Source organism: Zonotrichia leucophrys, chromosome 11 (assembly GCF_028769735.1).
Source record: "Zonotrichia leucophrys gambelii isolate GWCS_2022_RI chromosome 11, RI_Zleu_2.0, whole genome shotgun sequence".
NCBI lineage: Eukaryota > Metazoa > Chordata > Aves > Passeriformes > Passerellidae > Zonotrichia > Zonotrichia leucophrys.
In genome coordinates this window covers 15,375,356-15,446,416 of record NC_088181.1, presented here as the reverse complement: position 1 = coordinate 15,446,416, position 71,061 = coordinate 15,375,356, and the positions used below count along the sequence as shown (strand labels likewise).

General features: G+C 43.1%; 1 protein-coding gene and 2 long non-coding RNA genes across 4 annotated transcripts in view; 2 read left to right on the top strand and 1 right to left on the bottom strand.

Moving 5' to 3' along the window:
- The first annotated feature begins 10,916 nt into the window (after positions 1-10,916).
- LOC135452806 (uncharacterized) lies at positions 10,917-15,004 on the top strand. Its single transcript, XR_010441700.1, has 3 exons — positions 10,917-10,952; positions 11,750-11,909; positions 14,867-15,004. It is a non-coding gene; the product is annotated as an uncharacterized LOC135452806 (long non-coding RNA).
- On the bottom strand, positions 13,749-35,743 carry LOC135452807 (uncharacterized). Its single transcript, XR_010441701.1, has 3 exons — positions 35,553-35,743; positions 33,827-33,907; positions 13,749-13,828 (listed from the first exon to the last, which is right to left on the bottom strand). It is a non-coding gene; the product is annotated as an uncharacterized LOC135452807 (long non-coding RNA).
- A 15,107-nt stretch (positions 35,744-50,850) lies between these two features.
- TSHZ3 (teashirt zinc finger homeobox 3) overlaps positions 50,851-71,061 on the top strand; it is a 66,262-nt gene continuing 46,051 nt past the window's right edge. The window contains exons 1-2 of one of the 2 annotated variants that reach the window (XM_064723228.1): positions 50,851-50,965; positions 52,505-52,776. In XM_064723228.1, the coding sequence (XP_064579298.1) occupies positions 52,737-52,776 (40 nt within the window). In that variant the 5' untranslated portion in view covers positions 50,851-50,965; positions 52,505-52,736. Of the gene's footprint in view, positions 50,966-51,672; positions 51,730-52,504; positions 52,777-71,061 lie in introns of those variants that run through there. The other variant, XM_064723227.1, reaches the window with a different exon arrangement.

The following is a 71,061-nucleotide window of genomic DNA, read 5'->3' as shown; positions in this document are numbered from 1 at the left end:
AAAAGAGACTGGCATTATAATCCTACCCTTCCAACAGGAATAGTATTGCAGGCTTATTGCAGTATTAAAGACTAAATGCTACCTATTTTTTTGATGTTATTTCTAAATCAGAACCAAAATCTTGATTATAGATTAATTCATGAATTTGATGGTTGTGGCTAATAGTCAGCCAGAAATAATGACTCACTACCTTCAGTCACAGAGTAGTGACTCCAGAAATGCCTTCTACATTTACAGCTTCAATTAAATGCTTAAAATATAATACTAGGGAGATACAGGATAGATCCATTACGTATTTGTAAGTTGCTACAGAAGTGGGACTTGACAGCACTTGACTAAAAAGGATTGTCTTTTTTTAGGGTGGCTTTTTTGTTTCAACTCTTTAGTGTGAGAGAGTTTCCTTGTTGCCACTGAAGTTGCTCTCCAGCTGTACTGTAATGTTGCCATTTGTGCTTCGCTGATGTCCAGTTTTATTTCATAGAAATAGTTTATTGAGTAAAGCATAATTGTCCTTTGTACAATACTCATCTTGCATCACTTCTTTTAGAGATCAGACGTTTCCTTTTCCCAAAAGGTCTAAAGATCTGTAAGTTGACATAATTCTGCACAAATCACTCTGGTAGTGTAACTTAGACTGTCCAAATTCCCCTTGGACTGTGGCCTCTGTAACTGTGCCATCACTCACTTAACTTCACCTTATCTTTAAATAACTTTAACCAGAAGGGACTTGTTCAACTCACCACCTCTTGAGTAATGTGAATTATTTATATGATCTTCATATGTGTTCGTTAAGCTGTATACAGTAAGCCTAAGTGTAAGTGTTTATTCTGTTCATCCATAAGTGTGTTACCCCAAGCTTTGAACTCAGGCTAACCACAGTAAAAATCTCTCTATTTTGCTGTTCTTTGATGGAAATGGACATCATTTTTTCATGTTGTACAATGGCAGCAGTGTTGTCTCAGACGGGCACAAAGAGACATTTCACATGTTCAGTGTTGTCTTGCTGCTTTCCAGAGCACCTTCCCCTCCTGCTTTGCTGAGCTGGGTGTACAGGAGGCTGCATCCCACCATGTCTTACAATATAAATATGCCACTGGAATGGCTACTGTGGAAGTGATGATTACAATAGTCCTTTCTTATCAATTCACTGCTTTGCTTGAGCAGTTATTAAGTGCTCTTTGTCTGTAAAGGAATGTTAAGCACTGAGAAATAAGAATTCAGTAAAGCAGTCCTGTTTGCTACTTAAAAGGGCCTCAGTTCAAATGGAAATAAACTAAAACAACCATGCTGAAATCCCCATATATTTCTAGGTGAGGCTGGAGAGCAGTGCACATGGTCTGTTTAGAGGTAAAGCTCTTGGTGGAAAACAGTTGCACCAGTACTGGTCTAAAATCTTTAAAAGGGGATGGAAACAATAATTTTTCTAACTGACACTACTACACTTTGGTGTTCTTTATTACCTCTGCTTTCCATTTGAAATTTGTCCAGAACAGCAGTGTTTACACATGTCCTGTTAGAAGTAATGCCAGAGGGACCTCAAAGGCATGAGTCTTGTTCCATTCTTCTTTGGTTAATTTTCCTCCAACATAAGGTATTTTAACACCTCCATAGATCATAGGATGAATAGAGTCTACAGAATCAAACATTGTGCCTCTTTCAGCATTAAGTGTACTCAGGTTAGAACTTGCTTAATTTATGAGCTGTGAGGCAGCCATGAAACCATGGGTAGGCATATTGTTAGAACAGATTTCATTTTTCAGAGAAAAAAAGGGAATTTTATTTTGGGCTCTGAGGGGTTTTTTTCCATGTTGACTGGTTGTTTTGTTGTTTTTTTTTTTTTTTCTCAAAACTGGTCTTTGCCTCTTCTTTTTGCCTTTTTTTTTTTTCCTATCAGAACTTTTTTTATATAATTTTTGAGGGGTTCCCCATGCACCCCCCTTCTTTTCTGCATCTTTATTTACAGTGGGCTTCCTCCTTGGCAAAGCAGCTTCACATGTTTCATGGTTTTCTGCTCTTCTGAACTGGAACATGTTCTTGTGTGCTCTAAGAGCACATAGCTTTGGAGGATCTACAAAAGACAAGATATTTCACGCATCCTTTCTGAAGCCTATTTCTGACAGTCCCTTGAAACCAATTCAAAACTCTCCCTAATTATAATAGGACAGGTTTGTGTCTGCTTCCAGTCAATAAAGCTTTGTTCTGCCTCAGGGATTTTACTTGTACCTGATTATATAATGGAGGATAGAAGAATCAGGCAATAGTAATTTTAATCCCTGGCTGTCTTTCATTCAAATAAAATGTGCAAAGAGATTTAGTGAAAGGAAGAAATATGAATTTGTACTACTAGAGCAAACACTCTACAGTGAGTTCTGCTGGGTGGGACACTGATCTCCCCCTCTACTTGCCCCTCTCCAGGTATTTTGGGGTTGATATTGGACAAGAAGGCAGTGTTTGGAATGGCAGCTCCCCCTGGTCAGGAGGCTGCAGTGCATTGCAGGCAGCCTCCAGCTCTGGGGGAAGGCTCAGCTCCAGCAGCAAGTGCTGCTCAGGCTCACAGAGGAGAAACAGAACCACAAAACCAAAACACTCAGTGCTGTAATGAAGCAAGCCTGGGTTTGTGATCCCCATTTTTCACATTTCACTGGGGTATTCAGTCCCAGGCTTACTTCTGTCCAAGCAGCACCAAAAAGCTGACCCATATGTAATGTTTTTAACACACCATGGCCATTTTTCTGTTCTTAACACAGGTTATGTATTTCAAATTTTTGAGAGTCTTTCTAAAAATAATTAATATTATGCCATAAGTCAGGAAACACACTAGATTTTTTTTCTTGATAAGACTGTTCCAGAAGCCAATATCTTCACAGAGAACAATCCTAGCTCTGCATCCTGTGAGGAATATTTGGCTAGCCTCTTGTCAGATCTGGGACCAAAAATTAAAATAAAAACTGTTATTAAGTAGGGAGGAAAGGAAACTACATTAAGATATTGAGGTTTATATTTTTCCTGTGCAGGTCTAAAAGGAATGAGGTTCTATTGCTTACAGAGAAATTAATTTGTCAAGGTACTCCACTGACAAACTGGTAACAACAGATCAACCTTACAGTGCTCCTCAAAATTCAGTTCTGTGACCCCCAGCTTGGAGTCAAGAGTGGGGAACAAGGAGTAATAAAGGATCAAATGAATCTCCTCACTTTTTGTATCTGGGTTGGCCTAATTGATCCCAGCAGGCTTCTTCATGGCTGGGCTACCTCAATCAACCCTCCTGCATCCTCACCTGGAGGAACTTGTCTGCTTATCCAGCAGCTGGGGCAATCCCTCTGGGGAAGAAAAGGTTTCCTCTGTTACTCCTGGGAAGATTTTTAACCTCATCAGTGCCATGTACATTGCTGTGCACTCAACACCACAAATGACAAAGCAATAGTTGCACCTCCCAGCGCACCCTGTGTTGGCTTGTACTCAATGGTATTCCGCAGCTGGATTAGATATTTAAAGTAGCTAGATATTTAATTGGGTTTCTTAATGTTTCATGCACTTAGCAGTCTTTAATCTGTCTTTAATGTCTTTCTGTAAAACCTGATCAAGAACAACAATGCCTTTAAGAGATAGAAACAGTTTTAATATATGCACCAGTGAACTTACTGAACCTTTGCTGCAACACATAAAAATATCACTCTTAACCTGTATATTAAATGTTGGGGTGGGAAAATTTCTGTACATTTGTTGCTGTAGAACTTGTATATGTGTGAACTTACATGTTTCTAGGTGCAAAAACTCCTAAAGTCATTTAATAAGTATAGTAACTTTTGCAGGATTTTAGCCAAGTATCTAAATCAAGAAGCACTAAAATCTATTTAAGAGAGATCACTTGTGTACAGTTTTTACTTTCAGGTCTAGATATTTAAATTCAGTTGGCTTGTATCTAACTTGTAGATGCTTGCACTTTTCTACAAGGTTGTTGTTAATTTTTTTTTAATTTGAAAATGTTTTATCATTTTCTGATCAAAATAATACATATTATTTAGAAGCTCTGACTGATGATGAAAGTTTCCTTTATTTGTTTTTCACAGCTATACCTACCTTCTGTATTTTTACATTCATAATAATCCAAGATTTTTTTTCATCTGTGTATAGATGGGAATAACATGGTGGTTATATCCTCTTTAGGTGAAAAGGAGTAACTGTGCAAACTGGTAACTGTTTTAACTTTTGGTTTTCCTCTTGGACTAATTTGAAAATGGAAAAAGTGATTTAGCACCTGAAAAAAATTTGGTGCTATAGACTGAGCCTTGTTTCACCCCTTTCTGATTTCTTTCTTCATCTATTGCATCTATCCCTGAATTATCAGAATGCAAATGCATTAACATTCATTACATCTGCTGAGGTCAGAGCATTTGAATAATTCCAAATTAAGGATGGTGACTTATCGTGTCCTTAGTGTAGCAGACCTCAAATGCTGACTTGTTCAGCTGTCATGGTGTAACACCAACCACAGGCTGGGCTTAAATACTGAAAATTAAAGTCTGTGGTAGGGCTGCACTGAGTATTGCACTGCTCTTTTGTTCATCTTCTTTTTATTTTCATCAGCAGAGCTGTTTCAGGTGCTCACTTTTCTCTGGAGCACTGGCGCTGTTCCAGCAGCCTGTGCATCAAAGGGGGCTGCTGAGCATGGCCAGCAACATCGGGAAGGGAAGGGAAGGGAAGGGAAGGGAAGGGAAGGGAAGGGAAGGGAAGGGAAGGGAAGGGAAGGGAAGGGAAGGGAAGGGAAGGGAAGGGAAGGGAAGGGAAGGGAAGGGAAGGGAAGGGAAGGGAAGGGAAGGGAAGGGAAGGGAAGGGAAGGGAAGGGAAGGGAAGGGAAGGGAAGGGAAGGGAAGGGAAGGGAAGGGAAGGGAAGGGAAGGGAAGGGAAGGGAAGGGAAGGGAAGGGAAGGGAAGGGAAGGGAGCAGGGCATCCCAAAGGGAATGGGACCCCAAATGGAGCACTTCAGGAGCAGGGCATCCTGAAGGGAATGGAGCAGGGCATCCTGAAAGGTCTGAGCCGTGCATCCTGAAGGGAATGGAGCAGTGCACACACACAGGGCAGCAGCTGCACTGGATGGAGTGGGGAGTGTGCAGTGCTGGCTGTGCCACCAGGATCTGCAGTAGAGTGCTCATCCTCAGCTGCCTGGGCACTGCTCACATCTGCAAGTTTAGTGCATCCATATAAAATGTGCTTTCTTCTGCCCCCCATGCTGCACAGCTCTCATGCCAGTCCCACTCAGGTAGGGTGAAAAATATTCTAATATGTTTCTTGTCAGTTACAGATCTTAAAATTAGTCAGAAGGAGGGAGGTACCTGTGTTTTTGTTGTTTCTGCCACTAGTTAAACTATAACATTTTTGTGTAAATAAGCTTTAATTTCTCAGTGGCTCTGATGGTTATTTAAGCATAGTGAGAGTGGAGACCTGAGAACCACATTCCAGTGTCTGAAGGGAAGCTGGAGAGGGACTCTTCCTCAGAAGCTGTGGTGACAGGACAAAGAGTAATGGGTACAGGGTGAAAGAGGGAAAATGCAACACAGATTAGAAAGAATTATTTTACTGTGAGTGTGGTGAGGCACTGGAACAGGTTGCTCAGGGAGGTAATCTCAAAAAAGGAAACACAAGGTTGTCTTGAGACTTTAGCAGCAGATCTGCATCATTCCACCAAATTGCTTAGATAGTTGGTTTACTTTATATCCTATTGAACTGTGTGTGTGTAGGTGATTAACCAAGGGCTGTATAAAAGGTGGTTTGCTCTAACAAGTGGCCTTGGAAAATATTTAGAACTTTTAAAATCTTGACAGCCCAGTGTCAAAAAAGGGTTGATTTAAAGCATATAAGAGAAGTGTGTTCATGATAATTTTGTGTCCACCACAGATCATCAAGCTCTCCTTGCTTGCCTTGTCCTAATGTCCACCAGGAGTGCAATCTTCAAAGCTCTTCATGCAAACCCCACACACATCAACACTGGGAGTAGGTGCCAGGCTCCAGGTACTGTACACACTCTGAATGCCCTATGTCATTTTATTTTCATCCTTTCATGATAATATATGAGAAAATCTTATAAAAATACTGTATTTTGCTCCAGATTTAACTTTCTAAAGGTTTTTTCATTTCTCTTGCTTTTCAATGTATGTTTGAAACATCCTGTCTAGAAATTACCCAGTACTGCTGGTATTTCATTCTACTGAACTATTGTTTTCATTTTGAGAGTCGTCTTTTCCTTTCTTCTGAAATAAGACTTAGACTAAATACCAAAATTCTTTCACTGCATATTATGGCTGAGTGCACTAAAATATAAAAACCTTGATTTAAGGTTTTTTGAATTCAAAGATCGTAGGCAAGTGTTCATTTGAAGGTTCAGTGGCATTTTGAAATGAGAACATCATATATAAAGATGTCAGAGATGGAGCCTCCCACAGTGAGGCTGAAAGAAGAAGAACAGAATGAATAGAAGAGTTTCTGGGTTCCAAGGAATTTTAACATCTCATTACTTGAGATTACTGTACATATAATTTTCTAATATTTTGTATTATAGACTTTGAATGTATTGGTTAAAATTGCTTCATGCCTGGCATCAATTTAGTCTTATTCATTATCTCCCTTAAATAAAACCTTAAAAATAGCTGGTTTCAGTGAGTGAGCAATTTTCTGATACGTACAGATCCTTCAACATTTCTAAAGTGAACTTGTAAATGAAAACAGACTAGGAGGCAGCAGTCCCTCAGCATTTCTTGAGCAGCCTGGTATTACATGAATTCAAGTAGTTATAATTTTTTACTAAATTTATACTTTATCATTTGCACCATAGTTCATCTCTGATTTTCATAATCCTACAATTCATGTTCTTGCTTCCTAAACAATGCTGACTTTCATAGTCTAATGACAATGATTGTGATATTATTTTTGATGTATATGGTTAGTACTTTCATCAGTGTTTGTATGTCTTTGGTAATCCAAAAAGGGGGATAGAGCTGTGATAGAACTGAGGTAGGCAGAATTTCTATATTTGCTCTAGCACCTACCTTGATCCAGTAGTGGAACTGAGGTCATCAATGACCTCATCAGCCACACCTTGCCTTAAAATTCATGTCCATTTCTATTTTTCACTTCTATGACACAGCTGTAATCTGTCTTTAAGAAACTGAGATATCAAATGATGTTAAATGCCTGATTATATTCTTCAGTATCTCAAATTTTTAAAAAGTCCTATTAAAACATGTACCATATGCTTTCTATCTTTGTACCAGGGGTTTAAAACTGTAAAACTTGTGACCTTTAAAAGTAGAAAGCAACTTCCATGGCATTTTTAGATATCTAATTTAGGTAAATATTACATAAATTTATAAAGTCTTAGAGCTGGTTTTCATATAATCCTATATCTAAAACATCTATTGAAAGTACCAAATAAATAAATGCATGCATTAAGAAAAATACATCCATCATTTACTGTGTAAATGAATACTTCTTGTATTTGAAAGAGCTTATAAAATAATTAGTTAAACCCAAGATTCCTCCCTTCTGTGAAATGAAGTGTTCCAGTTAGTTTAAATCACAATTTGTATTTCTTATGCTCTGGGGTTCTGTCCTAATGCTTGAGAGAAACCTTCTGTTCTAGATACACCACAATACCACTCCATATCTTGCAAGACACTGCTTGGAGCTGAATGAAGAAGCAAAAGCAAGGAAGGAGGTCTAAGAAAATAGAGCTGCCTTCCATTTTCTTTCATGTCTGCTGGGGAAAACAGAGATGGTGTTCTGTGAAGGATCTAGCCAGAGTTCCCTGCTGTGAAGCACTGGAAGTAGCTTCCTAGAAGGTAATTATGTTGTGTCATGCCAAAGAGATTTTAAGAGCAGATTCAATAATGTCTGTCTTTGTGAGGAGTAGAGGTGAGATCCTCTCACTTTGCAAGTGGTTGAAGGTGGAGGTCCTTAGAAATAATGGCCCTTTTGGCACAGGGAGAAACCTGGTGTCTGGTAATACCTGAGAAATGTTGAGAGTTGGTGTTAATCAGACAGTTCAAGAATATTTGGGAGGCCTTGCTCTGGCTGATCCTTCCAACTTTTCTGCCTGTTCTGATGCCTGCCTGGCTGCTTCAAATGCAGCCAATTTACAGTGGCACTAGTGTGAGATACCAGCCACACAGAGATCTTTTTCCTTTCCTCTTTCCTTTTTGCTCTTTCCCCTTTCCTTTTTTCTCCTCCTCTCCTGTTGGAAGCAGGGCTTGGGCAGAAGGGCTCTTTGCTTTCTCAGGTAATAGGTGGGTCGCAAAAAGAGTGACCTTCCTTCCAGTTCCTTGGGAAACACCACAGTGTCTGACTGGCCTCTGAGGAGAGTTCTGTCACCCAGGGATGTCCCATGGCTTGGGAAGAGGTGCAGCACAGCAAATGGAGCAGGCAGGGCAGGGCAGCATTCCCTCTGCCAGGGATGGAAACCTGTGCTCTGCAGGAGGAGGAGCTGTGCTGAGACCCCTCTGTTCCTCTGCACCATGCCACACCCAAGGCAAGAAAGGAGACAATAGGAGCTTCCTGTTTTCCTTTTTTGGAAAATTCTGACAGAAAAATAAACAAAATAATATGATGCAAATGGATATATAATCTGAAATAGTGGGAAAGGACTGAAATAGTTAGTGAGTGGTTTAGTCTAAGAGAGGCCCACAAAAAACTCACACCTGGGCACAAAAAGCTGAGATAGCCACTCACATCAGTGCCAAGCTAATGGAAACATGCAACCTTTCCAAACTGGTAACATTTCAAAACCTTCTCCTGTCTTCAACTGTACTTTATTTCTTCTCCTCTACTAGCTTCTGAAATGAGTTTTGCTTGTTATCATAGGCAGCTTTGCCAGTTCTTACTACTTCATCATGAACTTCGAGGTATTTGATGTTTTATTTAAACCCTCAGCTCCCGCAAATGCAAAAAGAAATTTTTTTTAAGGTAAAACAAAACTTTCTAGGTCTCATGATTATGTAGGAAGCTTGAAAGTGTGATCCCAAAAATATACCTTAAGACTTAATCCCTGAACATTCAGAAGTCATCATGTGAATATAAAGAACCCAAGTATGCTGGGGGTTTCAAATTCTTGTTTCTTTGATTTTTTTTCCTAGTCTCATGGATATTTAGTCTGTTTTCAGAATTTTGGGAAATCCAATTGATTTTTGGATTTTGATCTGTCAAAGTTTGGAGCAGTGCATCTACTGAATGAAGGTAATAATATTTTTACTGGAGATTCAAGCCCTGGTGCAGAAAGGAGACAGGGACTTCTCCCTGGAGACTAATGGTAAGACATTTGACATCTCATGGCTATTGCTCTCCAGTTTATCAAGGAAAAAAAAAGGAAGCCAGAAAAGCAACTAAAATCCATATACCAATTGCTTCTTAAAACTTGCCATTTGCTTTATATGCCCTACAGTACTTTCTACTTAGACCATGTAGTAGGATCTCCTGTGCTTGACAAGAATGTGACAAAAAGTTTATTTGATGTTTTAAAATCTTGGGATTATTTGCTAAATGAAAAACATTTATAATTTTTGCAGAAATGTGAAAATGAGTAATAGAATCATTTACCATGACTGCATTTACATATTGATTCTCACAATAAGTCTTCTGATTTTATTATATTTCTCTTTTCCAACTTGCCTTTGTGACCTGGCCCATTCCTGAAAACTCTGTTGCTATGTTTGGAGAGGACAGGAACAGAACCCAGACTTTCAGATTTCCTTTAAGCAAGTTACTTTTCCATCCCTTTCCCTCATGAAAATAACTTTGAAGATCCTTACTGAAGCTAATTGAGAACGTTGAAAGCTTGCCTCAGATTTTTCCCCCTCCTAAAGCTTATTCAGGAGCCTCCAAGGATTGGGCTTTAGGGTCTGTGGGCTGCTCAAATTGGAGGCCAAATCCTCAGAGGTGCTGAGCAGCTCCAGCTACAGACTTGGCTTCTTGTTAGGAGTGGCTTCCAGCAACATCTGCAGCTCCTGCAGGGATCAGGACTTTGTGGCTCTTTGCAAGTCCCAACAGGCATTCATTCATCCAGGCTGATACATTTTCATAGTTCAGTTTCACTTGCAGTAGGATGTTTTCCAAAGCCTGTCTAGTGTGCAGGAACTTTGCATATTGCTGAAGATCCTTGTGCAGCTGAGGGTTGTAAAGAATCAGGGTCTTACAGTCAGATAAACCTCCTGTTCTGTTTGCAGTCTGCACTTGGCAGTTCCCTTGCTTGGACAGGAATGTATTTTAGGGAACCTTAAGCTGAAATTATTTCCCAGTTTGCTGTCTTCTCTCCAGTAGTAAACACAGTTTCAGTTGGTGTTGCTGACAGTATGATCCAGGAGCCCTCCTCTCTCCTGTCCTTGTCACAATCACCTCTCCAAATGCTTTAGCCGTCACAATCTCAATGTCTTGAATTTATGCACTGAGGAAAGTGGGCTCCTAAAATTATGAATGTTGCTTTCAGTCTGCTTAGCATGTCATCTTACTGCCACAGAGAGTAAAATGTCTGTCCCTCAAATGATTTCTGCTGAGAAGCTTGATTCCAGTTTCTGTTTTCTGATCCACATCCAAATAGTCTCCTTTTTCTATCTCCTTCTTTTACTAAAGTCCATAAAGAGTTGCTAAAGCCAAGGATCAAATGTAGCAAATACAGCCATGAAAACCCTGTGATAGGCTGTTTCTGGTCACACGCTGGTATAAACTGGCAGTAACTGGTAATATCAATAATTACCTAAACTTACATCAAGCAGACTGGAGAAGCAACATGCCATTTGTTACATAGAAGCTTACATAGAAAAGATGATCTGAATACTAATAGAATAATATATTAAATTTATATCATGATTTTGGTGAGCATAACTCAAAGTTTTCTAAGCTGAATCATTAACTCTATTTTACAGATGAAGACATAAAGTTGAAGTGAGCTGCCCAGGTTCATGCTCCAGGTAAGTGGTTCAGCTCAGAACAGTCCAGTGAATTGTCTGGAGAGCTCTTTTGGCTCCATTATTATTTACCTTAGAAGTCTTCAAACAGTGAAATGAAAGAGAAGGGGACATGAGAGGAAATTAAACCATATAAAGACAACTAGTCAGCCAACTCTTCCTTCTCAAAAACACAAAATAAAAGTTTCATTCAATACCAAAAAACCCAGATGTCACCAATTAAGAGCAAAAGTAGAAACAGACAATTCAGGCCTTTTGTTGTAGTTTTTAAAACTGGTTTTTCTATTGAAGCCCTACACATACATAGGATGCAGATCATAATCATAATAATCATAATAATACACATTTCCAAATTCTAGTCTTTCTTTGTGATAGCACTCAGTTCTGTGTATGCCAAAGAAAATCTTAAATACAAATTAAAATGAGAGTACCAAATGACAAATTCCAACGCTAAAAAATTGTATAAACCATCAAATCATTTCCCATATCCCAATTTCCAATAATGGTGCTGTACAAAAAGAAATAAACAAGCTAAGAAATATTTCCACTCATTTGCAATGATACTTGACACTCAAGTGTTTTAGTCTTTTCAAAATATTAAGAGGTAATTAGGGGGGTATTTTTTGTGTAAGGTCTTCATATGGTTATTTCCTTTCCCTCCTTGCAAATCTCCCCGAGTGCTGTTGTCTGTGACTTAGAAAAGCAGCATGCATGGGCTCTTTGGCTTTCTCTGCAAAGAGCTGGGCCTGAATGCAAAGAGCAGCTGCAAATGTAGCAGTGTTGGCCATTGCTGTGCACAGTTTGTAGGCTTGGGCTCTGACCTGGAAGCCGAACTCTGCTGCAGGCACGGAGTCTCCATGAAGAGCACACGGGGAGAGAAGATGCTTCACAGGAGCCCTGGATCTCCCTGGCACATGGAGTACCCTGGAGGAGTGTAAGGGCAGCCAGGAAAGTTCTGAGGTGAGGGCTGTGTGGTGCTGGCTCTGCTGGGCTGGTGATCCAAAGGAAAATTTATGGGGTGGGCTTGGAAATGTTGTTTTTCTGTGAAATTTGTCCCACAGCACAGCAAGGCCATGAGCTTCTCATTTGGGTAAGTGATGTAAATCTAGTCCTGGGGAAGGGGCACTGCCTTGGGGCATTCAGATCTAATGGAACACACACAGCACTGGTGTGGCAAAGCATGGCATTGAACATCCATTCACACATTCTACCCCTTGACTGGCATTGTGGAAGTGTTCACTCAGGGTCACCCTTCCTTTCCAAAAATAAACCTGGGACTGATTATAGATAGCTTTGCATCAGAATCATGTGAAACCCGTGGGTTTCAGCTCAGAGGAAACGTGGGAGGTTCTTGTTATGATTTTAAGTTCACTTGAATTTGAAACTCAGGATGAGACTTAGGGAGGGGAGAGCTGAACACAGATGGATCCACAGGAAAGAATACATTCAAACCAACCCTTGTGAAATGCAACTGCCAATGGTTTAGGCAGAAACCCTCACTCAAAACATTAAAACAAATCAAAACACATTACTGTCTCTTAAAATCTGACTCTTAATGCTACCAAATATCCTTTTTTCCATTTGAGGCAAAACCATTTTTTAGGGGAAAAAACCAAAGCAGAAAAGAAAATGCGTAATATGTTGCCCAATGTAACATATCCCCACAGCAGCTCTAAAAAGCAGAGAAAAAGTATATTTTAATTAATTTATAAACAAAAGATTATTTCCTGCACTGCCAGCAAAAATCCTGTTTGCCGACAAGGTTCTGGCTTCAAACATTATCAGCAACTGGCAGGATGAGTCCTTTTATGTAAATGAATTCATTATTATTAATTTCTGCTGGTGCTGAACGATTTATGAACTGCTTTTCGAATATGGAAAAGTGGTTCATGAATCAGAGGGGAAAAAATGTTCAAAAAGTCCTGGGTCGATAAATAACAGTAGTCATTCATGAATCCCGCCCATGGTGTCTTTTATCTTCAGTAGGGAGAAGATCAAAATGATAAAATAGTAATGTGCCAACAAAAAAGGATTGAATGGGCAGAGACTGGTAACATTGTCCTCTCCGAGCCTTAATGGGCAGGGATGAATGGTGACAGACTATCCTTCACCAGCAGGCAGCCACAGACTGATTCTCCCAAGGTGAAGTGCTCCTTTTCCCTGCCACACAGAGCCAGGATAAGAGGGAGCTCCTGAGCAGAACCCCACATGTGCCCCTGCCCCACAAACCCGCACAAGGTGTGGTCAAGGGATGGGGTTTTGCTTCTCAAGGAATACCTTGTCTTGGTTTGGAAAGACAGGTGTCTGCTAAGGAGGGCAGGAACCTCCCCTGAAATGGAAAATGTAAACTGCCTCCCTCCAAACTATTATAATTTTGAAATTAAGGGGCTCTCAGGCAAAGATATGGGAGCAGGAATAACAGTTCTTTATTAGGGAAGAAAATAAAAAAGTAGAATAAACAATGCAGTAATACAAAGCAACACAGAACAACGCTGCCAGAGTCAGCACATGCCCTGCCCCTGTGTGTCAGGGTGGTGGCACAGTCCCATCCCATGGGGGCTCAGCCCTCCTGCAGTCCCAGCTGTGCTCCTGCTGGAGCAGGGATCCTGCACAAGGGGGGAGTTTTCCTCTGCAGCTCCAGGGCTGCTGGAGATGGGCCTGGGCTCCCTCTGGCAATGCAGGGCAGCAGAAAGCTGCTCCTCTGGCAATGCAGTGAGCAAAGGCTGTTGTGGTGTCCCAAACCTCAGATTGGATCCAGGTAGGAATGCTTGGCTCCTCCCCTGGGCGGAGCATCTCCCCATGGGATGCTGGAATTGGATCAGCCATGCAGGGACACTCAGTGGCCATGGACAGAAGAGATCTCCTGGAGGGAGGATTGGCTGTGGGAGAGACAAAGAAAACTGCACAAGGAACAGAAGATAATGCCCCACCTCTAACAGATGGTGACAGAATACACAGCCCCATTCTCACCCTAAGACAGCCCCCTGCCCTGGACGCTGGGATTGCCATCCCCCCCAACAGCCTGATGCTTCCCCAGTTTTCTTACACCTCATTACTGAGAGCTCTTGGAGCTGGCCCGGCACCCAGCTTTCCTTTGCAAGGGAGTGCAGCACCAGTGGGATTGTAAACTCTCATTCCACGATGAGGAGAGATGACAAGTACTTGATGGAAAGTGAGAAATATGGCAGCTGTTCACTCCTGTTCTCTGAGCACACCACCAGCCCTGAGCAGAGCAGGAGCCTTCAGGACAGCACAGTGTGTACAACAATTGACATTGGCCTCTCTCGGTGGAGACCTTTTCACCTGCATTTGAAGAAATCAGGCTGAAACTCAAAATATTGTGTGTACCTGGAGTGAGTTGTGGTCATAGAAGTGGTATTTTCTCCTTTAGACACTTCTCTTATATGCAGGTCGCCACAGAGAATCTGGCCAAATTTATCTCCAAAGTAATTTCACTAAAATCACAAAGTTCTGCCCAGAATGAGTTTAGCTCATTGTTATTTCAATGCTAAATACAGGGCGAGTCTCATAAAAACAGAGTGGAGAAGGCCATAATAAAAATATGTCCTCTAAGTAGCCTGTCTTTCTAGAGCTTTGATGTACAAAGAAACTACAGCTACATATTGTGATTGTTTGCCCTTAAATAGCTTTGCTCAGCTAAGAATTTCAAAGTCTTTTCAGGTATTAGTCAAAACATCCTGTGAGGTGTGAGGTATTAGCACTGAAGGTGAGGTAAATGAAGGAAAAGCTACACTAGGTCTTTGGCAGACTCAGTAGTCAGTCTAGAATAACTGATGACTCTTCCTGTGCAACCAGTAGTCAAAAGTATCTTCCAGCAGAGGAAAATAAAATGACAGACTTGTAGCTGGTTTTTAGCCTTGTTCTTATGTATAATTTGACCATTTTCTTAATTTCAGATTGCTACAGGACAAAATCTTGTGCTTCTGAGCTCTTCAATGAAGTTTTAATCACCCCAATATACATCTTTCCATGACATATATTTTTCTGTCCACCAAAGACATAATGGCTGCTCCTTTTATGGGAAACCAGGATTTAATCCAGTAAGTCTGTGAGAATCAATATTCTTGTGAAATGACACCATGTTGAAGTTATTTTATGTTATGTTGATGGTTAGCTAATTTTGTAATGGAGACATTTCTTCTAGAAGCAGACATAGTATAATTTAGTGGTAAAAACGTCAATCACAAGGGGTTGAACACTTATGTCAGGGCAGGAAGAGGGCAGATTTATTGATGGAAATGTATCTATATACTCTTTGTGGCACTCTGACCTGAAATATCCATTTTGGTTATAATTTTGTTTTGTGAAAATGACATCAACTGCAATCACTAATGTAAAAGTGACACTGGAATGCTTTGTTCCAGAGGCCTGATTTAAAAGTCTTGCTGCTGTTTGTTATAGTAACAGCTTCTCAATTGCAAGGAATTAAGGTACTCATTTAACTGCTCCTTTTCTCTTTCTGTAGGAAACCACACTGTTCTCTTTTTTTTTCCCCTACTGTTTAATATTGTTTAAATAATAAATATATAGCTTGTTTCGTAATGACATTGAGGTAACCAAGAGAAAGGAGGCAGGTGCTCTGGCTGGTACTATATGTGGATATGTTTTTGTATGGCTTTTCTTCCTAATGCCAGTTAACCACCCACCCAAAGCCATAAAAAACATCAATAAGAATGGGTAGAAGAGGATGGAATAAAATAAGTAGAGAGATTGGGAAAGGAACGTGGCAAGGAAGGAGGGAAAGAAAAAGCACAGTGCAGAATACAGGGAACATAGGAATGTCTCATTTGTGACTTCAGTGGTTTTTGTTTGTTTGTTGTTGTATTTTTTTACAAAACCCTCATCAATTAATTGGACTCTTTTTTGCAGATTTACAATAATGTAATTAAAAAAGAGAATCTGGCCAACCCTCAGCTTAGAGGATAGGAAAAAATCAGTAGGAGCAATGTGAATTTTACAGAGAAGCTGTGCTCTCCGGTGAAGCACTGGCTATTGTCTATTTTCTGCTGCACTATCCTCCCCCAAAAGAGTGTCTTGAACTAAGTAATATCATGACATCCTAATTAGTAACAGCTTAATCTCCAGGCTAGTCCTGAGAAATCTGCACTTTAGTGTAGTGTGATTCTAGCACAATTGAAATTTTAATTTGGTATAACTGAGGATGGGGTGTTTTACCAGTAGCACACAATGAATTTGAGCTCCTCTCCCATCTCCTGCCCTTCCATTCTCACCCCTTGCATGACTATCACAAAGAGCTGACAGCTCACTTTTCTCTAACAATCACGTGTTTTCACAAAATCCATAATATGCTTTGTGAATCTTCATTCTTGGCTCCTTTTCAGGCAAACCAAATGACAGAATCTGAGACCATCCAATGTCCTGCTCTGGTGAGTCACAATGATTTTATCACTTAAATATAGAAACCATTAGTGTCTGGGGAGATCCACTTCCAGCGGGATTAGAAGTGGATTTTCTGCTATATTTAAAGGCCATGATCCCCAAAGATGCTTCCTTTGACTGGCATTCAAGACTTTTGAAAAGTTGATTCATTGGAGAGTCCTCAAACAAGCAAAATCTGCTTATTAGGAAATGTAGAGCTCTGCTCACATCACCCCTGCTAGGGATGGTGTGAGAAATCATAGGTACTCATACAACAGAATATTTGTTTGCACTCTATCAGGCACAGCCAGGCAGCTTCTCCATGTGGACTGGATGGGAAAGCATCTGATCCTCCCAAAAGTTAGGATTGCTGAACAGCCCCAGGGTGGTCACACATCTACACACTGAGGAAGAATCAAAATAAGACTGAAATTAGGTTCACTTTCACACTTTGCCAATCAGATCGTGGGTAGTTTGTGCTGCAGAGAAATGCTGACTGGCAAGAACAAACTCATTATTAAAACAAGAAAAATGTAGTTGATGTTTTGGGTATTTTGGTTCTATTTTAAAACAGAGTTTTTGTTGTTTTTTTCTTAACCCTAGACATTTTAGTTCTGCCCATTTGCATAGGTAATATTGCCATCATATTTATTCACACTGCTCATAAAAGAGCACATCACAAAAGTGCCTGGAAAATAAAACTCCAATGAGAAGGGACCCATCAAGTTTAAATGGAGGTTTATATTGCAGCATTATGAGGCAGAGGCTTGCACATTTGCAGCTCCCATGGCAGAAAGTGAAACTCTAAACAATTAAAGCAGCACAGACATCCTGCCCTAAAGGACTGTAAGCATTTAAAAAAGCAGCCATGACCTCTCTTTACTGGGCCTGTTTTCTATTTAATTTACGGTCTTTATTAGCCAAGAAAATCTTGGCTGGATCTTAGTCAAAGTGATGAATATACAAGCATTTTGATCTACAATTTGGGGCACTTCAAAGTATTCTTTACTTTATGATCATTTGTAATCAAGGTCAGAGCTCTGGTGGTAATTTAGATAGCACCTAAACATATTTATAATATAAAAATTGCTTTGCAGTAGCATGCACAGTGTCCTTTCTATTTTTGCTCACAGTAAGATCTGAGTTGCAACTGCTCAGGCTATCCAAAAGTTACTCCTACAAGTTTGTGTAAGCAGTTCCATGCCTAGGTTTCTTTCATTCAGTTCCCACAATGACACACAAAATTTGAGTTTATATGTGTGACAAAAAAATTGGTTTGTTTTCAGTGGTTTATTTATTGAACTATAAACCTTACTAACTTTTATGGAGAAAAAGTAAACCAAAATGGCACAAATGTTTAAAGAGGAGTTTTTGTTCTTTTTGTCATCTGTTTTTCTCACTTTTCCATATACTTTGCTCATGCCCTAAGTCTCAGAAGTGTTTCCTTTTTTAAGTGCAGGAACTCTCATGCCAGCAGTGCCTTGCAAAACAAAAACTAAAGCTGTGATCACCCTTTTAGCACCATCATCTCAGGTTCTAGGCCTGCTTTTTTTCCAGATATTGTGTCTTTCTATACATTATGTCTGTCTACATATTTCTCTCTAGATTTATGCTTGCTAGGACAAACTATCTGATTTTTGTAGTTTGGAGTTTTGACAAGCACAGGCCAAAATTGAAGACTAGCACTGAGTCCCAGTTTCTCCAGCTTTAGCAGGCACACACCTTGCCCATTCTCTCTGACTCCACTGCAGGGGTCCATTTGCAATGTTCATATTTAATCCTTTCCCTCTTCCACTGTGCACCCTTTCATCAGCTCCTCCTTTTCTCTTGCAGCCAAAAACATCCTGTGGATATTTTAAGGCCCACCAAAGGCTCTCCCAAGACTGTTTTCCCCTATCACACCCATAAGGTACTGACAGATCAATGTGTATCCACCACTCACAACAGATTTTTGTTTGAAATTTTGATTTATTAAATTTTGGACTGTAGTCATTTTGTTTTCTTCGGCAAGGGTCCACTGCTGTAAGAATCTACCAAGCTACTACACTTGCCCTTCTTCACATCCTCCCTTAAAACTCTCCTCTGCTGTGACACCTTAAAAAAATGATAGTGGTTAAGCAGCTGATGTGCTGTGACTGCATAGTGATCATAATTATCTCCCAGTTACCTTGTCATTTCTGCCCCTCTCCCCATCTGTTTGCTGTCACTTGTCTTTTGCCTGGATCAAAGCCTCTTTGGGGTACAGTCCCTGCCTGGAATTCCTGTGCATTTGGATACTGTCCTGAGAGAAGCAGCTCAGGTTCTAGGCACTACTGCAGTGCACAGGAATAAAAATCACTGTTCCTAAAGTAAAATCCTCTGCATTTTTATATGCATAAATTATAGCCACATCCTGTAATCCATTCTTTTAGGCTAAACAATTGATTCAATGGGATTTGAGCCAGGGCAGGAGTTGGCCTATAGTCTTTACTCAAAACAAGCAACATAACATATTATTAATCACCCTAAATAGAGACTATCACATTCCGTGTTGCAATCCTACCTGTGGATAAAATAAATACCTTTCCAGAAACCTTATGACTTTTCTCATTTACACTAGGCCAGGCTGCTCTTATGAAAACTATTGTTCTGCAGGGGATAACAAGATTGCAGTGACTCCCTAGTTGTATTCCCTTTATGTTGATTGCTTGGAAGCTGACAGAGGGTGGTGAATACCAGCAGAGTCAGTTGTTGGCCACCCTGTCTCTATATGCAAGGGGTCTAGAGGCAGTTCTTCCTTCCCATTCAAAGTTTTTATCTCCCACTAGGGCAACACAAAACTTCTTGGGGGCTGTAGTTTTAAATGTTATTCTGAATTTTGTTAATATCCTCAAATATATCTTTATCCATGCTGCAACCGCAGCCTGGAGGCTGCTGGTTGTAATTCACCCGTTTGGGGAATCAGTTTTGCCAGGAGAGGAGCTGGGGATGAAGCTCAAGCTCTTTGTACGTGCCTGCATCAGAAGGGCTGGTGGGAGAGGTGGTTCCAGGGGCCACTGTCTCCTGTGCAGCTCCTGAGGAAGGACAGCTGTGTGCTTCCTCCTGTGGAACTTGGAAGAGCGGCAAAGGAGAGGAAAGCCAAAGCCAAAAATAAAAACATGCGCAAAAGCAATGAGTAAAACCTGCCAGATTCAGGGAGCTGTTGTACTGCTGGAGACCGGCCAGGAATCTGTGGAAGTCCCCTATTAATGCAGGGCTTGGTTGCAATTGCTCCCCCCACACCCCAGCCCTTCCTTCCCCAGGTGAATTTTGTCTTACATGTATAACACAGACTGAAAAAAAGCACACCATTCCCCCCCCCCACCCCACAGTATAATGTTTATTCTACAGGCTTTCTGCCTGAAAATGTTTTTCTCCTCTCTTCTCTTGCAAATTTTGGGGCTTCCTAAGTTGCTGATGTGTGAAAGTGAGACAAGTCTCAACATACTCAGTAAATCCAGCCTGTGTATGCTTACCTTCCACTCAAATTGATTGTTATTCTAACAAAGTGTTAATCTTAAATAAATGTTCATAGATCAGGTTGCTTTCCTCTTTCTGCCAATGTTTGGGTCATTAGATGCAGGGCTGTAAATGAACCATGCAGATAAGACCTAATGTTAAATATCTAGGACTTTATAAAGGAAAAGAGGCAGGAAGGATAAGGATCTCCTTGCTTGAGACAGCTATTGACTTTCTAGCACTGGTGAGGAACCTTCTGAAGCATTTTCTGTTTGCCATCATCAGGAACAAGGTGCTGAATTAGGAGCACACTTGAACCTGGTCTGATCCAAACCCCCCAATTTCCACTGGCACAAGGAAACTGTTCGTAGCAAAATTAGTCCAGTGGAATATGGAAATAGAAGTAAATTCCAGGTTCCTCCCCAGCCTTTTACAAAAGGACATGGCATGTTTTCTCTAGAAAAGGGATTTGGGGTTTGTGGTTTTGGTTTTCCCTCAAAGGACATAGGAATCGCATAATTTTATACTGAATTCAGCTTTTACTGAATTTCAGTAATTAGTTTCTATATTCATATATTGTAGGGCTTCTTTAGTCAATTCTTTCTGTATTATTGGGGAGAAATTTATCTTAATATTTTGTGTGGAATATTATGGTAGATCTAAAAATGGTCTATTCTTCCTATCTGGGAAAAGCATGCAGTACTGAGTAGATAAAGCAAAACTTCATATTTATTTTAGATAATTTGGGCTCTAATTATACAAAAGTGATGTGAGAAAGATACACAGAATCTGACCCAGAATTATGACTAGAAAATAATAATATCATCCTAATTAAAAACCATATAAGACTTTATTATCCAGCCTCAAATCCCTGACAGACTTGTATGCTCAAATAATCGCAGCATTTGCAGGCTAAAGATTTTGTAAAAGTTTCATGGAAAAAAAAAATCCCTAATGAATTCTCAGTGTTTTTTAATATTGTGCCTCTTCAACAACAATGATGGCTTTTGGGGACTCTTGCTCACTTATGGGACATGTGGGTCATTCGAAAGCTTGAATATTCATTATGAGATGAGCTGGAACTGGATGTGCAATATGTTTGGTAGAAAACTAAATTTTATGTAAATTCTACAGTGATGTTTTCTGGCTCAGTTAGAATCCATTCTACTGTTTATCTCTATACTAATAATGGTCTCTTGGGCTTCTTTTTAAGCCTCTCTGTATACTTTTTTTTTATTTTAAAATGAAAGATGAAGATCCAAAGAAAACAATTTTTAAAGATAGAAATAGAAACACTAGGTAAAAGGAATTAGCAATGCAATCTCTGCATATATTATGTGGAAATCTACTGCAAAATTGCAGCTTCGAATTTTATTCCTAGGAAATTAACTGTTTCATGTTTGAGCAGCATTTCTGCTCTGATTTCCCATTTTTTCAAAGCCCCTTTGGATCTGCTTTTTTTCATCTATTTCTGGATATTTTTGTAATATTTATTAAAATATTCCTTCTCCAGAATGATAAATCCAGTTGTCTGGAAGAAATAAAATCTGTGGCATAGCTCTGAAATGAGAATTAACCTTGATTACTACAGTAATTTACTAATCAAAACTGGAGACCTGCTAATCAAGCCTGAATTACCAGCTGCTTGATTTTTATAGTGACATAACCAAAACTGAACATTTGGTAAACAAGGATCTTATTTATGAGGGGGAGAAAATTGGCATATGGCCATATTCATCTTAATATATTCCTCACTATATTGTTGCTATTTCCTTATCAGCTGATGTACTTCTAACTTAAGCTATCCACCTAACCCCAAAATGATGAGCCCTGAATTTTTGATTACCTTGGAATCACAACTATATTGTTGTGATTTCCTTATCAGCTGATGTATTTAAGCCATCCACCTAATCCCAAAATGATGAGCCCTGAATTTTTGATGACCCTGGAACTGGAGTCAGAGAAGCCAATTTCACATTTGAAGAGATTTTCTGATCTACCTGTTGTTCTTGGACCTGGGGAGGAGAATGGCTGATCCATCAGAGCGGCAGAGGTTACAGGGCTGGGCAGAGAGCACCTGGGAATGAAGGGAGCAGAGCACAAGGAGAGGAGGGCAGAAGTGCAGTGAGAAACTGCAGGAGGAAATGCAAAGAGGAACCAGCCCAGGGAAGATGTGGCACTGAATCACCCAGAGAGGAACCCCTTGTGAGAGAGCATCCCTCGTGGAAATGGACAAAGCACCAATTACTGCAGCCTGTCTGAGTGGCTGGGGTTGTGAAAGTATTCAGCTGGTTGCCTTAAGTGTAACTAATTTCATGGTTTTAATTTTTTTTTTTTCCGGTCTGATTTCTGTTCATTTTTTCAGCTCCCAGATGGCATCCTGTATCCACCGACACAGAAAATAATTTCCCAGTATTTTCTTTAATGAATGACCTATTATGAACAAGCAGGAAAAACCCATATTGTGCAATTCTTCCACAGGAAAAGTGATCATTAATATAAATGGAGAGAAGCCCCCAAAATGGGAATCTTTTTTGTTGTTTGAGCTGCATATGGTATTTCATTAAGGTGGCTTGTGTGGGTTTTTTTTTTAATGTCTTGTTCAATTGATATTGTCATGGGTAATTGTGCTGTTAAAAAGGTAAAGAACAGAAACACAAAAAGATTATTTCTAAAATAGTGTTTACAGCATGAAATTCTCAGCTAGTCAGGCTCTTTCCCTTTCTCTGCTTGTTACTTTAGACCAAATCCCCCATTCTCTCAATTCTTAGCATAGAAAATATGTACTAAAGCTGGTGCTTGCTGCTTCCATTTTTTCACCACCTTATCTCACAAACCTGAAATAATATTTTCCCCTATAAGTCTTAATGTACTTGCACCTAACAGGAATGAAGGGGCACAGGGATGAATTAAAATGTGTTCAGTGGTTTATAGCCAGTCTAAACCTCAAAGAACACCAGTTTGTGTTTAGCCATGATCCTGCAAAGCTTCCAGGGGCCACAGCTCAGCAAGGGCCAGGCTCTCCTGCAGCAAGTACAGCCCAAATCAGAGCAGCAAAATCCTGCTGGGATCCACAGACAAACAGAGGGGGTTTAAGAACCAGGAAAACCACAAGTTAAGAGTACTATTCCTAATATTGTGTAGTCTTGGCAGGAGGGATATCCATGAGGATAAATATTCCAGATTTCAGGAATGGATTCTCAGGCAGTGATTTAGAGTATTTAAAGGCCGAGGAAACAAGAGAGAAATAAGTGGCTTAGAGTTAAGCAAGGGGGGATTTTTGCCCCTGACCACTGGAACAGGACTCTGCTCCACTCCAGTTCACATCCCTGATTCTCCCTAATGCCACAGCTGTGCTGCCAGAAACTTCCATCAGAAGTGCTCAGCATTGCCTCACATGTTTAGGATGAGCTCCCTCCACCATCAAAACTTCAGATGCCCAAAAATCCACCTGGAAATCTGGATCATTTCAGACTGCACTAGGACATAACACAGAGGACATGAAGTCACTGAGGAAGGAGTAATTGCAAGGAGGGACTGATGAGTATGGAGGAAGGCCAGCAAAAGGGTACAAAACAACAAGGCCGAAAAACTGGTAAGAGAAAGAGAAAATGGTTAAGTGACACCATAATGCTTTACTGGCTCTAAAGCAAGGGAAAATTATTAAAGCATTCATTTATTCTATTTCAGCCAAAGAAAAAACATAGGGCATAAAAAGAGAAGAAAAAAAAGTACAGAATGTAGAACATGTGAAGAAAAAACACAGCAAAGGAAGAGGAAATGAAGAGAGAGGAGAAACAAGTGCTGGAAGTAGAGGAGTGGATGGTGGGGGAGGAGGCAGCACAAAGAGATCTGATGAACAGGGCTTTTAGGTAAGTGAATTTTATTTGTATGTGTCATTTCCTACTTTTTATTGCATTTCTTTGGCAACCATCCCACAGTTCCATAACCTATGGGTGGGTGGGAGGAGGTGGCTAAGAGGGCAGAATGGTAGTTTTTGGCAGAATATTGACATGCCTCGAGTCAGGTCATTACTTGTGGTTGTCATTAGACAAATAGTGAAAGTGGGCTAATGGGGCAGGTGTTTATGAATCCTAGAGGCCAGAGGAGGCTCAGTTTTCACAACCTGACTCACACAGAAAGGGAGAGGCCCAAATTATTCAATGCAGTGAAAGCAGAGGCGAGCGGTGATTTCAGCACTGCAGAGGCCACAGGGACCCATTTCAGATTTACAGGATGGGTCTGTCAGGCTGCTTCAGCCTCCCAGCCCCTTTGGAGGGTGGGCACTGCATAGGCTTCTGTACTGGGGGGCTTCCTTTCTTGCAATCATTGGATGGAAAATATTTTTCTGTAGTGCAAAATGAGTAATGCAAGATTTGACTCTGACGCACAAATCTATGGCAAAATATGACTTTCATAAAAAATGTTCTGAACTCCATCTTTTCTGGATGCTTTTGTTTCTTTTTGCCCTCTGTTTGACTCTTTACAGGCTTTTCCCCCTAATTATCTTGAATTTCAAATGGAAACATTTCTAAAACATACAGTGTCAAATAAAATGAGTTCGGATTTTTGAAGACTTTAGAACACACGCAGTAGCTGCCACCCCGAGTCAGAAAAAATATCCAGTGCTTTCCCTCTGAGAGTGAGAAGAGCAAATGTCTGGGGAAAAAGTGTATGAACTCTGATATATCTCTCATGCAGAGCAATCCTTCTTCCCCTGTGTGCTCCTGCCCTCTGAGGATCAGTGTCAGAGACATTTTGATTTGGAGGCTGGATCTTGATCATCATGTTTAGTAGCTAGTGATGGATTTCATTTGCATGATTTCATGTAATCCCTTTTATGGTCCATTTACACTTTTGACCTCCACACCATCCTGTGGCCATGAGTTCTGTAATTTCATTACGCACTGTGGGGATAAAATACTTCTTTTGTTTGTTTTAAGACTGATGCCTGGTCATTTAATAGAGGCTCCTAGTCCCTGCATTTGTGGGAACTGTTAAATGATGTCTCTTTATGTTAGAAATCAGGTTTTTGAAATAAAATACCTCTTTCAATTTTAAAGCCTTGTGATCAGACAAGATCCTCCCTCCTCTTGTGAATCCTTCTGTGAAAAAAAGGAAAAATTCCCAACTACAACTGCAAGCTGATGAAATTAAAATTAATTAAAGCAGAAGTAGTTTTACAATGTTCACACTGCACAGATAAGTATCCTTAGTCTTATTTTATATGTCTGGTATGGTTTCCATCCCTTTCACATCATAGTGCTGGTTTCAGTTCTGTGAGAGGTGGAACAGCCCATTTTAGGGCCATTCTTTGTGGCACAAGTATTAAATCACAAGCATAGTAATGGGAGAATATGTTCCCTGAGATCTCTGCACCAACAAGAGGGAGAAAGGTTTGGGAAGTCCATTAAAAATAGGAGTAGGCTTGTACAAGACAGCTGAGCATGGTCAGACAGCAGCCTACAGTGGGGTGGACCAGGGTGTGAACTTTGCAGTTTGCATTTTCTTGCAGCTGTAGTTGTCCTGCATCCTCTGTGCAGCACTCTAGCCCTGTGCTTTGTGCACCATTCCAGTCAGATTGCTGGGGAGAGAGACAAAGGATAAAATCAAAACTGCTCTGGAAATGCACTGTACATGGCAGTGTTGGGCACAGTGGTGAGAGGTTTAAAAAAAAGAGTTTGACTCTAACCCAAGAATCAAAATTAATGTCAGAGAATTTAATGCAACACAAGGTGTGATGGAACAAAGACTGTTGGGGGGTCTCATTTTGTTCAGTTATGACAAGCATTTTTCAGCACTTTAAAAGAAACAACAGGGTAATGGTTTTCACTGAATTGTATGAAAAAACAGGATAACTTTAACAAATATCACAAAACATGTCACAAATCAATTGTATTGAAAATATATTAGGTTTCTTTAAAAGACAAGATCAGAAAAGGAAGCAGCAAAAGCAGGAGGAGAGACAGCACACAAAGATTTACTTCTGAGTGCTACAAAATATTGAACTAAAAATAACATTAAAGATGAAATTTGCAATGAATCTCAAGCTGCTAAATTCCCAAAGGCTGGGTCTGCCAAAGGCTCTGTTGGTTTCCTCTGTTCTTTTCTGTCTTTATTTAAATATTTTATACAGTTGTCTATGTTCATGTGTAGTGCGAACTGTCATTTATATTTCAGTCCACTCTAAAATGGATCTTAGACTATCTCAAGCTGTGCACTGCAGCCAGGAGTTGGGAGCTGAGAGGTAAGTTGAAGTGGTAGGGACAAATGAAGACTGATATTTAATGTAGTTTTTGTGTACTTATATTTTGCTGTCATGTATTTTGCCTTAAAACTGATTTGTAATTTTCTGCATTTTGTGACATTATGATAAGATGTGGGGATTCCATGTATTTTCGGAGTGGTTGAATTCTGGATTCTGACCTAAGGCTTTCATGTCTAGCAATAACAACATGCAAGTTTAAATCTGCAGTCTTAAATGCTTCTCTTTGTTCCTTGGACTTGCCAAGGTAACCTTTTTAAAGCAAGACAGGCTTAAGGTTTTTTAGATTCACTTGTGTGATAGGCCCAGGGGTGCTGAGTGTCCTCACTCTCCTCTGTCACAGGGATACAGGGAAAACTGGGACTTGCTGTGGAGCTGGATCCACACCCTGGGAGAGACTCTCTCACCCTTCTGGGGCTGGGGGAGGAAGCAGAGGAGCTGTTCCATGCCCACACAGACAAATTGCAGCCCTGGGGCACATCCAGAGCTCCCCAGTTGCTGCCTGCAGGGCTGGGCACTGCCAGCAGGGCAGGGCTGGCACCGACCCTGCCCATCCCCTGGCGCTGATGCTGTTGCATCCCCACCTGAGCTCAGGCCTCTTGCTGGTGCACTCTGCTATCTGTTAGATTTGCTAAGTAAAGATTAGATATATTAAGGTGGGATTTTTCACTTGTTTTACACCAATTTAGTGGTGTTGGACTCTGTCAGATGGTACAAAAGAAAGTATATTTAAGAAATGATGTTGCTTTCTTGCTTCTGTAAATCATACAGAATAAAAAGTTTAAATACTGGCTATTAGATTAGGAAGTCTAAGAAGCTTTTACTACTTAGGAGCTTTGACTATTAAAAATTGATAAATTGCCATTGAAATACAAGCAGCTCTGCAATATGATAGATCAAAGTTCATTTTTTTCCCTAATGCAGTGTTAAGATGAGCAGGCTTACTTTTTGCTCATCTTCATTGCAGATCAAAAACATTCCTTTCTTTTTATTTGAGTGATCAATTTACTGGAAGAGCCCAATGTATATGTTGTGACTGCAGTAAAGTTCTTATTCACAAGCCTTTAAGTAGTAATACAGCTTGCTGGCACTGTGCAAACCTCAGGACATCTCAGCTCTGCTGTCCAGAGTGGATAGTGTGTCTCCTCCACATAATACAGGTGCAAATTGATTAGTTATAGCTTGTGAAGTGATATTTCTTAAAATATTTTGACCATGTTATTAAAAAGCTAACTCTTCTCAGTAGTGCTTCTACATCAAGTTAGCAGAAAGACTTCAGAATGTTGTGTTTCAGTGGACAGTACTCAAACCACTAAAATGTAAACCTTGGAAAGACTCTTTGCTAGTGGCTTTTTAGAAATCTATTAATTGCATGTCAGTGTAGCTCTATGGGTTTTTCTTTTTTGTGTATCAAATATCTTTGTTACTTTCTAAGCATCTATAAATCCACTCAGTGGCAATTTGTATATGTAATGAACATGCAACATTAAACACTTTCAAGGGCAGCAAATATGATCACATCCTTCAGAAAATATTTCTAAAATGTGTGATTTCCAACCCACTAACTTACTTGAAAGTTGTGTAAAAGCTGCAGTTGATAACAAGGTCTTGTGTATCTGGATCTTTGGGTAAACACTGTCTGCCAGCATAGCTGGAGGAGACAGACATTTCCATTTTTAAGATAGTTCTGTAAAGAAAATCCTTCTGTGGGTGTCCACACTTGGCAGCTGATCTCAGGTCTGACACAGTGTGCACACACTGCCTCAGCTCTCATCATCCCAGGAGGAGAAAAACCCTGCATGTGGCCCCAGAAAGGTTCAATCCTGCAAAGCACTTAAGCACAAAATTAGTTTTAAACTTAAGGGACAATATATAAGTTAAATGCAGACTTTGCTAAAAGATGCAGGATGAAACGCATATATTCCAGAAGGAGAGATATAATGAGTGAAAATAAATGGTATGGGAAAGCATCTTTATAGATAACTGGGGAGGTAATGAAGGAATGCTTCGATTTCAGTTCAAGGAAAACTCAAATTTACTGCATTTTATTTCACATTAATCCTTCAGTCGTCTGCCACAGTTTGTGTCTGGCCATGAAATTTTCATCTGTGTGGTGTTATTCTTTGGCACGTAAAGATGTACAGTCTCTGAGCCTGATTTGGCTCATCTTGGTGTTGATGACAGAAATTCCAATTTTGCTCTCAAAGGGCATGATTGAACCAGTTAACATTTATTTCAGCCTTGCAGAAGGACATATTGCTTCTTTTACATATAAAGGATGCCAAAATAAGATTAAGAGACTTGATGAACATTGCGCGGTAAGTCAGAGGCTCACAGTCATAGCACTAAGGATTCCTTCCTTCCTGACTCTCACTTCCTTGTTTTATTCTGTACTTTTGGTAATGTGTCTGCATTCCCACAGCAATATTCTTCTGGCACATGATAATGCAATAGCTTTGAAATATGCTTTTCATGTGATGTGTGAAAACATAAAATCTATAGATGTGCAGTATACATGGATAAAAGAATTCATATTACAATATGTAGCTACAAGCATAATAAATGGAAATTGATGAAAAGGGAATCTTTCTACTGCTGGGATTTTAAAGAATTAGACAAATGTGTGTAGTTCAAATAAGACAGAATTTCTGCTTCTTGTCACAGAAAGAGCGATGAACATGTATCAGAAGAGAAAATCAGCTGCAGCTTGGTAAGTACCCTATGATTTTTTTTGACTGCTGTCTTTTGGGCCCTACCAAGTCCTGTACTTACTGTGCTGATCAGGCTTCTGGCTCCTTTTTTGTTATTACATCACTCAAAAAGACAGTCTTTCTTAGAAAAACTAAAGCTGTGCCAATGCAATCCCATCTCTTCAGAAATACTTTTATTAATTCATTTACATTGCAAGACAATTCTTGGTCCGGTCTTTTCATGTTGGAGGCAGAGGAGATTCCCAGAGCAGTGACACTGAATGCTGTTTTATTCTTAGTTTTGTGGGCAGTCATTGGGTAGTGCAATATTAGGTGAAGCAAATCTTTTGATCTCTATATTTATGCTAAGTGGTTTTAATTCTTATTGTTTTAAGAGTGGTAGCAGTAGTTATAGCAGAGTTATTATTGGCAGAGCCTGTGTCCAAAGAGCTCATTAAAGGACAGCACTCTGGAGATGCTGTCCTATCTGCTGGAACCAGCAGGACACAGGAGCTGTGTCCCATATGATGAATAACAAAAGAAAGGGTAGTTTACATTCTTTGATACATTTCTGCTCGATTAACCCCCAGTGGGATTTTTACCCCTCCAGTCACATTTTTTTGTTCCTCTAATCTTCTTTTGTATTTGCTCAGTGACCCCAAGCATGTATTTGACTTGTGACCCTATTTCTGTTAATAAAATACAGGCCATCTGACCAGCATTCACACCACCCCACTACAAGGTGATGATTACCTCATTGTAAGTGCTGGGAGTTAGCAACTCACAGGGTGAGGCTGGAGGTTGGGTGGCCTGAAGATAAGATAACCAATGAAGGCAGCACAAGCAGTTCTGAGCTGTGCCTTCAAAACCAAACTGCAGAACTCCTTCAAAATATCCAATTCTACCCACAGAACTGCAGATCTCCTTATGTATTGTTCAGCTATTAATTAGTTGATAATGTTTAGGGGATTATGGCATGACAAAAAACAATTATAGCTATAATGTGGAAATTTTCAGTATTTGTATGGGTGGTAGCTTATAAAATCAAAACTATCCCATTTCCATTTTGGGTTATCAATTATAATTATATGCCTCATGAAAAAAAAAAATGCATCAGCACTCAGTGGCAATAATTTCAGTATAGTGTTTTGAGGCTAAATTAATGCTGGAAAGTATAGGTGATCTCTTTCTAAACAAAGTAATATTTGTTTTTAAAGCACCAGCAGAAATGTTGGGTGTTTTTTTCTAAGAAAAGGCATAGTAATGAACTTATTCATGCTTTCACCAAATCCTTAGAGCATGAGTCCTATGAGAGGCACTGTTAATTGTGTGTTACATGAAAAAATCATGCCAAAGCCATTTATCAGATATGTAATCTGTGTCTGTGTTTTGTGACAGGAAGCCATTATTTCCCCTGAAAAAACAAATCCGTTAAATTTGAACTATTAGATTACAGCAGGGTTAGGGCTGCTTCTGTGCTGTACAGTCACATCAGGGTCACAGCCCAGTTCTAGAGATGTACTGCAAGAGCTTCATATCTGATTAAGACAAAAAACTGATAAAAATGTAATGCAGACTAACAATATGGAATTATCTGATGTAGTTTGGGGGGATAGGGGCAGGGGGTATAACATCATTCAGTTTATTTGCATATGTTTGTTCTTTCTGCTGAAATCAATCTCTTTGAAGGAAGCAAGAAAACTTTAGAAAAAGAAAATATTATTAATGCTGGTAAGAGAACACAGAAGAAAATCTTTAGTAAACATTTCTTTTCCAGTGTTGATTATCATTCTGTCTAATGTTTATTTTCATAGTTTTCTTTGATCTAAACACAAATAACAATAAAGTTAGCTTCATTTCTTTGAACTAACAAAACTACACTGCGGCCAAATTTGGAGCAAATTTTTAAGTGGCGTTTTTGTTTTTCTTCAAAGCCACATAGGAGATTTATAGAGTAGATATTTGCATAGCTCACACCCTCTCCTGTAAAGGAATGTTTCTATGGCCAGCAGTGATTTACCTGCTCTGGGCCCCCCTTGTGTGTCCTGGAAGGCTGAGGGCACACTCTGGGTGCCAGTGCAGGAGCACCAGGGCTGGGTCAGGGCTCATCCCCTGCCCTGTGGAAGTTGCTGCAGTTTGTGGGGACTCTCTGTGGCTCTGTGGGGCTGGATCATGAGTGTAAAGTGTCATTCCACCCTGCCTGCATCCCTATCCCAGCCTCCAACCCAGCCAGAGCCCTGCCCATGGGCACCTCAGCTCAAGGTTCCACCTTCAGCAGCTGCTCCCATCAGACTCTGACAGATGATTGTGTGCTGTAGGCTTGGAAACAACCACATTCCTAATGTAAATATTGTGCAATTGCAAAATATGTACTGCAGTGTTTACCACAGTGCTTGAAACCCGGCCTGCTTTGCTGGGGGTGTTCTAGTCTGTGCATATTTAAAAGCTCTGCCAAATCACAGATCTGCTCAGGAGACCTGGCAGCACCTGCTGAGGCAATGGTGGATCTGTATCTGTGATGGGAAACATCTCTGCCACCCTCAGATGACAGCCAGCATGTATTCTGGCTGTTCTGTGCAGCTCCCCTGCATGCAAATATTGGCCCTGAAAGTGGTGGAAGTTATGAAAAAAGAGCACAAGGTCCAGCCTCAGTCAATCAGCTACAGGAGAGTCATTTGCTGGATAAACTGACTGCTTTAAGTTTTCTCAGGACATGGTACAGAAACATGAGAGATGCTCAGGTTCTCTAAAATTCACTATTCTTTTGCTCTCCCATTACACCCCTGTGTTTGTCCCACTGCTTAGCCTGGCTGAGCAAGGGCATCCAGTCCAATGATTGATTGCCTCTGTGAGCAGATCCAAATTTCACTCTTAAATCAGCCAGCATGTGGTTGATGACAGGGACAAAGCCAGCCCTCATCACTCCCAAAGCAAATCATCTCCCTCTTTACTGTAAATTCCACCAAATTAAGATTTCACCATTGAAAGAAGTGTCAGAATTTCCACCAGGTTCACAAGGATTTGGATTTGGCCATTGACTTCTAAGTGCAAATGGCTTTTTAAAGGGTTACTCCTAACTAAGTAGATGTTTAAGTGATTCAAGACATTATAAAAATAATAGCAAATGCAAATAACATGACTTCAAGTATTGCTAAAAAGTGTTATTAGAAAATGGGTGGTTTTAAGGTTAATTCAGAACTAATTCCAATGACTACAGGTGACTCACACTTGAGTAAGAATGAAAATTTGGGTTTTGAACTATGCAGAAGAGTTTTGGCTGAACCTTTTAAATTTCTTTGTGCAGGGGGCGAGGTGAGGTGGGCATGTTAGTTGGGAGTTTTGGTTTTTTTAATACTCATAAAAGTGCCAAATAGAAAAGAGTTGTTAACTTATGTAGTTTGTTCCAGTCAAAATAAAGTACTTCTGGTCCTAGAGGAAAGAGCCCTGAAATGGCACCTAAAGGTCCTGCCTGAATGTGCACAGCCCTTCCCTTTAAAAGATCATCTCCACTAAAAGCACAACCAAAAAACTTAGTTTCCTTTTTTTTTCTTTCTCACACTATGAAAACAGGAGTACCAGAGCTGATACTTCAGTTGATGTGCAGTTCACTCCATATGAATACAGTCAGGAATGTGGGACTGAAAACACTTCACACATCCAGGCTCTGTTTCCTTCCTGGCAGAGGTAGCAAAGGTACAAAGCCCAGAATGAGTCCTCAGCAACATCCACTGAAGATGTCCCAAGGAACAAAGCTAGAAAAGCTAGAGAGCTCCAAGACACCCATCTCTTGATGGAAGAGTGGGAAGCAGCTCACTTCCAAAGTGCATTAGCTTTACATTTTTACTCAGTGTTAAGTAAAGAATACACAGAAGTGCTGACTGCTAGAAAAAGCTCTTGCCATTTCTTGCTGTGGAAGGGAACAGGGCTTTGGCATGGAGAAGCAGAGTCCCCTGCATTCTGCCATCCCTGAGGCTGTTGGACAATTCAGAGCTAAGCACAAAATCGTGCTCAGTGCTCTTCCTTCCTCCTTTTTTGGAAAAAAAAAAAAAAGAGTTTCTATCCTGCATTTCTGCAAGGATGAACAGAAATCTTTGCAGATGGGTGTAGAAACATCTGCCTGAGCCTGCAGAAGCCTGAAACAGCAGCAGTGAGGGGTTTCATGCTTGGAAACTCAAGAGGATTGGCTATGCCAGGGCCAAAAACTCAGCATGTGTTACAGCTCAAAATAAATGAGAGTCCATGTACAAATAAATAGTGTATAGCTTGCTGTAGTGGTGGCTCCATTTTGGAAAGGTTGTGTTTGGTTTTTAATATTCAGCTACATCATATTTAATGTTCTATTCTTTCTAAATTCAATTAACACAAAATATTTGCAGTTTTTGTGAGAGGAAGCTTTGCCACTGATGGCCCAGGCTGAGGTGGGTGCAAAGCTTTTGTGGTGCCTGGCAAAGGATGTGGGTGATGTCCTGGCCCAGATAATTGATGTAGAATATCTGTCTTGAAAATTGCTCCTCAAAATGTAGCACCACTGTGCTCTTCACATCTAGGGACTGAAACAGGGGTTGTGCCTCAAACCCTTGTGTTGTATGGTCCCATGGTGATTCCTCTTCCTTTATCTCCAGAAATTTTCCTGTGCTGAGTCTGGTCTCTCCCTTCTGCTCAGCAGGGGTGGGTTTGTTCTATTTCTTTGTTCTATTAATTTTCTCATAACTGCTATCTACTGTATTCACATAACAACCACTATCAAGCTACTAAAACAGTTTTGAAGTATATTAAATCCCCCATTTTAGAACAATAAGGAAAGGGTTTCACTAAATAAATACATAAAGCTTCTCTTAGATCATGCAATAAGGAAGCTGAATATAGAGCTGAAGTTCCCAGCACTTGGGAGGACAAAGGAGCAGTTTACTATAGAGATTTTCCCCAACACCCAGAGTCTGATAGTCCTTAGAGGAAATAATAAATCTTTCTCTTTGTCACTCTTCTCTTGGTTTCTTTTGTTGTTTAGGAATAAAAAAAAAATTAAAAGTGTAGGTACTACTTACAAGGCAGCTTCCTTGATGTTTCTGGTAGTCCAACCAAGGGACAAGACTGTGTGTATAGGAAGGGGAGATGAACAATTCACCCTGTAAAGGAATTAAAAATAAAAGTGGAAATCCTTTGTAAGAAGGGTGGTGGGGATTAGAGCTGCATGCTTTCACTAATGACTTTACAAACATTTAGCCAGAGATAACCCAGAAATCCAGTTGCACTTTATTTAATATTCAGATAAGGACCATTCACCTGCTGTTAAGCTACAACATCTACAATCATTCTTTGAATACTGATAATTATATGAAGCAGACTCCCCTAGAGGCTGGTAGTCTAGTCTGGATTCACCTGGAATACAAAGATGAATAATATTGCATATTACATGCACCCAAGTAGTTGCAATTTATAGAAATGTCCATTTATACTCCTGAAAAAAAGATGTGTATTCCCCTAGGGGCACAGTGTATGGTGATAAAAACCTGTGTGTGGGGACAGTTTGGATTGTAACTCCTAGCTATCCTGTTGATTAATTAATAAACAAATAAATCCTTATATTTAGCCAGATCTCTCACTCTGAGCCCATAAAAGAGAAAATGTTAAAAATGAATTTTGAATTTTGTGTGGCTCACCATAAGGAAGGGTTACTCAGAGACACCAGAAATGAGTACGAGAAGTGGCATCCAAATGGCTCAGAGTCCATGTGTGTGTGTGTGTGTGTGTACATTTTTAAAAGATGAGTAACATTAGGAATCTGCTGCCTTCTCCTCCTCCTTTCCTCCTCTTTCTCCCATCAGGTGCCTTGTCCTTGTTCTCCCCTCTCGTTTGCTGATGGCTGATAACACCTTATCTCCACCAGGGAAGCAACTGGGAAGTTTGCTCCTTCCTCACAAGACTGAGGGTATAATTAGAACCACGCACCTGCTCAGTCCTCCAGTGACTCAGTTAGTCTACATCCATGTCAAAATCCATGCTGTGAGGGTAATTTGATCATCTCACTTACTTTTTTCATATGCTTTGTATGAATAAACCACCAGAACAAGCCTCCGTTGAGTTGGTTCAGTTTAATCTCACAAATTTGTGTCAACTCTTTGTTGCCAGAAGAATTTTATCATTTGATCTCATGGTTACACTTTAGTAGACTTTAGTACATATTTTATTTCACTCTCCAGAATATAAAATTCCATTCTTGTGTCAAAATCATCTCTTTATTATTATCTATTTATATTTCTGTGATACTTACAGGCTTCAGCTGAGATCAGAGTCTTGTTGTACGAGACAACAGAAACAAGCAATAAAAGAATTCTGGTCACAGGAGCCTTGTAAGCTGAATAAAGGCTGGGAGAAAGGAAATATTGCCCCCATTTTACAGATGGGAAAGTAAAGCTCTGATAATCTTTCTGTATAATGCAGAGCAGTGTCATACAGTGATAGTGAAGAGTGGGCTCTGAAAAAGCAGCAAAGTCCAGAAACTATCCAAAATAAAGGTGGATTTAAACCCTAATATACTGGCATTTAAACCCTAATGTACTGGCAAGCATCCATATAAGTTCAAGTAAGTTATAGATGTACACTGCTTTCATTTGCACATTCAGCATCCCAGGGCTCCCTTGGCCTTCTCCATCCCTCTTCATCTCCCAGACCTCCCTTCAAAGGCAGCTGACACCACTTTTTGATGCTGCCTTCTTAGGCTCATAAGAGTTAGTTCGCCAGTGCTTCCTCTTGCATTTAAAAAAAATTTACCTTGAGCCCTGCGATGCCACAGGGGTGTCAAATCTCTCTGACTGCAGCAGGCTCAGCAGAGATACATCAAGGCTCTCCTAGACTCTCCTTCCCAACGTGTGAAGGGCAATGCAATCTTTTTGTCCTTGAACTGAGCCTGGAATCTCCTGCATTAGAATTCTTTCCCTCTGCTGCTGCCAGAAGCCCCTGCAAGATCCCAGAAAAGCTGTGGCCAGCCCAGGACGTTCACTCATGACCAAAGCAGCAGAGCAGCCCTTGGGTGTTCCCTGGAGACAGCAGGAAGGAGAGGAAATGGTAAGTTCACCATCTCCCTTTCAGAGATGACTAAATATAGGAGGGGAGCCTGCCAGGAGAGGGGGTGTGGGTGCAGCAGTGTGTGCAGAGGGGCTTGTGCTCCCCTCAGACCTGCTGGGCTCTGCTTGGGGCGCCCAGCTCCTGAGCTGAACTCCCCACCATCCCCACTGTGCCACTGCAGCACTGCCTTCTGACTAAACACCAGTTCAGACTAATTGTCAAGGATCAGATAACAGGAAAATATTTCTATTTGACAGTCTACTATTTTTCAATTGTTCCTCTGTTACATATCTAAGTAAACATTTGTTCCACTTATCATTTCTGAGCAAGAGACATGAATCATTTGACTAGTAAAACCACAACGACAGCTGTTGCTTATTAGAAACAGTCATCTTGTTCAAGGGCCTGCTATGGAGGAGTTCTTCAGGAAACTGTTTCTGCTTTTAGTGCTTTGCAGTGCAATGAAAGCAAAGTTGTAGAAATTAGGGCATTTCTTTTTCACTGATGTGATTGGCAAAACACCCAGGCACATACACACACATGGAACAATCATTACAGCTGAGCTACAAGCCCCCAAGAAACAGGAAAATAGCCACTTAAGAATACTACTAATGATATAATACTTATGGTCTTTGTGGCTTTTACACAGAACTCTACATTACAGTGAAACAAAAGTAGATTTAAGGGTCCCTTGGTAAGTAGGTTGTATGTTTGGGATTTTGGTGTTGGATACAATATTTATACAAGTTATTATGCATGTTACAGAAATATGTTTTGCCATTCATGGTTTTTCCAGATCTCAGGAACCAATTAACCTTGGCTTCATAAAATCCCTGGAAGCCAGTCATCAGTGGTCACTACTACATTACTCTCAGAATAAGCTTCTTGAGGCAGTGATTTTAAAAAAGAAGAATTTAAAAAATTCTGGCCAGAATACAAAAAGCAGAGACAGCAACAAAATACTTTTTAAATTAGTGGAAACAAAATAGAAGAGAAAAAAACCCTGGACCATAACAAAATCAAAAACAATTAAGTAAAACAGAGTCAGGTTAGACATGAGGATTTTTCCCTTCCTGGAGTGCTGGTTCAAAAGCATTATAGATCATACAGGCCAAAATCTGATTGTTTCTGTGACCTGTATGGAACAAAATTGTGTTAAACAGAGGCCTAAAGGCTGGGCATTTTATCAGACAAAATCACTGGAATGGTGTACCCTGTATGATGCCCCTATTGTCAGCTTAGAAGGGAGAAGCCAAAGACTAAATGAGCACAGAGACTGTGCTGATCCCAGCAGAGCAGAGGGGAGGAACCTTGGCAGGGCAGTGAGAGAGGCTACCAAGGAATCTGCTCAGGTAAATAGCAGAGTTTGTTGCTTGTGGCTGTTACTTAGATACCTTTCAAACCTGCAAAATTAATTTTCAAACACTAAAGAAGAAATAGATTAAAAAAAATAATTTTAAAGGATTGTTGGAGTATGGCAAAAGAAAAGGAAGGCAGAGCAGGAAGGCAATGGAGAGAATCATGTCACTGAGGAGGCAAAACTGAGGTTTATTATGGGTTAGAAATCTGCAAAACTGTCACCAATTCAATAATAGCATCCAAGGAGGTTTCCAGAGATCATATCCTGCCCTTCCTTCACCCTCACAGCGCTCACTGATGGAGTCAGCGCTTCACTGCAGCTGGGTATTTAAAGTCATTTGTTCTGGGTAACATGCCTGTTCTTACTAATCTTAGTCAAGTAAGTAGTCCATCCTCATGTGTCATCCCACCAAGTCAAATGTGCTATTAGCATAAGTGATGATTACTTATCCCTGGGAGGTCCTGTGAGGTTGGGGCTCCCAGCAGCAGTGCACTTGACATGGCAGTCTTTCTATTGTAATTTAATAAAACGGGGCCCAATTCAGTTCAGAGGTGCCTTGAGGAATAAGCTAGACTTAAATGGTGCTTAGGCCTTTGACTGGACCTCTGAAAAGCCTTTGTTCATTGAGTGAATGCTAATTAGTCAGAGGAGGGTTATTAAATTATAGACTCGGTTCTTCATCACTGCTCGGAGCACGATACCTCTGCAAATGCCTGAGCAAAAGGATGCAAATCTGAACACACACAGAGGGAAGTTAAGGCATGATTGCTTTCCTTGGTAAACACAGGGAGTGCAGAAATGTCATTAATAAGCGGGACACAGAATCTGTACATGTAAGTGGGTAGATTTTGCTCCAGAAGAATGAAATGCATTAAAAAAGGATGGAATATGACACTGTGGAAAGCTGCATCTCCCTGCTGCACTGGGATGGATCCAGAGAGGTGGATGGAAAAGGCCTGATCCAGAACCCAGCCAGTGGAAATCTGAGTTTGGTGAGCTCTGATCTTTGGGGAGCACCCTCAGACACCCTTGGCAGGGCAGTGTCAGGGGCACACTCAGTGTAACACCAAAAACTGATCAGTTACCCCAGGCAGATGCCCAGGGCAAGAAGGAATCAACCAGTTCATGTTCTGTGCCATGGCCCTCTCCTGTGGAGCAGGAGCCTGATTGCTGCATGGATACATCAGGAAGACATTTTACATGGGTTTAATGGGCTACAGGTATTTCTAAGAGCTGACAGTCTTGCTTTTTGGAGTTCTCATATCTTTTTGCTTTGTACCTAATTTCTGAGCAGCTCCCAGCCTCAGAATGGCTCCTATGTTTGTTCTGATCCTACATCTTTCACAGCATTTACAGAATTTGTAACTACTGCAGCAATTCCTTGGGACCTTTGTGATCATCTCCTCAATTCATCCTTCTCCTGATTCCCAAAATGTAGTAGATGTAGGAAAATTTTACATTATAACTTTCTAACCAACAAGCACTCAGCTCTGCTCTTTGCTACATGTGATCTGCTAGAGCTGCAGAATGCATGAGTGGTCTTCTATGTGACCCCAAAAGGTTTGTTGGTTTGTTTTTATTAAAAAACAAAAAACAAACAAACCAAAAAAAAACCACAAAAAAAACCCTAGGTATTTAGGAAGGATTTAATTAGTGGTACAAAAAATATACTCCAGCTGTTAGATACAGAGGGCTTGGCACAGTAGATCACAAATAGTAGACTCATTCTAACATTTGATCTTTGCTTTGCTGGCTGTATCTGTTTAAACAACCTGCAGTTTGTATGTTGCTGCTCTTCAGCTTTCCAGCCAGGTGTTTGTGAAGGATTGAATTTATTCAATTAGTACATAAATGCTTGCCAAATTATGTATGCTAAGGGCATATATGCAGGTCAATCCTGTACCATCACACATAAAAAGTTCATTTTACACAATGTATCACTTATAATTCTGGGAGAAAGACTAAAATCTGAGTATTAAATCAGATCTTCACTAGATTAACAAAAAAAAGAATCATCATTGTGAGTTTCACTGACAAACAGTGCTAGAAAAAAAAATTTTTAGTTGTCTGGACAGCGTAAGTTTTTCTCCTGTTAGATTTGTAATCATGTTCAGACATTTTCAGAGTTTTGAGGCTTTCATTGTCTCATGCCCTTGCGCAGCCTAAGAACATGCCCACGCTTTGGCCAGCTGTAATCCATATGAAGTCAATAGGACTTTCATGGATGAAAATTAAAATCCTTCAGAAAAAGTTTGCTTGGTCACATTTTAAAAGATTTCAAGATCTGTATATGCCCACCATCATGTTTAAAATAAGCATTTTTTATTTGCCAGCAATCTGAGGACCTGATTTTATTTTGATTTTCCCATTAGCCTGGCAGTTTAGCCAGTAGAAGCCTTTTATTCCTCCCACTGGAGTAACAGAGAGAAATTAATTTGATTCTAGTGGATAGTTGTTGATTTCATTATCATATTATAGAAAATAAAGATTACAATTCCAAATGATTTTGCCTGTAGTCCACGCACAAACCATGTAAATGGCAATATGTGGAAAAGTTGACTACATCATAAAAAATTTACTTCCTGCAAGGATTTTGTTGAATTGGTTTCAAAAGACTCTGCTGTTTGGCATCTTTCCTGTACTGAAATTCTAGAAGGTAACTGCATTATGTGCATGTAAAACATGCAAAAGGAAACATTCACTGAACTCTTTCTTTCTGCTACCAAACCTAGCTGTAGCTTAGAAAAGGTGCCTGAAATCAAAACTCTAGATAAATACAAGATGTGTGCATTGTAAGATAACCACTAATGGAAGGTGAAATACTCTTCTCCTTCACTTGCTGGTGAGTGACAAAGATTCCATCTAATGCTAATTTGAATATTCCCCCCAACAGTTGGGGATACTCTGCCCCTGCCAAAATAAATAAATAAATGCTTTCAACTCTCAGAGCAAATGCCTGTAAGTCTATAGAAAACAAATTAGAAATGTGTTATTCTCAATGAAAAAAGTCTCCACAAGAGCTATAATTTTATTTTTTTAGAGCACAGAATAACATAAATCAAAAGAAGCAATAGTCTACCTTGTGTTTTGACTACTTTGACCCTCTTCAACCCCTGCCAATTTTTATCTCATTTTTGTTTAACTTTGTACATCAGAGTTTAATTTTAAACCTGGTCCTGAAGACAGTGATGTATAGGGTACATCAAGTATAGCTTAAATTACCCTCTCCCCAGTGATTTGAAGTTGAGGGGAGGGTCTTACTCTGCAGCAGGGTGGGAAAGAGAAATGGTCAGATGCTGCCCTTTGAACCTGACCACCCTCAGCTACAGAAACATTTATGCCAGAACATCATTTATTGATTTTATTATATTTTAGGATCTCTTAAAACTGTTGGTGAAGTTTGCCATATATTAATTTTTGACACGTGCATATAAAAACAGAAATATGGGTTGAGCAGAAACTATAAATATAGACAACACTGCCCAATAAACTTACATCCTTTCACTTATAGGTTTCTATTTCAGCTGATCATTCCGAGCAGCCTGTCTTTGAAAATAAATATTACCCCTCTGATAAGCTAACCAATTTGAAGATTAAAGCTACATTTGAGGATTAAACTTTTTCTTATTTGATTATTGTTGTGTCTTGTAGCAGTAGAGGATAAATATTAATAGAATGTTACAGCCCAGCTCTGCCCACTTCACTCGTGTGAGCATTCCATACTGTGAGACTGAAGGAATTGTGCAGGATTTGACCCTTAAACTCAGCCCTGACTACTGTTTTCTGTTCCCCATGAAATGTTACATGCACCCAGCAAGCTCCTGAACCCAGGCTACCACAGAAAGCCCTCACTGATGGGCAGCTCTGAGAACTCACCCTCCAATTATGCACCTCTGAGCTGGGAAGGTGTTTTTATTGAGGAGAACCAAAACCACAAGAAATGCTCTCCAACAGCCCACAGAATGGGTCTGGCACCTGTGCCTGCCAGGAGAAGAAGTTTGGGAGCTGCGTTATCTGTGGCCTGCTGACCCCAGGAGAGGGGGCTGACCTTGTCTTACAGGCAGGAGTCTATTGCTATGGCTCCCCTGGGAGCACAAAGCAGCTGCAAACTGCTGCAATGATTAACCCTTATGTGTTGGAGATGTAACATCCAGTCATGGTAATAAAGCTTTCACTGCAGAACGGATCTCTGCCTTTGTAAATTGTTGCTCTTATCAGCTGCACTGGAGGATGTTATCCCTTTCCTGTGAAGCATGACTGCTGTGCTGCTCACTGCAAAGGAGGCCAGATCTATAGACTGGGTGATATTTATTCAATTGCTTTCAGAACAACGCAGAGAACACACTTTGTTTAGGCTAAAAATGCTGTGTGTGAGAGCAAACAAACAAAAAAAAAAGAATCACCATGAAATACTCATACATATGAAACAATATATTAATTAAAATCCAGAATGCCTGTAGCAGATTTGAAGCTGGGAATGCCAGATTTGCTATAACAGACAACTGTGTTGCTCTGTTGAGTCCAGGCTCCCATTTGTGGAAGTAATTTATACCTAATGTTTTGTGAAAATGCAAACCCTTCCAGCCTGTGACTTACCTGGACAATTACAGAATTCTGCTGTTTGGCTGGAAACAGAATGTTTGTAGCAATCATTGTAAAACATAGGCAGTGTAAGATTTATTTTGTCATACACTTCAAACACAGACCCAGTTCTGTGCTCTCCTGTTTGCCAGGGAGCCAAGAGGAGCTGTGAGTGTATCTCAGGTAAAATCCAACCTCAGGTCTGTGAGCAGGGACCTGGCTTCCTCAGAAATGTGATGCCTTTTATCTCAGTGTGCTTCCTACCCTCCAGCCCTTCCCTTGGCAAATCTGTGGCCACATCAAGGCCCTGAAAGCAAAGGTGACCTTAATGTAAGCCCTGGTGTGACACTTTCTGCTTTAGTCTGCAAAGAGCCAGAAACTCTATCTCTGAGAGATGGAGGCTGTGTGTGTGTCACAAGGGCTGTCACTGCCCACAGTCCCTCTTTCACAGGGACTTTCCAACATCCCAAGGGCCAAGAAGAGCAAAAGTTATTTGTTCAACCTATCCAGCCTGGAAGCAGCAGCTCTGTTGGTTCAGGGCCACAGCACCGTGGTTCTTGCTCACCCCATCAGAGGTTGGATGGACCAAGAGCATTGCAGGACTCTCTCCACAGCTCCCAGGGACTGTTTGTGGTTCTTACACACAACCATTTTCAAAGAATAAAAACAGTTTCAGGGATTAAGAAAAAAAAAATCCCTTTGGGGTAAGCAGTGGGAAAAATAAATTCTATTTAAGGAAACAAAAATGTTTTCCCTAAAACAACTGAGGATGTATGAGTTTTGGGAGGGGACATTGTTGAGGACTGCAGTACACTAGTGTCACTAGGTGCAGACTGAGAAAAGGTAATGGGAAAACTTTTCCAGCTCAGGAGTGACAGCCAGGAAGGAGCTGCAGAGAGGATGGGCTTCCTTGCAAAGCTCCCTGGTGTTTGGAGGGGAGTGGGTTAATGACCTTTGGTGAGAGGGAAATTAACACCACTCTGTAGTCCATGATCCATCCCTTTCTCCACATCTTTCAATCCCATTACTTCAGCCTGCTGGAATTAAAAAGAGGCTGATCTGCAGGAGCCATGCTTGGGCTGGCCAGGCCAGGGGCTGCTCCAGGTATTCTTTATTTCTTACCAAGGAAGAAGCTGCCGTGGGGTACTGATGCTTTGCTGTGTGATATCTGGATTCATCTGCTTGAGAAACAGTGCAGATGGTTTTACTGCAAAAGTTAGGCTAGACAGGGCTGTTCCTCACTCATCAGCACTGGGAGCATTTTCCTACAGGGACTGCAGATGAAAGCAATGAGTTTATTCCTCTTTCCCCAGCTCCACCTCCTCAGGCACATCAGTGCTGGTATTTTAACACCAACAGCTGTAGTTAAAAAAAATTACTATTAAACCTCACTGAATCCTGGAACAGTAACTATAGCTAGAATACCAGTGACCAGACAGTTAAACTCTCAAACTGACCAAACAGGGTGGCAGAGGCAAAAACTTAATTTACTTCTCATCAGCTCCAGCAGTGCCTGTTTTTCCCTGAGCAGCTGCTGTGGTCTCACAGGTGGAAGCTGTTGACCTCTGAGGGGAGCAGAAGTTGCCTGTTCCCTCTTTAGAAGGATGGGGAAAGGTTTCTTGGTGTTGGTACCTTGTGTCCTGCCTGGCTCCTGCAGGTGTGAGAGGCTGCTGAGGAGGAAGAGGAGGAGGAAGAGGAAGAGAAGGAGGTGGTTTCCAGCTGCTGGGGGCTGTGTCCTTCCCTGCATCCCTGCCTATGGAGGCTGGGGAGGCCCTGAGTGCCCTCTCACATCTCATCCCTCCTCTGGCTGTCACTCCTGTTCCCAAGGTACTGTTGCACTGATATTTGGTTACTCAAAGGGGAGAAAGAAGCAACAAATTTACTGAAATTATCTTGATGTTAATTTGTTCTCTTGTGGGGTTTCTCGTGTGAAGGGGGTATCTACTCTATTAACTCCCATTAATATCAAACCTCTACTATTAATAGGATTTGCATATGGAAAGGAAGAGGATTGACCTTTAAATTCATTAAATAAAGCAAATTTTAAGAAATAATTTTAGTTAAAAGCATTAGTGTGATGAAAAATAGAAGAACAAATACAGAGACATCAGTATCAGGGCTTTTGCTAACACTAACGAGCAAATTATTGTAAGGGAAGATTTGCATCATTGGAATACATATCCCAGCCTCCATACTGATATATGTGATGCAGGGTTATCTTTGTATGGCTCCTCTTTCAGAATATATTTTCTTCTTATAAAATAGCCTCTTTTTAACTCCCATTGGGGACCTCCTTATAAATGAGGAACTGGTCCTCAAGGGACTGGCCTGGCTAGAAAAGTGTGTTATTAAAAAAAAAAAGTGCATATTAGAATACTAAGCAATATAATTAGCCCATTTCTTTGGTTTTTTTAAGAAAATCTTTTTAAAAAAAGTATAGCCAAGTTTTAATTAAACATATTCTCTGGACATTTGAATTTTGTACGAATTAGAAAATCCTGTTGTATTTTAGAGGGATTAATTGCATCAATTTAAGGTTCTGGCTCCAATCTCTGCTATGCAGCCAGGTATCACCACTGCTCTTACAAAGCAGGTACAGTGCTGAGAATGAGGTTTGGCCTCAAGCTGCCCCTCAGGTGGGCATTGTCAGCCTGTGGGTGGCAATGAACATGTTCATCTTCTAATCTTTTACACAGGAATAAGCAGAGGTTCTCTATACCAAACTGGCTAAATCTACAGATACAAAATATGATTGCTCCTGATGATAAATATTGATTTACACGTGCCGAAAACTTCTGTTTCCTTCCCAGCAAGGAGTCTAGAGTGTAATTAGATGAGCAATGTCTTTAGCACCCCATCACTTTTGGAGGCTGAGCCTTGAGGTGCTGATGTCCAGTGGTCTCTGGATCTCCACTCTGCTCCTAGCCCTTCCCCTACCCATGCCCCAGCTTACTGTCACAGCCCTTTGTAAAGCACTTTGAGATGCTTGGATCAAACTTGCTGCTGGTCCAAAGTAGCATTAATCAGTATTTTGTGCTATTTTGTCATGCAGCTCAGTCTGTAAATCCAGATATTTATTCTGTTCCTGTTCTCCCTCAGGCTCCCACAAGTGGGAAGAGGTGAAACAGTTCAGGTTATTCTTCTCAGAGCTCAGCTAATGTCATCTGCTGAATACAGCTCTAAACATCTGAAGCTGGTGAAATTAAATAAAGTGTGAGCATCCTTTGGTCTGGAGCTCTTTGCCTTTAGAACAATTACTCATGGTAACCTTAACAATAGTATATTAAGGGAAAAAATCCTCATAAAAGAATGCAGTGTTAGGATGGAGCTCTGCCTGATATTAGAACAATTATGAAGCAGATGCATCCAGTCTGAACAAAGTGACCTTTTCATCAAGTTACAAAACATTAAAGGTTAAAGAATGTTTGAAAGGAAGTTAATACTTTTAAAACATTAGAAAAAAAAAGCCATTCTTCCTGGACCTGACCAAAATCAGTGGGAAAATGAGATGACTGTTTAGGCACATCCAGTCATAATTTAAGCAACTCTGATTACAGAAGGATACAAGGTATTTCAAATCGTCTGTTTTCTTTTACAATTAGAAGCGCTTTTCCGAAGAAGAAAGATTTGATAGGAATAAATACCCGGTGACAGAAAGCTGGTTAATTGCAATTTTAAAGTCACATTCCTTCCTCTCCATTGTGTACAGAGGAGAACAAAGAGCGGGAATCAATGGTGGTGTCAGATTTTCTCAGTTTCCACGTTTCACCTGACCCGGGCGGTGCAGAGCCCAGTGTCCGGCTGGGGAGCGAAGCGCTGCGGCTGCGGCCCCGCGGCTGCCGCTCGCCGAGGGCCACCGGGGAGGGGACACGGGCCCGGCACTGCCCCGGGCTGCGGGACAGCGGCGGGGCGGCCGGGGCTCGGGGCCTGTGCCCGCACAGCGGACGGCAGTGATGTGCATGAGTTTTTCTCGGCTGCGGGTGGGGGATGCCGGGTCCCGCATACCGCCCGCATCCCGCGCTGTCCGTGCGGGGCAATTCAGTGCGAGACGCGGGGCTCCGGGATTTACGGCCCCGCTGGGGCTGTCTGTGTGTCCTGGAGGCCCGCACGGGGTCACAGCGGGGCGGAGGGGGAGGAAGAGGAGGAGGAGGCGGCCCAGGGCTGCGGCTGTGCCCGGCCCGGTGCGCGTCCCCCCCGGCGGTACCGAGCTCCGCCCGCACCTTGGGACGGGCAGGGGCGGCTGCAGCGCTTCCATTCCCCCGGGGGTCAAGGTGAGCTGCTGGCAGATGGGAAGCTTCGTAAAGATAAACTTCTGTGTGCGAGCGCTGTGTGGCATTGCTAAAAAACCCCGCCAGGGAAGGAAGTCTCTGTGGAAAAAAAAAAAAAAAAGGATTTTGCTCGGACTTAAGTTTTATCCACTTCCCCCTTCTAGTATTCTAGTATTTTTTCTATTTTTTTGTTTTTTTAGAAGAGTATCTGAGCACAACAAAATCTTCATTGCGCTGAGTCACAGGGGGTCAGCTGAGGAGAGCCCCGTGTCCTCTGTGCGATGGGAACTTTCAGGTGATGCGAGAAGTAAGCGGGGAATCCCTTCCACTTCTCCGGGATCCTCCAAATGCCTTTCAAATTAGCCAGCCCTGAGGATCGGTGCCAGGCTCCACAAAGGCGTTCCCAAAGCCTGCAGCCAGTAAAACTTTGTGTAGGTAAAATTAGCTAAAGACCTTCTACTGAGACAACAGCCTTTGTTGTCACATGTGGTGGAGTTCCAGGATCTGTAACTATTTTTCTTGAAAGGTTTTCCTACTGCCCCAGTGAATGCATTACGCTAGCTTTGAAATGGTATCGCTTATTTCTTTCAAAGCAGCGGCCGGTTCTTTCTTCAGGGACCCCATGTCCTTTCGAGGGAGGGGAAAAAGTGATGGCTGAGCGGGACTGAATCGCGCCGATAGCTCTTATTTTAAATCAGCATCATCTCCAAAGGGCGCAGCCCCTGGGAGCGCGGCGAGCGGCGAGCGGGCTCAGCCCAGGGCAGATCCGGCAGGGGCGAGCGGGAGCCGGGACAGCTCGGTGGCCTCGGCCCTTCTCCGTCCGGGAGGGAAGGCGGAGGGCCCGGCTCTCCGGGCGGCAGCGGCGGCATCGCCGCTCTCGGTGCCCGGTGGAACCGGGAACTTGTTGGCCCCGGTGGCGGCGGGGCCGGGCGGTGCGCTCCGACAGCCGCGGGAGAGGAGCCGGCGCTGCCGGGGCACGGAGGGAGCGCACGCCGAAGGCCGGGCACCGACACCGGCACCGCCCGCCGGGCACCGCCGGCTGCGCGGCCGCTCCGGGCCGGACACCGGCACCGGCCCGCTCGGTCCCTCAGAGCGGCTCCCCCAGCCGAAATCCGCCCCCACCGCTCCCCGCTGTGCCCGGGGGTTTGCTTGGGGGGATGTATTTCTGATATCTGGCGTTGGGAGGGGAATTGCTGTCAACTCCAGGCAGAAGCGAATCGATTCGGACAAGATTACTTACAGTTTAAAATAAGGGTTCCAAATATGAGGACTCTGAGCGTGCTTACACTTTCCTATTTTCCCCGTGCTCTTCCCGAAATGCGTGGTCCTAATCGCAGGGACGCAGCTAGTCCAGTTCTGATTTTCTGGGGCTTATTACATGTCAGAACTGTGAAAGTCCTCTGGACAATTTACAGACAAAACATCTGGTTCGTTAAAGCAAAGCTACTGGACTAAGACAAACAAACTTTGCTGCTGTGCAAATTCACTTACCCAAACAATTTACATTCAAGCAAAGATTTTAGCCCGAAGAAAAACTTTTATTCATTTGTATTCAGGAGGTTTGGGAATTCACAGGCATTTTAAAATAATTTTGCTCTAATAAAGTAATGTAGATATTACAAAATGTCTTTGTTCTCTCCACAGATCATTATCGCCGCTATAATGTTTATTGACAACACTTTGTATTTTACAGAAGCGCAGTATCGTTTTCGGGCGTGGACAGTGGGGTTTTTAAACAAACTTGTCAGATCCGTATTCATCTCGTCCAGCCTTCCTGAAAGCTGCTGCTTCTTTGTTCTTCGCCGGGAGAAACCGAAGTGCTTCCCGCATTTCGATGGGAGGCGCGGGGCAGGAGGGAAGGCAGTGCCCGGGCACAGAGGGCAGCGGTGCCGCCGGTACCGCCCAAGGGCCGCCGCCTCCTCCGGGGCCGCCCGGCGCCTCCGTGGGGCTGCCCGGGCCCGGTGAGAGCCCCCAGCCCCGCCGGGGCTCCCTCCTGGCCGCCGCCCCCGAGAGCCGCTCCCGGGCCGCGGGCAGCGCTGCCCCGCACCGGCCGCTCCCGAGGCCCCGCTCGCCCTGCCCGGCCCTGCCCGCCGCTCCGGGACACTCGGCCGGTGAGGAGCTGCAGGTCCCCGCCGGCTCCGCTCCAAAGGGAGGAGCGGGCAGAGCTGGGGAGAGAGGAGAGAGGCCGGGGCCGTTCGGTGCCCGGGCTGAGCCCCGGAGAGCAGCGAGCCGGTGAGAGCGGCCACACGGGCACCTCGGCGCACGCCGCTCCCTGCCTTGTTTGCAGTGAGCAAGTGGCGAAACATCAACACGCTGCTCGGGAGAGAACAAGGTTAAAGCTGGGCTAAAACATGCCGGCTTCTAAGAGGCAGCTGTTCCAAGTTTAGTAAACTTCCTCACTGATCCTCCCTGGCCGTTCCCATAACCAGCAGTTAATGCCAGTGGTCCTTTGTCGGCTCGGCCGCTGTCTTCTCTCGGGCCGGGGGATGAAAGAAGTGTCTCGGGCAATTGGCGGAGTTTTGGTGGAGAGGAATGGTATGAGCAGTGAAAATATACACCAAAAAAGGGCAGCAAGCAGTGCCCGGTTGGGAAAGATAAAACATTCTTAGCTGGTGGAAAGTTTAGGAGTGATGGTTATCTAATTATGTGACTTATAAATAATTGGTGCCTTGTTTTAAAACTGCCGGGAAGAGCGAGCTTAGGGCTGAGCCTCGTGTGCTGAGTCTGTGTGGATGGAGTCTGTGGAGCCATCGATTTGATGCGCTGTGTTTGGAAATGCTACACTTCATAAAATTACGCGTTCTGGCTCTCTGAAATAGACTGTGACCCCCAAAGCAGCCGGCGCACATGAAGGCGTCTGTACTTCCCCCTGTAAATCGTCTGATAGAAAGCTCAATAGATTTTTTTTTTCTTCCTTAAAAAATGTACATAGTTAACAACCAAATTATTCCACAACTTCCTGAGCGTTTTGGCAGTGGGAGTTGTGACTGTGGAAGTGCAACGCACATGTCTGTGCGCACGAATATCTGCTGCCTTCCCCTCTCTCTCTCACACACGAGAATTATTATTCCTAAGTGAACTGAGAAAGTTCCTCCAATGACTGTTTACGGAAAGTTTCACAGGGGCGCACTGGAAGGAGCCCCTCACCCCGTGTGGGCCGCCCTTCGCAGAGCCAGGTAAGCGCTGCTGCTCGCACCGAGCTGCCCACGCCGCGGGGCCGGGCACGGTCTCGCGTGTTTGTTTGTGCTGCTGACACCGTTCAGCTGCCGAGGTGCCACCTGCCAGCATCCTCCTCGCAGGCTGCGCTCTGCGGGCGGCACAGCTCTGTCTGGGAGCCTGTTCGAACACAAATGACACCACACGCGCAAATCCACGCACGCGTGCAGCCCAGCGCACCCGCGGAGCCGAGGGGCGCGCACCCCGCCGGGCACCCGCGCCAAGCCCGGCTCACATCCATCCCCCGGGCGGGCCAAGGGTGACACAAAGGCAGTGAAAGATGAGCAGATTTAGAGACGGGAAAGTGGAAGGAACAAAGTTCTTGCAACTTGCAACCGCCCCAAAATTCGGGATTGGTCGCTGCAGCTCGCTCCTCGCGATGCCCCGCAGCCAGCAGCTGAGGAGGATCGGGATTTCCCTGGCTTTGGAGAGGGCTCTCGCACATTTCAGCCTTTACAGGACTGCAGTGACTACACGCGCCGTGTCATTTTAATTTTGCCGTAGTTCTCAGGGCGCTCTCCCAGCGCCTGGTGGCAGAGTGACCTTCTCCGCGCTCCGTGCGGCGGGCAGGAGCACAGGCACCAGGGCTCCCGGGGCTCTCGGCTGCCGGAGCTCCCGGCCGAGCATCCCAAACTTTGTTTCAGTCTCTCTCGCTGCAGAGCTCGGAGCAATCCTCCATGTTGCGCAGCGCGGGCCGGCACCTCAGCCCGGGCTGGCCTCGCTCCGCGCTCGGTGCGGTCCTGCCGCAGCCATCGCCCCGCGGGGCCGGGAGCGCAGCCGGGCTGAGCGTCCCTGTCCTCGTCCCTGTCCCTGCCCCCGGCCCGCAGCATCCTTCAGGGGGGTGGGGGGCGTGAATTATTTAGGTTTTCTATTTCCTACTTAAAGGGGGAGGAGGGAGAGAGAATGAAGGAGCTATTAACCGCAGCCGAGCCCTGCTTCCCGAGGCGGTCTAACGTTTGTAAATACTTGTGCTGCGGCTGGTCCCCTCCTCCCCGGTTAAGTTGTTTAGTATGTTGGTTATTTGTACCGAATCCCGGTCTGTGTAGTGTCTGATGTGTTGTCGTTGCAATGTGCAGCCGGGGTGACACTGATGGATGCGCCAATGGTGAGACGGACAGATGTTAGGGCGGATCTAGCGGCACGCACCGCCGCGGCGGCGAGCCCGCCCGCCCGCCCCGCCGGGGCTGCCCGCCGCCCGGCCCCGTCCTGCCGCACGGCTCACCCACACACACACACACACACACACACGGGGCTTTTTGGGGACGGGGGGGGAACGTCTCGGTGTCGTCTCTTAAGCAGATCTGATCGCTCCTTCTGTGAGCAGATACGATACTGTAACTGTGAGGAGCAACCAGCGAGTATCAATGAGATGGAACTGAGCGAGTTTGGCAGCAGAAGCGGCAATTGACAACTCACCATTTTCTTGTTTTCAAGAAATGTTTCGTTTTCCCCCAACAGTAGCAATTTCCCGGGGACTTTAGGCGACTGCGATTTTTTTTTTCATCCTAAAGATCAGCTTAAAAAAAAATCAACTCATAACAATAATAATCCAAAAAAAAAAAAAATCCCAAACGTTCTCCACCCGTCATGTAAAGTGTTTGAATTTCCTGCAACTTGAAAGGGAAGCGAGAGCCCGAGAGCGGCACGGCGGCTTTATAGGATGTGAAGACGCAACAACATCTGCACTTAGTCAGGTATTTGGAATTATCCCAAATCTCGAAGAATGGGGGCGAGTGGAAATTTTTTTTGATCTTACCGTAAAAGTGAGATCAGCCTTTTTTTTTTTTTTTAATTCCTCCCCGTGAACTTTAAAAAAAAAAAAGCTACTAGGTTGGTTTTTTTTTTTTTTTCTTTCTTTCTTTCCTTTGCTTTTTCTTTCTTTTTTTTTTTTTTTTTTATTTTTTTCTTTTCCCCTTTGGCCGTTGCTGTTGCCGTGTCCCGGTCCCTGCGCGGGCGGAGCGGGGGCGGGAGCGGCCCGGGCCCCGCGCGCCCCCCGCCGCCCCGGCCCTCCCCGCGCCGCGCGGCCCCGCCGCCCAGGGATGCGCAATCAAACCCGCAGCACATCGATCCGCCGGCGCTCGCCGAACTGAGCGCGGCGGCTCGGCAGTGAACTTGGACCGAGAAAAAAAAATTAAAAAAAAAAAAAACCAAAACTGAGAGACAGAGAGAGAAAAGGAAAAAAAAAAAAAATCAAGACCCAAAACAGGGAAAACGAAGCAAAAGTGCTCCATCCCGAAGAGCCGGGTGCGTGGGGCGCGGGCGCTGCCCGCTCCCCGCTGCTCTGGCCCCGCAGGGCGGGAGCAGCGGCTCCGCTGGCGGGGGCGCCGCCGATAGCGGCCGCCGGCCGGGGCGGCCCCGACACCGCCCGCCCGCAGGCGCGGAGCGGAGCGCGGCGGCCGCGGCGCCAGCCAGGTGGGAGCCGGCGGGCTGGATGTGCCGGCGGGCGGGCGGCGCGCCGGTGAGTGCGGCCGGGGCGGGCAGCGCTGCGGGGCGCGGCGAGGAGCCGGGGCCGCCGCTGTCACCGCGCGGGGCGGCCGGGATGGAGCGGCGGGCCGGGCCCTCCTCGCCGGGGGGGGCGGCGGGGAAAGGGGGGGTCCCGTGCCCCGGCGTGGCGGGAGGCGATGGCTGCGGGGGGCTCCGGCGGGGAACGGGTGCGCGCGGGGGCGGAAAGGGAAGGGCTGCGGCGGGGAGCGGGGCGAGCGGCGCGGAGCCCGGCGGGCTGCCCTGCCCGGCCAGCCCTCCGCCGCGGGCGGCTCGGGAGACCGGCGGCGGGCGAAGTTGGGTGGCGGAGGGGGCGCGGCGAGGGGGTCGCCCCGGCCGGCGGGGCAGAGCCCTGCCCGCCCCCGTGCCCGGTCCGGCGGGCGATGCGCGCTGAGTGAAGGCGCGGCCCGGGGCGGGCGGCGGCGGTGCCCTGCTCCCCCTCGGCGGAGCAGTTTGAGTGACACCGCGATCATCTCGTTTCCCTTCAAGCTTCGCCTGTTGCCGCCGCCGCCGCCGCCGCTCCAGCGCCGAGCCGGGAGTGGAGAGCGCAGGCTGAGGCTCCGCCGGCTCCGGCCAAGAGATCCCCTGTCTTTATGCCGTGATCTCCCAGCCCGGCCAGGCACCGGGGGCGCAGGGCGGGGTGGGGGGGACTGCGGGCTCTCCCCAGCCCTCCCGCCCGCACACCTCTTCGGGGGGCTTCCCCTCCTCCTTCCTCCGGGGCGATTTGTCAAACTTCCCCCCTCTTCTGCCAGCAGCAGCAGCAGCAGCAGGGCTGTCCTCTCCTCTGTGCCGCCTCCTCCTCCTCCGCCGCCGCCGCCTCCTCCTCCTACTCGGCATCGTGTATGCACAGCAACAAAAAATATATCCCCGACCCAGCCCTCGCGCCGAGGCTGGAGCAGCTCACCGGATCTCTGGGGCTGAGGCAACTCTTCCCACCCCCGCGCCCCGGCTGCCCCCCCCCGCCGGCGCCCGCAGGAGCCCAGCATGCCGAGGAGGAAGCAGCAAGCGCCCCGGCGCGCAGCAGGTACGAGAGCCGCTTCCCTTCCTTCCCTGCCTTCCCTCCGTTCCCTGCCTTCCCTCCCTTCCCTCCGCGGCCGCTGGCTTCTCCTCTCGCTTCCCTCCGTCTCTTTCATAACCGGCTCTCGGCGGGCTCCGCCGCCGCTCCGGCCCCGCCGCTGCCCCGCTGCCCGCCGCTGCCGAGGGCTCTGCCGAGCAACTCCCGGGCTGAGGCGCAGCGCCGGGATGGGGGTTTTGGGGGAATTTTATTTTTATTTTTTTTTCTTCGGGGTGGGGGGCGCATGAAAGCCCGTTCCCCACTTTTGGTGCCCACTTTGATTTATTCCGAACTCTGCCGGCGCCCGGCTCGGTTCTGGGGTAGCCCTGTGCGAGGGGCAGCGGGTGTGTGCGGGCACACGCTGCTCGGGCTCTATGGTCGGTGTCTTTCCGGGGCTGGGGGAAGCAGGAGGCGAATTTTGGTTATTTCCAGCCCGTACTTTGGCACCTACTTTGCTTCTCTCCCTCGTAGTCTTCTTTCTTCTACATCCCCTTCTCTCACAGGCAAATGGTTTGTGAAAGCCAGGGAAAATATTCTTTTTATTTAGTTTTTCTTTCCTATAAAATAAAGAGAGAGGGCATGTATAAAAATATGGCACGCTGTGAATGAAGTGGCAGGGACAAAGTGATTTGGAGGTTCTGCAGTGTTAGTTGGAGATCTGAGCCCAGAACTGGTTCCTTTGCCCAACTTTTACCTTTTTCTCTTCTGCCCTTGTACTGCACTGGAGATGTCTCTGCCGGACAGACAGACCGTCCTAGCTGGTCACTTTCTTTGGTAGCCTCTTCTGTTAATCCTATTGATTTCTTATTTATGAGTCCAGAGGAGAAGCTGCAAAGTAAACCAAAGGAGGGAAAAAAAAAAAAGAAAAAGGGTCTGTGTATTGTCAAGTGACTGGTGAATGTTTCTGATAGTGCCTTTACAATTTCCACTGGTTTCTTTTTTCCTTTTTAGAATTACTTTTCGAGGCTTTGTGCTGGTGAGATTTTTTGTTTGTTTGGCTTGTTTTCCTTTTGCCAGAAATGTCAACTCCTGTTAAACTTAAGCAGTATTTTTTTGGAAAAGCCAAATTGAAAAGAAAACAGTAGAAGAAAAGCCCCACATAATTTTACAGTAATCCTTAGTTGGGGATATGTGGGCTGGAAAAGGTTTCCTTGGCCTGTTGCCATCCTTGATTTGATGTCTGATTGATCGCCTGTCATCTGGCAGCCTTTGATCTATTCATTCCCGATAAACATCAATAAATCACTTGCCATGGTAACGCCAGACTCGGTGACGTCACACGTGGCCTGTCAACTCTGCGAGCGCAACTTGAGGGGTCCTGGCGAGCGGGGCCACCGCCGGGCCCGGCTCTGGGTAGCGCTGCCACCGCTGGGCCCGGCCATGGTGAGCGGAGCCACCGCCGGGCCCGGCCATGGTGAGCGGGGCCACCGCCGGGCCCGGCTCTGGGTAGCGCTGCCACCGCTGGGCCCGGCCATGGTGAGCGGGGCCACCGCCGGGCCCGGCTCTGGGTAGCGCTGCCACCGCCGGGCCTGGCTCTGGCGAGCGGGGCCACCGCTGGGCCCGGCCTGCCAGGGCTGCCAGGGCCCGGGGCACGGACTGCTCTGCCGGGGCACAGCCTCGAGGGGCCGGGAAGGAGCTGGGGAAGCTCCCCTGGGCATCCCTGGCAGCGCGGCTGTGCCTGGGCTTGGCACAGTGTGGGGCAGGGAGTCAGTCCTGCAGCCTGGGCTAGGGACAGCTTGGAGCAGGTAGCCTGGGCTAGGGGCTTGCTGGAGCGTATAGTCAGTCCTGCAGCCTGGGCTAGGGACAGCTTGGAGCAGGTACTGCTACACCCCCTGCTAGGGGCTTGCTGGAGCAGGTAGTCCATCCTGCAGCCTGGGCTTGCTGGAGCCCTTGCTTGACTGACAGCTTCTCCGAGTGGGGTGGTTTGGATTTAGTAAACATCAAGGGGCTCGGGGAGTAATGCAAATTGTAAATAACAACGTGCATGTTTCCTTTCTTCTCCTCTCGGACAGCCACATGGGTTCGGTCGGGCAGTGCTTTTGAAATAGGGAAATAGACTTCCCAGTGGTCTTACCCCGCATACAAACAGCTAGAAAGTTTGGAAAGTTTCTCAGTACGGTGGTGATAGCATCAAGCAAACAATATCGTAGCCAAATACTTCGTGATAATATTTTGGTTTTCTGGCCCGTGCCATCAAATAACAATTTTCTAGAAAAATGACAGAGGTGAACTTTTTTTGATACTTCGGAAATTCTATTTTGTAATGTGAATTTAGTTCTGCAAAATCTAGATTTTCCATGTGCTTTTCCATTTTTGACTCTGTTGTAAAGTGGGCTCTCTCTCCACAGACTGGAAGAAAATATTTCTGCACTAAACACACATTCTGAGGTATTCTTCTCTCCCTCCACCACTCTCTGTCTCTCCCTCCTTTCTCAAGTGAATCATCCATGATACGCGATCTATCTTTCATATTTAGCAGAAGTGTAATCTCTTTAAACTTTTAGCTTTTTGATAGCCACATTAAACATTTAGTATTGTGTATAATTGCTTCCCACTGAGATGCTGCTTTTATTGGTCACATTGGAAATGTTACTTTTTCTAATAGCAGTAAAAGCAAAGGCTTTTTTTTTAACACCTTAAAAAACAGCTAAGAAATAACAGGTTAGTTAAGAAATATTCATTACAAAAACTTGACTGCAGGACTAATAGGAGATGGAAGAATGGTTTTGCTCTATCAAAATGACCCGTCAAAACGACTTTGTTTCATATTTGATTTAATTGTCTCTCTCCTGACAGGCACATTCATCAATAGCTTAATGGTCAATCAGAAGTTGGCAGAGTGAGTGCTTTCATTCTTTCCCATACACTAGCTTTGGCTTTACTTTATCAAAATGCCTCTGCCTAATGGATATGGGGGATGTAGAATGACTGAAGGGCTACTTATTTGACAAGAGTGAAAAAACAAGAACATTCATGCTGTTGATAAGTGCATGAAGATAAATAAGTGAGCTGTATGAGGTGTTTTATTTTAAGACAGAAGAAACTTACTTTGTTTTTTTCCCCCCCTTTTTGGCTTGAGAGCTGCGAGTTATAAGGTTCATGACTGCTTTTGTGGCATACTGAGAGTGATGACAAATTGATTGCTTGGTACTGAGAGAGAAAAAAAGGTGGTGGTGGGGGGAGAATTAAAGATGTCTGCTGATTGGTAACTCAGGAAATCCAGTCCCCAGCAACCTTGAGAATACTCGAGAATTTTTTTTCTCCAAACTGAAAGGTCCGCTCAGCCATAAAAAAAGAAAAGTTGTTTTGCCAGCTTCATTAGTGTTCACCTAATTAGCTGTAAACCTGATGGATTCCTGACAGCTTTAATGATTGGAGATGACAAGCTCCACGCAGTGTCATCCAGCAGAATTAGGTTTGCAGCTAGTTTGATGTAATCAAGTTGATATTACACAGTCCTGGTTGCCTTTAGTTGTGCATTAACTCAATTTTCTGCTGCAGGTGACAAATGGGCTTTGGTACCTGGATAATCATGTCATAGGAATTAGGACCCTTTTAATGGTCTGGAGTAGAATAACAACAACAAAGAACTCTCAGCAGCACAGAGCTCGCAGACATAACAGACAGGTGCACAAATTCTTTATGTCTAGCCCAAGTGTTAACACCACACTGTGGAAGACTAAAGCTGTCTCTGAGAATCAAGAATCTGTAAAAATGATAATTTCACTTTGTTTGCTTTGAGACTCAGCTGAATATCGTAGGTAAATTTGGGAAGGAGAGTCAGGGATTGCAATTTTATTCCTCACCTGTTAAAGCAAGAAGATAGTCAGAATTGCTGCTCCAAAGACTTCTGTCATGTAAGTCAGGAGGAAGAAGGTATATTTACCAGTTAGAGGCTACTGTCTGGGGAAAGTAAGATATTGTATTAATAGAGGCCAGTCTTGTTCATGCAAACAGTAATTATCTATCCTTAAATTATAGCTTTCACTTGCAGCTTTTTTAGAAACCTATTTAAAAGATCAAGAAAATGTACTTCCTACTGACAGAAATGACTTAATACATATTTTGTGTACATACCTTGTGAGGAGGGATTGGGAACTAGTGGTTTGCTGGAATCACATTTAGTTTACTTATTTATTTATTTATATATTTAATAAAACAGTAACAGACAACTGCACCGAGTTTTCAAGGCTCTGGGAATAAAAAAACCCAAACAAACCTGGGCCTGTGGTTGTTTGGTTTGTTTTTTGTTGCATAGAATGTTTTAAATCCTGGAGATTGCTGCATGCTCGAGGCTCTTCTCAACTTCTGCGCTTGCATTCAGAAGCTGCACCTGGTCAGTGTGAGCACTGAAATTCACGGAATTGCTGCTTCAGAGGTGCAGAGCACTTCCACCTCCCAGGGACTGGAGTGCTGGTGCCAGCCCTCGGCCCCTCCAGCATGGGGCTGGGGGTGCAGCACAGCAAACAGATGCAAGATGGCACACAGGTTGTGCCGCCAGATTTCCAGGCAGCTCTGACTCCGGCAACTCGAACACTCGCTTTAATTTATGGCAATTGCTTGCAACTACATACATACCCCAAAAGTAAATGTAGCGATAAAGTAGGCTACCTATAAAGGTACTTGCAGTGTCAGCCCTTGGTATGTTATTTGCCTCCAAACCTGCCACATATTTCTCTGTTGGGCAGAGATTCTTCCTAGCAGCAAGCTGACAAAATGATTAGTTATGGCTGTCCTCTGCTTTTTTTTTTTTTTTTCCCCGGCAAAGTGTGAAGGAACAATGCAAAAAAAAAAAAAAAAAAAGGAAAAAAAAAAAAGAAAAAGGGGCATAAATATAAAAAGGCTTGATAGATTCCCCTGAATATCTGCCTGGAAAACAGAATTTTCCAGAATCAGCTGCCATTTCTCCCATTAGCTTGACAGCTGTCAATTAGGGCTTCAGTGCTCTCCTGGGCCACAGTTTATTGCGTGCGGTTGATGTTGTCATTTTGTTCTCGGTTTTGCCTTGAGCACTATCATGAGCAGGAGTGAAATAGTCAATAACTGATGTATCAGCAGTTATTTCTTAAATTGGCTTACAAGTCTGCATTTTTCCTCTTTTTACTAAAGATTGTTTTGTAAAGTGATTAGAATGAATTGTGACTGCTGCAGGGTTATGGGAAATGCAGTGAAGCTAGGGTGAGTTAGCAGGATTAGAGTGGGTCCTTTTTGTCAGCCCTGCTTCCAGGATTAGTGGAAACTGTATAGAAAAGATCACCTTCAGGGTGAAGTGTGGGGTACATTTTTAAGCGTGCTACGTGCACGCTTATGCAGAAACATATGGTGGTACAGAGTGAATGAAAAGAAATCATCTGCCAGGACGTAAAGTAACCTACGTGTTATCTCTCTGAGCAAACCTTGGCACTGCTGGCTTTGCGGTGTAGTAATCCATATTTTAATCCAATGTCGTGACTGCTTCCTAGAGAATCCAAATGCAGAGTGTCAGATTTTAACACAGCCCTGTTTTCAAGGTGCTGCTAGTGGATCAGGTATTGAGATGCCTGAAGTGTTGCATTGTCAAGTAGGAGTGTATGTGTGTGTGTGGTTATGATACAACACCAAAAATAACATAGTTGCTGAGCAGTCGCGTGTTATCTTATCTGTGAAATACTTCAGCATCATTTACTAAATAGTCTACCTCAGGTGTTTTAGTCTGATTTTTTTTCTTCTTCTTCTCTGTGTGTTTGGTATTTTTTTTTAAATTTAGTTACGCCCAAATTGTGGTTTATCAGCCTTAAGTTAAAAATGAAGGGTGAATACAATATATTGTATTTGGTAACAATGATATGGACTGGTACATCCAGACAGATAATATGCAGTTGTAATTAGAGTGAATAGACAGGCATTCATTTTCAAATTCTTTGACACATGCATAAAATAGTCATATAATAAGATAAGATGACAATTTTATGTTAGGTTGATAAAGTGTCCCGATACATGCATTTAAATGTCTGTAAGCCTTTTTTTATCCAGACAGATTAATTCTAGTTTCCAGCATTTGCAGTTAGACATTAAATTAATTTTAAAAATCCCACTAAACAATGGATGCGTTGCTTTTTTGTGTGGGTATATGTCATAACCTAAAGCAGAAGGGTTGAAAAAAATTTGTGCAATTGATTTTTCTTGATTTCAACATAACAAAAAAATAAAGCATGAAAATTGACTCAAAGGATTTAAAGCATAGTCCACGAGAGATTGTATTGTAGTTTTCTTAAGTACAATAATGCAGAATAGAACATTGTCAGAGCTTGAAATTGTTTGTTACCATTTTCATAAAAAGAACTCAAAGAGTTGAAATAAGTAGGGCTTAATTTCAGAGACTGTGAGATTCATCCTACTGCATTTGCCTGATTTTGCGCCTGAAAGATATTTTGGTCATCTCAGCAGAGAGCCAATCTGCAGAATTTAAACACTTCTCATTGCAGGCATCAACTTTAAGATATTTCTCAGAAAATGTTCAAAGGGGTTTTTTTTCCCCTGGGGGTGGAGGGAGAGTAGGGAAAGAGTTACCAGAGGATCATAAAATATCTCAAAGCTCTTTGCCAATGCCATTACCTGGCCTCTTCGGGCTGTAAAGGGACAACTCCTCAAGAATAATCTAAGTTGGTATTTTAGACTTAATTATAAATTATTAATTAACTCTGTCAGGACACATGTTATTAATTATGACTCTCTTTTCTTCATTCAGAGCAGCTGTTGGGAATCACGTAAGTTGACTGTGCTTGTTGGTGTGGGAGTTTGCCAGTGAGGAGCTCCATGGGCAGCGCGCCTCACCTCCAGCTGCCATCCCTTGGCGCGGCTCCGCCCGGCAGTGCTGGCAATCCAGACAAGTTCTGGGGCGGCCCGGTGTGCTCACGCTCAGCCACCATTGTCACAGGGCTGGCTTGTAGGTCCTGTCCATAAATAATCCCCGTTTCAGCAAAGCTCTGTGGCGCTGGGGAGGTGGGAAGGGCGGCGGCCAAGCCTTGGCGAGGGGGAAGCCAGGAGGTTTCCCTGCCCTTCCGCCAAAGTCCCGCCAAACTTGGTGTGCTGGCACAGAGCGGAGGGCTGCATTGTAATTCGTTTGGAATGATCCAAATTCATTTACTTTTGATATTTCCATCATTAAATTGAGCCCTCTGTTTCGGTTTCTTATGTGTTCTTTGCGGAATGCATGTTGCATAAAATAGGCAATTTTTAATGAACAATTTAATGTAAATGGGTTCTGAATTTAAATTAATATTAATGAAGCTTTGAGTGAATTTATTTTGCATACGTAAAGGCTTGTAACTCTTTCACTCATACACTCTTGTCTTTATGTACTAACACATTGGTTAGGTGAATTGGCTAGTTTCCATATTTTGTGATTAAAAACTCTAATGGATTTTACATGGATATTTGTGCTAGCGCACAGGTTACTATTGCTAGTAAAAAACGTACCTGCCTTGAAATTCAGATTTCTGTAGTTAACATTTCACTGTTACCCCACCGTTTCTGTATGTTTCTTCCTACTTTGGTTTCGCCTTCATGCTTAAAGAAAAAAATACTCCAACAATAGTAACCACAGTCAAGATGTTTTCTTTCTTTGGCTTACCTCTAATGCATTATGTATTTCAAAATGATGGGATGTTCTATAATTAATTCTGTTAGATGTAATTGCTATAATCACTTTGATGCTACACATAATAAAAGTAATATGGTAAGCATACGGAAAAATATAAACACCTTATTGTAACACTTTTTGTAAAATTCTTTAAAAAATCTCGTTCAGAGCGGAACCTCCGCTTCCGTATTTTGTCAGAGCTAAGATTTTAATTTTTTTTGAAGTACATTACTTTTGTAAATGAATTAATTTCAGATATTGAAAAGATTTTGACAGGCAGGTTGTCTTGCATGTGCGTGCGAATATCCCTGACTCTGTGCGGTATTAAAGATGTAGTTCATTAAGAAGCCAATCTTCAGTGTGGCTACAAGTGAGACATAAATATCACTGTGTATTTCATGAAATGAGAGACAAATATGTACATTATATCAAAACCCAGGACATAGGAAATACCACAGGAATGGAACTGTACAGTGGAAAGCTTCTTTGTAGCGCAAAATTATGGGAAATATAAAATGTATGAAAGGTAGCATGTAACTAAAGAGGGAGCTTTTCAGGCATGGTCCCAAGTGGGAAAAAGACTACAGAAGGTGATTTCCCTCCCTCTTTTTTTTTTTTTTTTTTTTTTTTTTTTTTTCTTTTTTTAACAAGTAGCTTTGAGTTATTGTTTGCAAACACAGTTTTTGATAGGGAGGAAATGAAAAAAATATGTGCAATGGGTTAAGCTGTGTAGCTGATATCCTTGATTCTGTAACAAAAAATATTAATATGGCCATAGTTCTTAATTAGTTACACACAATACTTAATGCTGCAAAGGTCACTTGGTTTTATGGTCCAGCTTCGCCTATGAATTTGTATGTTTCCCCCCAAATTTATATTTCTCTCTCATGTATTTTCTAAGCAATTGAGCGTGCAAATTGTGGTGAAAATGCAAACTAGAAACAGGATTAGAAAAATACATTTAGCATGGACAAAGAAGAGGTTTTGTTTAAATTTTTTTTAATTTTTTTTTTTTTTTTTGCTGGTGTTATTTTCAAATAATGCACAGCTTTGCGTGGCGAGCAGCAGTATTACATTTAACTTCTGTAAGCTGAACAAACAAACCCTGACCAAGCTCTCGCTGGATTGTTCTGGGGAAGAACAGAACAGGGTGCTGTTTCTGAGTGTCTCTGGGACTGGGCTCGCTGCCGGCAGCCCTTTCCCTGCTAGGTCAAGCCTGTTGCTGGAGGGCCAGATCGCAGCAGGGGCCTCCAGGAGGCTTGGCCAGGCTGCTCCAGACTGGCAGCCATCAGTCATCCATCTGTGACACAGAGTCTGTTTTTGATGGCAGGGATGATAAAAGGCCTGGGAACTGTATAGGCCCTTGTAATCAGGGCCAGTGCTGACATCCTTCTCAACTTTGACAGCTTCTTCCTTTTCTCTCTTCACCGCCAAGACTGTCTCAACTGGATTTTTTTTTTCCTCTCTCTTGTTTCATGTACTTGATCAGTCTCAGATGCTGGGAATTATTTTTTTCTGGAGGGAGGAGGAGTGTTTCTTTTGGTTTGTGGGTTGGGCAGGTGTGAGAGGAAGTCTGGTTTTTTTTTTTTTTTTTGTACTGTAGGCCTGTTGCTAATTAATGTTCCTCCATAAGATTCTGTCGGAGTTGAGTAATGTTTTTGATCTTTATGCCTGATAACTGCATACTTAATGAGATTTCAAAGCTGTGAGTGCAGCTCCCTACAATTATTGACAGATGCCTTTTCTTTGCCATTGGGTTCAGCTTCATAAATCCTCCTGCAGTAATGAGGTTCAGAAGTGCCACCCTGCCAGTGAGCTAATGAAAGAGGGGGGGAGGGAGGGAACAGCTCATGCCTGCCTGACACATTTTTTTCCTTTAAAATTTACTATGCAGATGTCAAGCTGTGGGACGATTACTTCAAACATGCTAATTTTTATCTTGCTTTTGTGTCAAGCCTGCATGCCATTTTTCCCCCCCAATAATAAATAAAAATAGAAACCTCAACCTATTTAAATTTTATCATGGATCATAACTATTGAAGACTTTGATATATGTGTGTTCTTTTGCAGTTTCCAGTCAGTGGAGCAGTTTTTTGAAATCCGAAGGGCAGAGAGAGGTTAAAAAATAAAAATCAAGCGGGGGGGGGAAGGAAAAAAAAAGGCAGCGATCTGCCTCGGCCGCACGTCAGGCTGCCCTAACCGTGCACTTGAAACATCGGAGATTTCATTTTAGAGTTCTGAAACTAAATCCTGGTGGAGAATAGCCGCACCATGCCAAACAGTCGATTTCCTTTTCAGCAGAGCCATACATCACTGACCCACCCTTCCCTCCCGACAGAATGACATGTGTCATTTATCACCGGCCCTGGCAGAGCAGAGCCGGGGGGGCCCGGGCAGCTCCCGCTCCGGCGGTGCTGCTGCTGCTGGGTGTGCTGGGTGTGCTGGGTGTGCTCCGGCCAGAGCGGGGCACGCAACGGGAACGGGAGCGCCCGCCGGTGCTGGGGGCACTGCCACGCTCACCGAGGAGGTGATGTGCTCTCGTATCAGCTGCTAAGTCGCCTTGCTCAGCCCCCTGGAGGTTTTCCCCTCCTGTATTCTTGCTGTCTCAGTCTCTCTTCGTTTCTCTTTTTTTTTCCCCCCCTTTCTTTTTTGAGTTTGGCAGTTGGGACAAACTGGCTGACACGTATCATTCAAGCAGCACCGGCTTGCTGGGGGTTGTGTAAATGAATCTGGGAGCTCTTGGTTTCACATGATTCAAACGTGCATTATTGAAGATGGATGTTCCTTAAAAAAAGATTGATGATGGATATCAGGCTTATAGTGCCATTTATCATTTTGAATATTATTTAGACTTGCCGTGTAAAGCTGTAACTTGAGAGTTGGATGAGCTGGGACAGAATGGAGGCCTCGGCGTGCACGTTGTGATTGATGGCTTTGCTTTCTCATTGTTTGTTACCAGATACTCGCCGGTCATTACAGGAGTGCCTTACAATTGTTTTAGGGGCTGGATTTCCGTGTGTGGATGTGTGTGTGTGTTTGTACAACAGGGAGAGGGACAGGCAGAGGCAGAGTTAAGTTTTTAGTGGGAGCATTTCAATAATTGTAAAGAATGTAGACAAAGCCGTGGCCCGTGCAAGGATGCAGGCAGCCTCTTGCATGAGCACACAGACTTGCCGTGTGTAACACTAAAATACAAACAGGACTGTGGCTGATCCAGTGTAACACTGCCAGGCATTGCCACTTCCAGTATAAAAATGTGCTTGTGAACAGATTAATACACTCCAGCTTCCTTTTGCTAACAGGATGCACCTTTTATTTTTTTTTCTGGGTCCCAAATAATGGCAAAGGAAAGAAGGTTCTAGGACATAATTATTTCAGCATTCAGATATTTCTTTCCCACCCACGCTCTTCATGCAGGATTGTGAATCTTGGAGCCTTGGTGTTCGCTCCCAACACCAAGCTTGGTGTGCTCCTGGAGGGTGGATGGCCTGGCTGTGTAAATAGTGAGGGCAATCCCTTCCCTCTTTGAAGCACTTTTGCTGGAACCAGGACACCCCCACCTGCTGGAAGAATTAAGGAAAGAGCTTTTTATAGGCAATTAGAGTTTTCCTAGGAAGTGCAGGCAGGGACTTTCAGGAGGGAGACACTCCAACAATGGAGCAATAGGCAGCGCCAGAACTTCAGGTGTTGAGCTGTTTGTGCCCCTTCAGGCAAGTGCAATACCCAGCCTGGTTAAACTTGTTCTGAGCTGACAAACTATTGACTGTTCCTTGCCTGGTGCATCCTACAAAACTCAAATGATTTACAGGAGCAGTAGGTAAAATGAGATGAGAATTACTTTGTTGGATCAGTCTTGAATTTGCACAGGTAGCGGGTGTTTTTGAAACACTGCTTGTCACATCAACTTTTTCTCTGATTGCAGGGAAATGCAATCAGAGAAAAAGTTGATGCCCTCCTAGCAAAAAGGAATGACAGCAACACTTCATAAACATTTTAGTTAAAATAATTTTTTTTTAAAGCCAGCAATGACCTTATATGTGTTTTATAGAAATGAGTTTTTCAGTTCCGTTTACTTTTGGTGCACTCAGTTGTCAAAAGCAAGGAGAATTCAACTTTATGCCCTTCATTCAAGTCCAACACCATGAAAAAATTCTGAAAAAACATAATACTTTCTATAAAGCATTCAAACATATAAGGTAAAACTTTGCTGTGTTACTCCTGCACTTTTGTAACACAGTAGGTAATTGAAGTACAAGTGCCAATTTGCTGTAACAATTGTAAACACACCTTGATACAAATGGCATCATTGCATTCTTACTGATTAGAAAACTTTGCTATTAATAGACACAAAGTCCATTTCAGGTGTAATTGGTAAGGAGCTGAGTGCACTCATGGGAAGAAACCTTGTTTTGTTTTTTGTTCGCTTTTATTCTTATCCCTTTTTTCAGTTTTATAGCTGGAGACATGATTTATTGCAGCCATCCATCTTTGGGGCTCATCCATCACATCCTGGTTGCTAGGCAATCATGGCAGCAGCTGTTTGCTTTGAATCAGACAGAAAAGTTGTCAATCATCAAAGGCAGGTGAATAGCATTAGAAACACGCTATTGTCAGACGGAATAATTAATCAAAGAGAGAAAAGATAATTAAAAAGATATGACCCTTGCAAGTACTTGCTCTGGGTTGCCTGGAAAAAAGAAAAACTGCCTGGTCTTTTCTAGACACTTAAGCAGCTGAGGGCTGATAAAATATGCACTCTGCAGTGCATAGTTTTTAATTAATTGAAAAAGGTTCAACATTCAAAGACGATGCTGGAGAAAAGTCTGATTATGAGCATAAGTAATATTTATTGTTTGCATGAAAGGCTTGACATGGAGTTCTAACTTTCTGTCACAAATCTCCTGCATGCTTGCACTAAGCCTCTTTCAGCTTCACTATCTTTGCTGGCAGTTAGTGGAGTGTGTGGTTAGTCTGTCCAAGTGAGGGTCCTACGGCTTTCATGCAGCCTTTTCATCCTGGGCCACCTTTCCAGGGCATTGTCTCCTTGGCTGTCCCCTGCAGCAGAGTTGGAGTGCCATCAGCAAGGCAGGCAGAGCTCGGTGGGGCTGCAGCACTGCCCTTTCTTCAGTACAGGAGAGGTGTCCAGGCAGCACCTATCTCATTTCCAATCAGCCAGAGGAATAACAGGCTCATGTGAGCCCATTCTGAACCCTGATTTCCCAGCAATTTTCCAGTTATTTGTAGCTGGGATGTTGAGAAGGCTGCTGCAAAGCCCAGTTTTCAGCTCCTCCAAGTCTGGGTGTCCTGGCAGTGGGTGCAGCAGAGCACACCCAGCCCAGGGTACACAGGAATGCCCTTCTGGGCAGTGCAGTGCTGACCAGGGTGTGTGAAACAGCTGGGCACAGCTGGTGCTACTGCCAGCAGAGCCCTGAGCAGAGCTCAGTGCTGCTGCTGCCCAAAAGCTGGCTCTGAGGCTGAAATGTTGCACAACATTTTTGTCAGAATGCAATGTCTTATGATTGATTGTTGGGCAAAATGCCTGTGTAGTCCAAAAAACCCAACTTCGGTGTTTGTTCAGGCTTTGAAGGAGTCTGTGGATGGACTGATCACAGGAGAACGCAGGTATGATGATTGCATTAGTAGTGTTTCTTTTTTACAAAGTATTTTGTAAGTAGTGATGCAGAGGTGGCTGCCATGCTGCCCCTCTGTATTTTTCCATTTTTGGTTTCATACTTTACTCTGGTTTCTAGAATTTCAAGAAAAACTTCAAGTTTGTGCTGCCAGGAGAATAAACCCACTTACTTTTAATATCAAGACTATGTATTCGTGTTGATTATCAGCAAGATTTGCAAGGATGCAGGCTGTGAAATACTGGAAATTTAAACTGCAGGATGAAAACCTTGTACACTGTTCTGCACACACCATCCCCTTCACACTGCCTGATGCCTCTGAGTGTTCTTTGCACAGCTCTTCGTGTCAGTGTGTCACAAGCAGCTCCTCTGCTAATTGTGTGTAGCCTGTATCACATTTTCTGCTCTCACACCCTGTTTCACTTGTAATCATTCCAGTATTTACTTAGAGGAGGAGAGAACACAGCTCAGAAGGAAACGGGGTGCCATCTGAGTGCTGGGTATGACACATCTGCTGCATAGAGTTATTCTTCCAACACTGGGGGCAGGAAGCTCAGGCTGCAGCTAGCTTGGATGACTTGGAGAGATCTGTGTCCTCAAGTAACATTTCATATTAGTGATTCCTCAGAACGTCATGTTCACCAAAGTTTGTGTGAGAAATTAAAAAAAAAACCTCTTTAAAAGCAGAGTACTGCATATTAGCATTAGCTTGAGAAATATCATCTGTGCACTGCACAACCAAAGTCAGCACCCCCTTGGCTGATAGCCCAGCACTTCTATGTAAAGTTAGGATGTTGTCTGGAGTTGCTGGCAGGTATTTTTTTTTAGCAGGACTAACTCTTTTTCTTCTATATGTAATAGTAATTCAGGCTGACATATTACTGGCATTTTTTGTCATAGGTGAGTGGGCCCTGTGCCTGTGCAGGGCACATGGGGGGTGCTTGTGTGCAGGAATGCAGTGCTTTCTCTAGCACATTCTGTGGATTAAATAAATGTGGGATAGCCATGCCAGCATGGGAGGTGACATGTTTATGGCTAAAGAGCTCTTTCCTTCTTAGCTGGGAAGCAGATTTGTCTCCTTTTCACATATCAACACCTCTGATACCTTTTCAAGTATTTGCTGTATTTCAGATCTGCTGATCACTGTTTTATTTACTGATAGGGGAACTGTGGCAGTGGTTCCCTAATGGAGGGATATATAGTGCTGACATCCAGGAAATGTTGGCTAAGAGACACATGGATAGATGGCTGCATGTTGGAATATAGGTGGTTATTCTTAGTCTGATAGAGACTTTTTAACACATTGTGTATGAAAGTTCCTGTGATAATGCTTCCCTCTGCTCATCAAGGTGAGGTGCATCTTTTCCCTCTTATTTTTCCCAGTCTGTATTCCATGCATGGTGTAGAGGGAAGACAGAATAGCTGTTCCTCATTCACAATATTTATTGCACAGGTGAAAAAGTTTGGATTCTATGAAAAGGTTTTTCTGTCCTAGCCTCTTCCCCATACGCAGTCTGTTTTTGCAGTGTATAGGGAAAACTGTTTAGAAACTTGAAATACCTTGGTACTGAATATGGTAAAGCTGCATTGCCTTTTTGTTCATGTGAAGTGAAAAATGGACAGAATATGTCAAACATTAGCACCGGCACAGATAGTAAACTGTTTTGCTTTAAATGGTGGAAGAATGTGCAAAGGGAGTTTAAAATAAACAGTCAAATAACAATCAAGCATTTGCCAGTGTTTAAGTCACTGTGTGAAGTAGAATGTAGTATCTCAGTAGGAACGACTAAGTTACATGGTATCTGTATACTGAGAAAAATATATTGAGGAGAGATGTGCATATACATATATATATACACACATATATATATATATATATATATATATATATAATGTGCTTGTCTGAATGTGAACTGAGTAAATGTGTGAGGCTTCCCTCAGCCCATTCTCTGCCTGTTCCAGGCTGTGACACTGCAGCTCTGTGCCAGACAGTGCTCAGGTCTGTCCTGCTCTCTGCCAGCTATCCAGGGCATTTCTCACTGGCTTTAGAGCATGCTGTGTCCATGAAGTTTGGAGGATATGCATTTCCTTTTGAAGCTTTCTGATAGAAGAGAGACTTTTTATTCCACATTTTTAAGGTTAGTTGTCCTTTTTATTCCTCTCAGTGTAGCTTGCTGTGGCATCTCTTATATGCATGGTGATTTTAGGGCTTCAGTCCTACCAGCCTGTGTAGTGAAACAGAAATATTTCTTATCTCCAGTTTTCAGTTTGTCAGCAGCGTGCTTAAGAAAAGTCTTCTGCAGGCTAAACCTGAAGCTTGGAAGATGTCCTGGTATTTTCTAAGTGACTGTCCTTTGGTCACTTTTTATGCAGGGAAATGCATAAAATACATTTGTATACACTTACTTATATGATGAGAAATACCCTGTTTTATTCAGCATACTTTCTAGGATACCCCTTCAGAAATGACTGGGGTAAAAGAGAATGGTTTTACTGTCATAGGTGCATGATGACTAACTCGTGTCAGCTGATAATCCAGGAGCAGAGCCAGATGGCCTTGGAGGTAGGGAATCATCAGATAAAAGCCATCAGGCAGGGCACTGCTTTAATCCCTAGGGTAACTGTGGAGGAAGGAGCAGGGTTGGAAATGCCTTCAGGAGAAGGGAAGGAAGAACTAGAGCCATGCAGAAGAAAAGACTGGTAGGTAGTGATCTAAAACACATTATGGTCCCTAAAATAGAAATACCTGAATTCATGTGTTACTTTCATTCTCTTGCCTTCAAAATCATGTACACAACTGTGCTGTTGTTTTAGAGTTAAACATATGCCTTGCTTTCTAATTAACCTCCAAATCCCTTTGCATTTGCCATATTAATTTAATTAGTTTGGGCATAAGAGTACAATTCTGGCAACCACCTTAACCTTGTAAGTAAAATGGAGAGATATAAACCAGGTGGGCAAAACTGGGTTGGACTTGCTGCAAATTTTACTGAAAGAATATTTGAAAAATAGAAGGTAGAACTTGAGGCAGCAAAGATAGTGTGTGAGTGGGTTTTTTAACTGCTGAAATGTATCATTTACCCAGGATACCTTGTCTTCCTTTGTTTTTGCTCTGGGCCTGCAATAAAATGCTTCCTATCTATATTAGTTAGAAAATAGTCCGGTGTAATATATGAGAATAGTGGTGCATTATTTCCTCATGCTTATATGTTTTCTGTGTAAAATACTCTAGCAGCAGTGAAATCTTGCTGTGTGATTGCATTTCATTTTGAGATGGTTAGCTGAATAAGCAGGAGGACAAGCAAGCAGTAAGCTGAATGAAGGAAAAAAAGAAATAAAATTTTACAGCACATTCTTGTTGTAGGAGTGTGCAACACAAAATTGTGTGACTCAAATGCTCAATCTGGTCTTCATGATTAAGCAATAAGCAAATTACAAAACAAAGTTATCATCCTTTAGAAACTTGTGCTCAGTTGTGAAAAAGTGAAGTATTTAACATTTCTCAAAGGAAATCATCGTTTGTTACTTGATCTTCACTGGCTGTGTTTTTTAGCTAACAATACCATGTATTTGCATTAGGCTAAAATGAAAAGCTTCTTTTATAGACACTGCAAATATTTTATATAGTTGGTTTACTGAAGGTTGATAAAAGGAAATGAAACAGTTAAATTTTGTGTTAATGAGGGTGTGATTTGTTGTAAGGACTGGAAGATACACTTTATGTCAAGTAGTTGCTTACTTTGCTGAGGTAGAAATGCCTTTGTGTGTTGGATATTTGTGTCACACCCAACATAATGGAGTTCTCATTCAGGAGTGGGTCTTCTCAGCAGCAGCACTGGAAATGTAAAAATATTAATGCTGTGGACTCCCCCAGATTCTGCTGCTTACATCCAGCAGAGATGTCCCTGTGTGATTTTTTTTTTTTGTGTAAAAACTGTGTGTAATAATTATTGAAATCTGTCATATCACTGGGAGTGTGTTCTACTTTCCCAACAAGATTCCCCAGAAAGAGAGGTTTAAAAAGGTGATTTCTCAAGCTAAGGAATTGGCGTTGCTGTGACAGGGATCCTGCTTGCATTCAGTGTGGGACCTGCCTGCGTGGGGGAAGGAGGAGTTCTGTCCTCCCTTGGGTCCACAGGAGCTGCTTGGCATCAGCTGGTGACGTGGGTGGACATGAACCCACGTGGAGAGTCTGGAGAGCTTCAGTTCCTGTCCTGAGCCTGCTTCCCTGTCACTGTGGGACATAAATGTGGGGGGAAGCTCCGAGGAGGGGCAGCCCAGCCCTTCCCAGGTCGGCCTCTGCAGCCGTGCCCTTCCCGGCACACACACAGGGACACCCCAGTGCCTGCCAGGCAGTGCCAGCCAGGGTCCTGCTGCAGGGGATCACAGCCTGGCCTGCACTTCCTGGGGATTTTTGCACTTCCAGGTACTCCACAGACTGACTTGGTTGTGGAGAACTTGAAGCAAAGGTTTGGAGCAGTTGGTTCTGCTGTGCGTTGTCCTTTGGGGTAAGCCATGGATGCTTCCAGCACTTGTTCTTGTTCAGACCCAGTCCAAAGCACACTGAAATCAAATATTATTATTTTACTGATTCTATTAACTGGGTTGGGCTTTCACGGAGATCGGTAGTGGTAGTTTAAGGAACAGAATTTCGTCTGTGTTACCTGATAACTTCTGTTGGACTTCTGCTCATTGTTGATGTCAGGTAGATACTGACGGATTCTTGTAGATGGTTCTTGGCTGGGCTCTTGACTTGTCAAGTAACCTTTTTTTGTTAAAGAACATGTGAGGATTTGGGAGTAGATGCTAAGCAGTTGCTTTTCTTAAAAGGAATGTAATGTAGTAGTGATATCTCAATCAAGAATGGAGATTTTTGTTTGATGGCGTTCAATTAGGTGGAGTATTTTAATCTGTTTTGAAATAATTATACAATTACTAATGGGATGCCAAGAAACTTTTGTTAATATTCAGAACGGTATTAAGTTATAAATAGACAATGTTATC